The 72,089-nt window shown below is 36.4% G+C and overlaps 5 protein-coding genes across 5 annotated transcripts; 2 read left to right on the forward strand and 3 right to left on the reverse strand.

Moving 5' to 3' along the window:
* The first annotated feature begins 347 nt into the window (after positions 1-347).
* On the forward strand, positions 348-2,833 carry LOC130748610 (serine/threonine-protein phosphatase 7 long form homolog). The gene is made up of 4 exons (XM_057601842.1): positions 348-1,160; positions 1,253-1,346; positions 1,460-1,861; positions 1,947-2,833. The coding sequence occupies exons 1-4, from the start codon at positions 349-351 to the stop codon at positions 2,619-2,621; spliced, it is 1,983 nt and encodes a 660-aa protein (XP_057457825.1). The 5' UTR covers position 348; the 3' UTR covers positions 2,622-2,833.
* Positions 2,834-12,292: 9,459 nt separating this feature from the next.
* On the reverse strand, positions 12,293-18,366 carry LOC130748728 (probable bifunctional methylthioribulose-1-phosphate dehydratase/enolase-phosphatase E1). Its single transcript, XM_057601972.1, has 9 exons — positions 18,045-18,366; positions 16,745-16,821; positions 15,945-16,064; positions 15,588-15,743; positions 14,777-14,926; positions 14,592-14,693; positions 12,961-13,070; positions 12,759-12,877; positions 12,293-12,505 (listed from the first exon to the last, which is right to left on the reverse strand). The coding sequence occupies exons 1-9, from the start codon at positions 18,196-18,198 to the stop codon at positions 12,414-12,416; spliced, it is 1,080 nt and encodes a 359-aa protein (XP_057457955.1). The 5' UTR covers positions 18,199-18,366; the 3' UTR covers positions 12,293-12,413.
* A 4,710-nt stretch (positions 18,367-23,076) lies between these two features.
* On the forward strand, positions 23,077-33,332 carry LOC130746633 (uncharacterized). Its single transcript, XM_057599326.1, has 12 exons — positions 23,077-23,371; positions 23,746-23,810; positions 23,931-24,029; positions 24,998-25,130; positions 25,363-25,422; positions 25,567-25,626; positions 25,917-26,039; positions 27,329-27,400; positions 27,647-27,784; positions 29,050-29,205; positions 29,885-29,989; positions 33,047-33,332. The coding sequence occupies exons 1-12, from the start codon at positions 23,153-23,155 to the stop codon at positions 33,077-33,079; spliced, it is 1,263 nt and encodes a 420-aa protein (XP_057455309.1). The 5' UTR covers positions 23,077-23,152; the 3' UTR covers positions 33,080-33,332.
* Positions 33,333-48,384: 15,052 nt separating this feature from the next.
* On the reverse strand, positions 48,385-51,492 carry LOC130745302 (proline-rich extensin-like protein EPR1). Its single transcript, XM_057597486.1, has 2 exons — positions 51,110-51,492; positions 48,385-51,006 (listed from the first exon to the last, which is right to left on the reverse strand). Exons 1-2 carry the CDS (start codon positions 51,276-51,278, stop codon positions 48,584-48,586), a joined length of 2,592 nt encoding a protein of 863 aa, XP_057453469.1. The 5' UTR covers positions 51,279-51,492; the 3' UTR covers positions 48,385-48,583.
* Positions 51,493-63,699: 12,207 nt separating this feature from the next.
* Positions 63,700-67,232, reverse strand: LOC130748122 (protein DETOXIFICATION 18-like). The gene is made up of 7 exons (XM_057601269.1): positions 66,702-67,232; positions 65,496-66,040; positions 65,077-65,163; positions 64,929-64,985; positions 64,584-64,822; positions 64,373-64,491; positions 63,700-64,175 (listed from the first exon to the last, which is right to left on the reverse strand). The coding sequence occupies exons 1-7, from the start codon at positions 66,987-66,989 to the stop codon at positions 64,041-64,043; spliced, it is 1,470 nt and encodes a 489-aa protein (XP_057457252.1). The 5' UTR covers positions 66,990-67,232; the 3' UTR covers positions 63,700-64,040.
* Between the last annotated feature and the right edge of the window lie 4,857 nt (positions 67,233-72,089).

Consider the following 72,089-nt stretch of genomic DNA (forward strand, 5'->3'; position numbering starts at 1 on the left):
ATGGCTTGTTGGCTATGTTCAGCATTTCTGGCGGTCTGAAACCCCTATAAAAAGACCCCCAGAAATGTTGAAGTTTGCATGCTCGACTTCACCTCTCCAACTCTCTCAATTCTCAACTTTCAAGCCTCATTTCTGAACTCTCAAGTGATAAGTTTGATACCTCTCAAGCTCTACCTACCCTCAAACTCTCTCAAGTGTAAAAGTCTCTATATTGTTGGTAATTATTTCTAACTCTATCTCTCATTCTAACCTTTCAAATATTATAGTTTATCATTTGTTTATGAGTCTCAAACTTTCTTTGATGCCTAATTTTTGGTTGCATGTTATTACTTCATGAAGGTTTTGTAAATGGCGGATGAAGCAGTGCTAACTCTCGGTCCAAAAAATCCGATGTTGTTGGTGAAACAAAACAAACATGTGTCGGGATATGTTTGGAACCAAACAAGTAAGAAAGTCTTGAAGCTGAGATTACCCCACATTCCTTTGAATGGTGTCCCTCCACTAATTGAACAATACGTTCGATTGGCCGGATTTTACGAGGTCGCTCTATGTGGTTCTCTCAAACAAGACAAAGTGTTGATATCCGCATTGGTGGAGCGTTGGCGGCCCGAGACGCACACCTTTCATATGCCGTTTGGAGAGTGCACCATCACTCTTCAAGATGTTGCCGTTCAGCTGGGATTAAATATTGATGGGCAACCTGTTACCGGGGTGACATGGTGTGACTGGTTTGATCTCGTTACTCGTGCGCTAGGAGTCACTCCACCGCGACGTGCTATTAGAGGAAGTTGTTTAAACATGAGATGGTTAAACCAGTGTTTTGATTTTCAAAACCTAGGTGCACTTGGGCCGGCAGAAGCTGAATTTGCTGCAAGAGCATTCATTTTGCGCTTGATTGACACTTTCTTATTACCCGACCACTCGGGATCACATGTGCCTCTAAGATATCTACTACTAATAGAGAATTTAGCTCTGGCCTCCAGTTGGGGTTCGGCTGTGCTTGCAACTCTCTATCATGAGTTATGCCATGCAACCGGTTATGAACGACAAGAAATCGGTGGTTGTACTTATTTGCTCCAAATCTGGGCTTGGGAAAGGATTCCAATGACTGCCCCTGAAATCATACCGATGTTGCAAATCGGCTGCCCCATCGCAGGAAGGTATGCACGTAATTTACAAGAAGTTATATTTATTTGTTCACATAAATGCGACAAAATAAGCCGTTAATAATATACCCTAAATTTTATTTCAGGTGGGGAAGAAACCCAAATCGTGTTGACGTTGGTCGTCAAACGAATCAAATTGATTTGTGGCGGATCAAGCTCGACGAACTGAGAGCTGAAGACGTAAGTTAGTTATGCTAATATTATATTACGCTAATATTATATTATTTTGATATCTTGTCTCAATCATTTTATGTTTATGTTCTTAATTTTTTTTGTCTAATTTGGATGTGTAGTTTGTCTGGAGGCCATACCCAGATCATGTTATAAATTCGCTACCGGAACGGTGTTGGCAAAGTATGCACTTGTGGAGATCAGTTGTGCCAATGATATGCTACACCTTTGTTGAGTGGCATCAACCGGATAGAGTCTTGCAACAGTTTGGCCTGTTTCAGGGGGTACCTGACCCACCATATCAAATTGATAAATTGCATGACATAACTTTGTCGGGGAAGGAAAAGGAAGATTGGGTTACAGCCATGATGCCCTTTATACAGATGTGGGGGCAAAGACACCAAAGGATAGTTCAACAACCCGTGGTTAATACGTTAGCTAGCCCTAACGACCGTTACATGAAGTGGTACGCCCAACATTCCATTCGTTGGCTAACGCGTCAGAGTTTGACAACAGGGCAAATTGTAATGTTATATAACCTTTGCTTCTCTTTGTTCCTATGTTTGTAAATTTTGAAATACTAACTTTCTTATCTATTCACTAATGTAGGGTGAAAACATTCAACATGTGTGGTATGGACTTTCTGACGTCGGTCGCGGTATGTATACACCTGAGGAAATGCAAAGCCAAGCCGCGCGTTGCCTTACTTTATGTCACCATCTGGACAGGATTACTGTTCCTGCCGCGTCAGTTGAACTCATGCATACAGACTTACCACGTCCCACAATTGAAGACGTACCACATGTTGGAAGAGCAGAAGCACAGGGTTTGGGCAAGTATTGGAAAGAGGTGCATGCTCAGGATGTGACTATACATGGAGGTACTCTACCACCTCGAGAGGGCGAGTACTCGTTGTATCCCCTACATCATGGTGATTCATACCGACAGTACCACTTTGGTGGTGGGTCGAGACAGCCTGCAAATGAGTCAGGGTCATCTGGTAGTTCCCAACACTACCAAGAGCCACAGATGCAGATGCCGGAGTCACAACCATATTCTGGCTCACAGCCATACATTCCGGACATGCCATTTGGTGAATCACAGTCACAACAATATTTTCAAGAGGAGCCTCATTCGATTTATGACCAGTTCAGGACACCGAAAATGCAGCACATTGATCCCCAAGGATGGAGCCCTGCACCTGGATGGGGAGGCGGTGGTGTAAGTGAAGTGTTGGATATTCCCCGAGCTTCTGACGTGTTGAATCCCCGAGCCTCATTCTAGAATGCTGTAAACCCAGATGCGATCAGCAATGCACAGGCTAGCTTTGTGTTTGACTTGAACCAAGCATTTGGAGTAGGAGATAATGAGTCCAACATCCAACATGGACTTTCTTATGGCCAAGGTAGCCAACAGGAGAACCAAGCAGAACAGGAGGGTAGGCCATATCGAGTAGCGAGAGACACACCTTGGCCTGATTGCGGAACAGGATCCCATCGAACTCATCATTGATCTATTGTATTGTTTTTTTTAATTAATGAATATAATGGAAAAACATTAGTTTAATCATAAACTCATTTCTCATCTTGATCATCATAATTAATACAACCTCATAACAGTTGTGTACTTCCACCACATCATTTGGGCAAACACAAAATCAACATACACACAACAAACACAAGCAACCCAAATATAAAAACAACCCTCAAACACAAGAACATCCTTCACACACAAGAACAACATCTATCTCTGTAGCGAAACAGATCTTCGACTCGATTTAGGCTCCGTCAAGTCCATCTCATTTCTTATTCGAGTTGACCTAGGACGACCCTTCGCCCTAGCCGTGGACGGATCTGGAACAATTCGATCCCCTTCCCTTGGTGGCATGTTCAGATCATTGCCAATGGGATACCACTGTCCTTGATACGCATCCAATATGCTCTGAAGCGTATAAACAGGGTCCACCAAACTCCAATAGTCTAAACTTTGATGCATACAGGCAGCGACTGCGTGGTCACATGGATACTTGAATGTTTGAAAGCGCCCACATTCACATGTTCTATTGTCCAACCGCAGAGACCATACATACCCATTGCGATGCCTTCGCTGGTTAAAACCTTCCTCCACCTCAAACCTTGTCCTATCGATGCTGTATGTGCGCACGATATGAGCACCTGCAAGTAGAACATTCTTTTCTATGGCTACAATGACCTTTTTACAGAATATGTGGCCAGCGGCCTTTTCACGAGCTGCTGCCTGACCTCTCTGAACAAAGTAATCCACCATCCTCTCGTACGTGCATTTCACCAATGCAGTTATAGGCATATTTCTTGCACCCTTCAACACTTTGTTAACGGCCTCAGATAAGTTTGTTGTCATATGGCCGTATCGACGCCCACCCTCATTGCATGCTCGACTCCATGTCTGATTGTCGATGCGGTCAATCCAATCTCTGATAGCTGGACTTATTCCTCGAAACTGGCGGAGTTGTCTGTGAAAAAGATATGGACAAGGCTCGTAACCTGCACATATTAACACAAATACAATCAACTTGACATTTAACCAATTCAAGTTTGAATAAATGAATATACGCATGTGGCTTACCCATATTGATCAGGTCAAGCTTGTGCTTTTGATTCTTGAACGTACGATTAAAATTGCTGGCAATGTGGCGGATGCAGTAAACATGATAAGCGTTTGGTGGTTGCCACCCGTTAGCGGGATTGCGTACTGCCGCCTTGATGCCAGCGTGTCTGTCAGATATCAAACATATACCCTGTTTTTGGGTGACCTTCATACGTATCAAGCGTAGAAACCATGACCATGAGCTCAGATTTTCCCCCTCGACAATTGCAAATGCAATTGGCAAAACATTGTTGTTCCCGTCCTGTGTTGTTGCGATGAGTAAAGTTCCACTATACTTGCCGTAGAGCCATGTCCCATCAATCTGTATCACAGGCTTGCAGTACTCGAAAGCATCACAACATTGTTTGAAGGTCCAAAACACACGTTTAAATGTCTTTGAACCGACAACTACATTACCATTACAGTCGATAATGTCACTTGTGGATATTGCGTAATAGGACCCAGGGGAAAACCGAAGCATATAATTCAGCCATCTAGGGAGCAAGTCATATGACTCTTCCCAGTCACCAAAGATCTGTGCAACCGCTCTCTGCTTCGCTTTCCAGGCTTTAAAGTATGATACTTTATACTTGAGCACACCAGTGATCCTCTCTTGAATAAGAGAAACACGTACAGTAGGATGGGTACGTATCATCTCTGCAGCATTAGAAGAAAATCATAAATTACTAAGTATTTTTAAGGGTAACAAAATAATAATCATGAGAAAATATTGTACCAAGAATGAATGAACAGATAAAGTCGGATGTCATCTTCTTATAGTCCTGCGACGCTATCGTATTGATGCATGTATGCTGACCGCCCCACCTAGTTACCGTCCACATTCCAGTTTTTTTAGAACACATGGCCCTCAACTTCCAAGAGCACCCATTCGGACATCTTGCCACAAAGTATGTGGGTTTGGATTCAGCCACAATATAAGTTATATTTAGCTTAAAACAATAATGCTTGAGGGCCATCTGGACATCTTTCTTGGTCTCAAAACACTGGTTTATATATAATTCATCACCTAGCTGCCACGATGTCTGATCATCCCCGCTAGTATAGAAATCTGTCTCTTCATCGGGGTGTTCCCAGTTAATATATGAATAGTGTGGAGACTCATTCCAAAATGGGGCTGGGACGCCTGTAACAAAGAAGATTTATACAAGACACGATATATGGATAAATAAAACACCTAAAGAGTTAAAGTGACTATACATACCATGCGTTTCGGGAGAAACATTCACCGGCGTCGGTAATCCAATAGGAGGTCCGAGATTGCCGTCAAAGCCACCCTCGTCCGAGTCGGACGAGTCACCTCTGTCACCCAATCTTTCATCTTCATCATGATCATCTGAAGATACAATCTCCTCACCATCCACATTATCAGTGTCATCACCCAAATGAACAACCTCCTCAACGCCACGGCTACCACCGGCTTCATGAGCGAATGCCTGCTGCGCACTTATCGTATTGGTTGAGGCCGGTATTGATGAACTTCCAGCTTCAGCAATATCAACGTATAACTCTAGCGTTGTCATGAAAGACTGCTGACGAAATCCATCCATCATGACACTCACATCTTGATTATCAACTAGCTCAAGAGGTGAAAAAAAGATCGGATTTTAGTTAGTCATAAATCTGTAAATGACTCTAGAAATTACTTGGTTTCTATGGAGCTTCAACCTCTCATGGATTTTACTCTTTAAGCGGTCGAATGTGATGTTGCATTTGAGATGCATGGACCTTGTTTGACCTTCAAAAATGACACCTTGATTGCCATTGAAAACTCTACCTCTAGAAAACACAAAAGCAATGACCCTATCCATCTTTGGTGATTTTTCAGCTATTAGAACGTATGAAGTTTTGGAGAAAATTTGCAAATGGCGTTGGGAAGAAATCTGATTCAGAGAGCTTGGTTTTATAACTGGGATTCGGAAAAAATTATATTTTTAATGCATTCGCAATAAAGCATTTGAATGCATGTATTTGACCGACACAGCATTCGTAGGCAGACTCGCGAATGCCTGTCATTGGTTGTCCCTTGTCTGCATGTGCCATTCATGTCAGCCTTGTCTCCTTGACCGACACAGCATTCGTAGGAAGACTCGCGAATGCCTGTCATTGGTTGTCCCTTGTCTGCATGTGCCATTCATGTCAGCCTTGTCTCCTTGTCTTATTAGCATTCGTAGGAATGCTTGCGAATGGCTACTATTCATTCTGACTCATGTCATTCAGTTCTGGAAAAGTTCTTTGTCTTATTAGCATTCGTAAGGAATCTCACGAATGCTATAAAGGTCATGTCAGAAACTACCCCAGACAACTAATTTTATTTTTTTTCACCCCCTTTCTCCAATTAATAATTTTTTTCACGCCATTCAGAAAAAAAAAAAAAAAAGCCCTTTCCTTAAAGATGGGGGACATGGACGAAAGTTCTTACTATGGACAAAACTTTCAAAGCAGTCAAAAAGAAAACTACTATGGAATTGGAAGAACGACTGTGAAACTAAAAGGAAAAAAAGTCAAAAACAATTGAACTTTTTCTTTTTGAATTATTGTTATCTCCAAGACCGCAATTGAAATCGCAATGTCATCATGTTCAAAGGTTTTCACCATATAAGTTAGTAAAGATATATGCAGAATGTCTTTGCCCCTGCCACTACTGCACAAGCATGCTAGGGCCAGATCCATAATAATATTTGTATTTACAATTCTGTAAAATAAGTTACCAAAAAAATTATAATTTATAAAGTTAAAGCAGCTTAGAACATTTTTTATCTCTTTCTTTCTTGTTTTTTCCCATCTTTGTTCTTGTGTTGTTTATTCAAATTTTCTTACACTGGATGGGAAACAATGCACTTGCAGGGTGGGACAGAATGGGAAGAAAGAAGAGATAAGATAGGGAAAGTGGGACTTTTGTTACCATAATCATGCTAAGAGAAAGTGAGGCCGAAAAGAAACCCTATGTAAATAATAACAAAAGCAGAGAAAATGTGAAGACTACCCTTTTTCTTTTCTTCTCCTTTTTAGACTTTGTTTTGTCATATAGGTACAACTAGGTTGGACCCAACTGCTGGTGCATTGAACAATAAACCGCCAAGATCTTTTATTTTTCAAGTTTTTATGCAACTTCAAACATGTTCTAGTTCCGGGTATCTGACACCACCTTTTTGACAAAGATAGCAGCTAATTAGGTGAGGTTTGTGAAAAGACCTTGTAACTACTGGAAATCCATACATAATTGATTATGAAGATTCAGAAACCCTTCGATAATTGATTATGAAGACAATCAATTTTACGGAAAAAATTCTGTTAGTAAGTAGATTCTGAGTTTTAAAATTAGAGTGTGCTTTCTTGGAGCCTCATCTCCCTTATGCTTCACTACAAGTGAATTACTTAACTTAGATTATTTATTTTTATTAAGAACACAAGTGAAGGTGTGTTTTCTAGTTTGGGGATGGAGAGGATCCAAATCCCAAGTTTGGTGAAGGAAGGTGAAGTGAAGTGTGTGTTGTGGAGAAGTGAAGAGGGAGGGACCTATTTATAGTTGAGGTCCCTGGATGACTATGATTTAATCTTCATCTAGCACACTTGGAGGGCTAGGATTTCATCATGGAATGTATTATAAGTTAAGTTATAATTTAATTGTATTGCATCGAGTTCTATCACATGAGATGGATTTGGGACGTATTTTTGTAGTTGTGATACATGAAAAATATTAGGCTTAATACATCAGAAGACCCCTGAATTTGTAAAGGGAATCAGTTCCAGGACCTGGAAAATTTTTGCATCAAATTGGGTCCCTAAGAATTTTTTTTTAATTCAATTAAGGCCAAATGCGTGTCTGATGCTGATGTGTCTAAATTTTAACAGACATGGCATTTCCGCGTGGCTTTTATAATTATTTTTAGAAACCAATAATTATTATTCCTTTATTATTAATTCCAAGTCATTAAAAAAACACTTAATCTAACCTGAAAAAATCTAACCTAATTTGAAAACCTAATCAAACCCTCTCCTCCTTCCTCTCTTCACTATCTTCTTCCAACCAGCCGCCACCTTCTAACTGGTCCCCGACGAGAAGGAGAGAAGGAAGAAAGCTTCCGCACAATGGCCGGCGATGGAGGCCACAGTAGCTGACGAATCGACGGAGTCTGGGAAGAAAAACTGAGATCTTGAAGAGATCCACGATTTGAAGATGGTGGTGCGAAGGAGGTCTCGACGGCGCGGCGAGATGGCAAGGCTCACGGTAGTGCGGTGGTTGCAACGGTGAAGAGCGACGACGCGTGGAAGAGGAGGACGGCAGAAGGGAAGGTCAGGTTAGCTTGGGTTTGATTGGAACATGGTTGGCTTTGTGGTGATTGAGAAGCGGTTTCTTTCTTCTTTGTCTCTTTCTGGTTTTGATTTAGGGAGATTTGTTTGCTTGAAGATTCAGTGATAAGGGAAGTGGGTGTTGTTTTGATTTAGGAGCTTGAGGTTCTGGGTCCAGTTAGCTATGCAATGGTTGTGATTGAAGGCTTGGGTTTGAAGGGAATGGATTTTTGTGGTTTTAATTTCTTTGATGGTGGTTCTATCTTCTTCCATTGTACTAGCTTCTCTACAAATGATAGTGCTTCTCTGCACTGGTAATTGCACATCTTGTTGTGGCTATGAAGCTGTCTTTTACCTGCTGTGGTTGAAATTGGGGCTGAAGATCACTTAGGAGGGTTCAATTTGGGGCTGAATTGTTATTATTAGCTAGATTAGGAATTTGTTATTATTAGATTAGGTTATTATTTAGTTAAGGGTTATTAGATTAGGAATTTTATTAAGTTTTTTATTTTTTTCTGCTCAAATAAATGAGTTGGAATTAAAAAAAGGCTTAAATAATCTTTTGGTCCTTGAAATTGCAAAGGGAATCAAATCTGGTCCTTGTAAAATTTTCGCATCAAATTGGGTCCCTAAAATTGTTTTTTTAATCTAATTAACTCCTTTTGCTCAATTTTGATCGGTCAACAGTCCAGTGGCAAGCCTAGTCAGCTAAGGACGGCCACGTAAATTTTTTCACATCAATTTTAATCCCTTGAAAAGTATTTTAATCAATTTTAGTTTATGTTCTTCCACCTTCATGTTCTTCCACTTTCACCTTCTTCCTCTTACTCCATAACTCAAATCACATAAATTCAAAAGGAAGAAAAGGTGAATGTGATAAACATATAGTTTTTTTTAGGGTTTTGAATTTCTAGGTTTAAGGATTTGAGTTATGGAGGAAGAGGAAGAAGGTGGAAGAGGAAGGTGGAAGAACAAGGACTAAAATTGATTAAAATATTTTTTAAGAGACTAAAATTGATGTGAAAAAAGTGCATGTGGCCATCCTTAGCTGACTAGGCTTTCCACTGGACCGTTGACTAGTCAAAATTGAGCAAAATGACTTAATTAGATTAAAAAAATAATTTTAAGGACCCAATTTGATGCGAAAATTTTACAGGGATTAGATTTGATTCCCTTTACAATTTCAAGGACCAAAAGAGTATTTAAGCCTTAAAAAAATAAAGTACTATAATTTTTTAATTAAAAAATAATTATAAAAGCCACGTGTAATTGATGACTATGACAAAATTGAGGTTTGACACGCATTTGGCCTTAATTGAATTAAAAAAAATTCTTTGGGACCCAATTTGATGCGAAAATTTTCCAGGCCCTAGAACTGATTCCCTTTACAAATTCAGGGGCCTTCTGATGTATTAAGCCAAAATATTATGCAGATTGATTGGAGAATAAGGATGCATAGCGAGTTGGTAAGCAACTGACCCGATTTTTATCATAATTTGATAAGGGCCAATATACCGAGGTGTGAGTTTTTGCTATTTTATAGCTCTGCCAACCCCAGTCCTTGGTGTAACTTTCAAGAATACATGATCACCTTCCTAGAATTCAAGAAATCTTCTCCTTTTGTCACAATAACTCTTATGTCGATCTTGTGAGGCTTTCATATTTTCTCGAATCATTTCAATCTGGTCAGTCATTCTTTGTATCACTTCTGGTCCAAGAATTAAACGTTCTCCACTTTCGAACCAACATAAATCTGTTCGACGCTTTCTCTCATACAATGCTTCATATGGGACTATGCCTATACTAGAATGATAACTATCATTATAAGTAATCTCTATCAGAGGTAAATGGTGGGTGGTATGCAAAAAACTTCCTTTGTTTTCAAGAAAACAAGCTCTTAGTAGATCTTCCAAGGTTTTGATAGTTCTTTCTGATTGACCATCTGTTTGTGGGTGTGCAGAGCTAAATTTAAGTTGAGTCCCTAGGGTTTTATGCAAACAATTCCAGAATCTAGAAGTAAGCCTAGGATCTCTATCGGAAATGATGTGAAGGGGTACACCATGTAGCCTAACAATCTCTTTTATATAAATTTTGGTTTATTTTTCCAAAGAACTTTTAATATTTATGGCTAGAAAATGAGCAGATTTGGTTAATCGATCCACAACTACCCATATTGCATCATGCCCTAAAGAAGTTCTTGGTAACCCGGTAACAAAGTTCATGACAACATTATAAGTTACATATTCTATTATCTCTCTCTTCATCCTCAGCCACCAAAACATTTTCTTCAAATCCTAGTACATCTTGGTGGTACGGGTGAATACTTCTACTCTTATGTGCTTCGTCTAAAATCATTTTCCTAATTTCCTTATTATTTGGAAGACCGATCTGATTCTTAAATCTCAAGATTTCATCTACTCCTTCCTTAAAATTTGGATCATTTTCTAAAATAGATCTCTCTCTTTTACTCTGTAGGTCTTGATCCTCAAATTGAGCTTTCCTAATTTGATATAAAAATTCATTAGAAACTCTTAATGTGCTGAACTTAACACTTCTTGGGCCAAGAGTTAGTGCTAAGTTAAGGTCTCTAAATTTTTCTATTAACTCCATTTCTTTAATCATCATAGCTAACATGTGGAGAGATTTTCTACTCAAAGCATCGGCTACTACATTGGCCTTCCCAAAATGGTACTGTAACTCAAAATCACAATTCTTTAAAAATTCCACCCATCTCTGTTGTCTCATGTTCAATTCCTTTTGGTCAAATAAATATTTCAGACTCTTATGATCACTATACACCTCAAACCTAGCAGCATATAAATAATGTCTCCAAATTTTTAAGGCAAAAAAACACTGCGGCTAATTCAATATCATGTGTTGGATAATTTTCCTCATGTGGTCTTAATTGCCGAGAAGCAGAGGCTACTAGCCTACCTTGTTGCATTAATACACATCCTAATCCTAGTTTAGAAGCACAATATACTTCAAAATCTTTATTAGGATCATGAATAACTAATACAAGAGTAGTGGTGAGTTTTTCTTTTAGGTCTGGAAACTAGATTCACATTTGGAAGCAAATTTCAACAAAAAAAATACATAAACAAACAAATTACCAAGAATGCATAATTCATAATAAAGTCTTAAAGGCGATATTTCCTCTTCTCCTAGGGCTCGAAGGTGAATGAGAATGTTGGATTGGAATGAAAAACCCTATCTTTTTAACCCTTATCTTTCTCATAGTCTCTGTTGAATTTTTTTCGTAAAAACCCAACATTACCCATTTTAATTTGGGGATTGAGTGCAAAATTCACTTTCTCCGTGACTCGTAGACTCAGTGTAGAATCGCGAGTCTATGCGAGTTTACTGAGTTAGCATGAGTTTGCACGATTTTAGGAATTTTAGAGTTTGTATGCGAGTTGACTCGTTTTGAAGACCTAGAATCGTAAACTCGTAAGATTCTAAGAGTCAACTATAGAGTTTGACAACCTTGCTTTCAGATTTTAAATCCCGGTTGCATGAGTGCACCTTTACAACTTTGTATATTACTGTTAAGTAAATTTTGGCACTGTTTTTAACCCAGCCAACCTTGTTATTTGTGCTATATCTCAATTCATTCTACCAAAGCCGCAGGGATAGGGAAAGATGCAGAGATTACCCTTTAAAGGATTTCATTAGTCTTACTGCCGTTGCAACCTTTGTTAAATTATTATACATGTGTTGCCATGTTGGTAAATGAATTTGTTTTATACTTGATCTCCAAATGTAATTGTTGCTTAGTTGTATATAGTTTGATTATGAGAAATAAATGCTATTGGGTTTTGAATCTACACTATCAAGTTTTCGAAAATCTGATAACTTAAAAATACATTACCATGTTTTCGATAACTTGATATCTCAAAATAACACTACCGGTCTTAAATCCCGGTATGTAAAAAAAACCCTTCTGGGTTTTGAATCCCGATATGTTAAAAATACACTACCAGATTTTCAAAAACCCGAAAATAATGAAATAGAAGGCATTCTACTAGGAAATTGCTACTTCAAAAGAGTGAAAATTGAGTTGGAGGGAGTAGTACATAATATCAGCTGCCTTAGATAACAGAACATATTTAATGTCATCCCAGATGAGTGCAGTTGTTCTTAGATCTCCAAGAAGGATTTTATTGTCTTGAACCCATGATTTTCAGGGAGGGGCCCATTTCCTGGTCGAATAGAAATTATCACCTCTAAACCTGAAACATGAACAATTGTCAACAAATCCATGTGCACAAGACATTATAAGCAGTTTCACATCAGGTCATATAACTGGGATTCAAGGGAAGGCTATATAAACTCCTCTATCAGACCCATCGGTGAATCAAATTTACTATAATCATATCATACTCGTATGTTACATTGATAAAATGTAACAAATTTTACAGATGTTGGATCAAATTTAACTCGTAAATAAGATGATAGGTTGAGATTTAAGAAAAATGTTCATACCTGCTGCCTTAGCAGCTGTAGCTTCTTGAAACACATCAGTGACGAATAAAATATCTGACGACTTATCAACACCAAGTGACTGAGAAATTTCAACGTAACTTCGTGTCTCTCTTTTGTTCCTGCAAGAGAATTCTTCTGCATGAACATAGGTGTGTATCTTTAGGAAGGAATCATCAAAGGGAAACATCAAAATGGATATTACCCCACTGCGGTATCAAAAAAGCCAGATAAATATTTCCTGAGGTCCCCATAGTTTGTTTTTCCAAATATAAGCCTTTGCGCCAACCTGCTACCACTAGAATATATGTATACCTGTTGCATAGATCAGAAATAGGAATTGGAATGCAAGAAAATATGCTTGCTAAATAATGAAGAATGCATATAAAACGTTTGGCCTCAGAAATTGTCTTGCCCTCAGCAAACTCTGTCTGAAAGTGGGTTGAATATTTCTTTGACAAATGCACTTGAGAAAGAAAACATAGAGGGGGCATTTTGGTACACAGATATTTAATATACATACGCATCTTGCATATAAACTTTGGTCATTTAAACTTCTGACTTTTAAAAGTGCTCTATAAGCAGAAAGAGTAGTGGAGACATTAAGAGTAATAAGCTTGTTTGGTTAAGATTTTGATGGACAACAGACTACGCTCCAAAGCAAGTTTACTGAAACAAAATAAATATTCCACTGACTAAGCTGCTATTTGAAGCAATATAAATGATAAGGAATATACTAAAAGGTACGATTAGAAACGCAAGAAGCAGTAGTTGTCACCTACAGACCCACAACCACCCATGATTTCTGTCAAATAACAACCTTTACCATATCAGCCGCATTTCTTGCAATTTTCTGTCAAAAAATGTGACTGCTATTCCACCCAATTCTTTGTTCTTTTCCATGGTAACTTTAAAGAGGGTATGTCAAAGTTGTGAAAGGAAGAGAAAAGAATGGTCCTATCATCCCGTTTGGATACGGACTAGAGCGTACTTATTGGATCTTTTCTACTAGACAAAAACACTGAATAAGCTCCAATAAGTGCTCTTTGATCCATCCACATCCAAACAGAGTCTATGATAGGAATCATAGGATAAAGAAGATCAGTGTTAAGGAAGTGATAGAAAGGAACTCAGCTTCACTTGAAGGAAGTCCTGCCAAAACCCAGGGGCCCACCGGAGGCATCTAGCTCAAACTAAAGGAAAGAGGAGTGGACATAAATACATGATTGGAGTGCAGTGAAAAGGAAAGGATACAGCTGGAAATGAAAAAATGGAAGAGTCAAATTCTCATGGGTTTGGTTTGGAAAGGAATCATATGCCCATACAGGCACACACCTTCTGCACTTAGTTAACAGAGGGCATTTCAACCTATGGTCATCCTACATTTTACGGGCCGATGTTTGAGCCCGAACCGCTCAGCCCAATATCCCCTATGAGAGTTCTTCCTGATATCTCAGAACCCTCCAGATAAGGAAGATAACAAACACTAATAGACATGCTCATAAATTAGGGGGTCACTGACACAAATCAGGTATACACATTTTCTATTCACCCTTACTCTGCTCGATCATAAATTGACTAGAGTGTCGGAGTCACTTGCTGGTGACCCCTGCCATTCCATCAACTAAAGCTTAGAGTTCAACTCACAAGCACAGCCCAAGAAGCAAGTCGGATCTACTGAGCAGGACACTCTATAATAACTTGAACCAAACATTGGAATCTTGGTTAAGTCTTAAACATGCCTAGAGTCAAAATGCATGAAAATGACTAGCAAGTTAGCAACAATCATTTAGAAACTTAAGTAGAGCTATAGAGCTAAGAATCAGCAAAAACAACCTTTGTTCCCAAGGCATGCCATTTTTCTAGAGCTTCTGGTACATCATCAAAAACTATTCCCTCCAATTCATTATTCTCAAAACCTGTTCGCCATATATGGCCCTGCATAGCTAAACACAAGCAATGTCACAAATATGAATTCAACAGAGAGAAGAGAAGGATAAGGCAACATAGAGTTTAACTACCTGCAACTCTTTTAAGGCAGTGATTTTTCTATCAGCTTTAATCATAGCATCAACATTAGCAACTAGAGAATCAATTACTTTCTCTTTACCAGCATCATCTGGGGGTATAGGCACAGCACCTGAAATCCCTTGCTCAAGGTCATTTTCAACCTGTTATCACAATGGAAGACAAGTCAATGGTCCTAATTCTCTGAAAGCAACATATACATGGAATCTCCAGATCTTCAATTAAGTGGGTGAAAACGTGAGATATGTGAAAACAATGTGATAATTTTATAATTTTTAGTGAAAACATATCAACTCAAAATAAAATCAAACCAAATGCACTCTTATGGTTAGTTTGGTTTGATAAAACATTTTTAGTTGTCATTTTCTGCTTTTACTAGTAAGTACAAAAATGCTACCTTGTTTTCATTTTATTTCTTATTTCCAGAGATTTATATAGAAAATAGTCAAAAGTTGTAAGTGAATATAAGAAAAATTTGTAATTCTTAGTGAAAATCATAAATGGAAACAGTAAACTGTTTTCTCAAACAAAGCATGCCTTTAGATTCTTGTTTATCTCTTTTCCCCTGTGACAGTCCAATTTTATTTGACTTCATCTGAACTGAACAACAATTGAATGATATAAACATGACAACCAAAATAGTCATAATTGTTTTTAATAATCAAGGACAGTGTAGTACAAAGTCACAATTCCACTCTCATTTCAAACATATCAGTGTCAATAAGCCATATCCACACTGCTATCTATTCAATGACGAAACCAGAATATAAAATCCTTAACCATACAGAACTAAAAAACTCTTACTTGGGAGCGGAGCAACCTGATATCATCCTTAGTCTCAGGGGTATCATATATTGCAGATAGATGCCTCCCAACATTATCACGGGCATACGGGAAAAGAATCTCTGAAACAAACGATATGGGAGTAGTAGTTCCTTCAATGTCAAGAACAACGCAACGCTGCAATTCAATAGAGACAATAATCAACAATCTAATTTAAAACTATAGGACAACCACTGTAGGATATGCAACCATCCTATTCCTATGAACTGCGTACTAGAATATAAGTCTACTGAGCATAGAGGATCTTATTTCAAGAATATAAGGAAATAAAAATATTCACAGAGTTAAAACAAAAAATGAAGGATTATGCAAACTCACAGGGAATGGATCAATTTCACCATTAGATTTCCTTGCCTTAACAGACAGATTTGACTTCCCAGAAATACTTTGACCCCTTCTTACGCTCTGTATTGGACCATGATTTGGAGTAGTCCAGTCCTATTCCATTTGGTGAAGATTGATAGCAGCAAGAGGTAATGGTAGCACTCAGAATGGAAGGAAAATTACAAATTTATAAATAAATAAAAATGATAATTGAAACTCCACCCCAAAAATAATAGTTTTGTCATATTTTCCACAGGAATGTTATATGGAACCTCCAAGCAGGATGCATAACGAGACATACAATATAAATTTGACTGCAATCTCCTGAAGAGTTCTTGTTTACTGATTTGGCATTTAACCATGTTTATGTGTGGTGTCTAGAAAGACACTTATCATCAAATTAACAGGGCCACAATTACTCTTCAAAAGGGTGGTCTTTGTATAGAACAATTATGGTCTCACCATTAGTTGCATAATATAAGTGTCATCTCAGTCATCACACATAATCATGGTCAACCACTAAACATGGAGACCAAAATTGTAAAGAAGAAAAAATGCAGAGATCAAATTTGCAGAATCACTATACTAGTATGACCAAAATCGAAGAAATAATAAACTAGAGAAACCCAAACGTGAAAAACTAAAGTGAAGTGGCCAAAATTACAAAATCGCTAAGGTAGAAGAACCAAAAGGGCATAGTAGGTAGTTCAATGATGTCATATTAGTATTGTGAAATCTCAAGAGTAGAATGCGTATATCAAACTTTCCATCACTCAGTGTTAAACCAAACTAACCTTCATGAAATGTGGATCACAATCAGTGCTCTTGCGAGGCCTATGAGGGTAAGGTTCCATTCTTTTATTCAGAACACCTGCACATATTTTTCAGCAAAAAGGAAAAAACAAAGCAACAATGAGTACTTAATGAAATTTCATAATCTCCTGCACACAAAATCTTCCTCAACTCTCAACCAATAATCACATTGAATTGAAATCCAGCATAATCCCATTAACAAAATATTAAATAAATCCAACAGCGAAGAATCTAGCATGCACCACTTCACATACACTACATATTGTATCTTATAATTTTTTTATTTCTATGTTTTGAATTGTCATATCACTAATAAAGATGAAAATAACACAATGATTAAACAAAAGATAATATGTTAGCATCATAGAACCATTTAATAAAGATTGTACGTGTCAGATTGCAAGTTTATATATTGAATCTGACTTGCTATGATCAAATTCTATGATGTAATGGCTTCTATACATGTTTAACTTGTTTTTTTAATGAAATTCACTTCCAAACAAAAAATCTTCATCAAATCACTTTAATATACTGAATAACATCACACTTTTTAGCATAATGTTTTTTTTTTGTGAACCTTTTTAGCATAATGTTTAGGACACACTTCAATATTGTTTTTGTGAAATAATTTAAGAGTTTAATTTTGATACATTGACAATATAAAGATTTTTACATTATCAACCAATTAGATTTCAAAGATGTTCCGTGTCAATTATTTTTCTCATATTCTTGTAAATTTGATTGATTAACCGTTATCATAAATAAGTATTTTTCAAAAGTGCATTGACTTTATAAAAGATAAAATAATAATTAAAAATGTATTAAGGATTCTGTTAGAAAAATTATCTTGTTTACATTCTTTATTTAAGACCCAATTAACTTTCACCATTTTACGAGTTCAAAAAAAAAACTTTCACCATTTTACCACCTCATAATTAAAGGGACGTGCACGTCAGTGTAAAATTTGTAAATGTTTATCCTAAATGACATAATGTGATTGAACGTTAGTGTAAAACTATGGTGCACATCTTTAAATAAACTGTGAAGATATGATTAATTTAAAACTACTACATTGCAATACTAATACTAATTAAATTAATTTAAATTAACATTTTTAAACCTCTATTTCATTTTGTTTAATATTTTAACAATTACTTCTAACTAGAAACATAATTATTTAAGTTTGGTGTGATAGTATGGTTTGGTTTCCATCCCAAAAATGAAGCATCCCAAAATGAGAAAGAAAAAACATGAGCGGGGGAAGAAGAAGAAGAAGAATACCAGAAGGAGACAATCGTATGGGAATGCATTCATCAGCGTGAACCTTCATCTTTATACTTGTTCCACCCGTTCCCAATTTGCGCCACAGAAGAGCCTTCGTCTCCTTCACCGACGTCGTACTCACCCTTAAGCCGCTCACAACAACCGCCGCCATTGATTATGAATGATTCTAGAGCAGAGAGAGAGAGAGAGAGAGAGAGAGAGAGAGAGAGCCTCAGTCTCACACTCTCACTCTCAGTGATGAATGGGTGAAATAAAACGAGCAGAGGGAAAGTCAAAGAAACAATATAATTCGTGATTTTGCTAGTGCATGTAAATGGATAAAGTCATAGCGAATAGAGATGGGAGTACATCCAATAGATGTAGATCAATAATATCAATAATATTAATAATATGAAGAGATCAAAAATACGTGATTCATTTTAATAAAAATAAAAATGACTGATTCATGTGTGGTGAATAGTAAAATTTGGTCATTGAGTGTGTCACAACTAGCACATAAGTTGGTGCCTTTGAACTAGGATAACATGTGTGTGTGCATTGTTAGCCGATTAACTCTTTATTTTATCGTTTGCACAACACATTTTTGGACTACACACTTAATCGCAATTAATATCTTATGAAGTCTAGCAGAATCGAGTCAATCTCGATCGAATTTTATGGACACAATTCAACCTAATTGTTGTGTCTCTCTGGTCTAACCTTCAAATTACTACGACAGTTATAGGTCGTGGGTAAAATTATCGACGACTAATATCCGCTGGTAAGTTACCGATGACCTATATCTGTGACTATTTTTCCATGACCTAGAGTCATTGGTAAATTACCGATAAATCTTAAAAATCGTTGGTAATAACTACCGATGATCTATATAACAACGGTCTTCTGGCCATTGATAATCTCATATTAATGACAGTTTTTTACTTACCAATGGTTTTTAGCCACCGTTAAATCATGTTTTTCTTATAGTGATATGTCTTTGTTCATTTATCAGATTGATCAAATCCAGGGGCGGACCCACGTTATACTGAGGGGGTTCAGATGAACCCCTGAAAAAAATAAATTTTCCACTTACCCCCTTGTATAGATTTTTTTTTGAACCCCCTGAAAAAACTAATTTGCACTGAAGACCCTCTCTCTCACACAGCGTACTCACTACTCAGTCTCAGACCCACCCTCTTTCTCTCGCTGGTCGCTACCCTAGGTCCACCGGCACACACGCACCACCGGCCACCACCACGCCCACGCCACACCACCGCGCCAGTCGCCACGCATCACCAGTCACCACCAAGCCGCGCCTCTTCCGGCCTCTCTATCTGACTATCTCGGCTTCTCCTTTCTCTTTCAGTCAGTGGGTTACTGGGTAACAGGGTAAGGTTGCTACTTGCTAAATTGATTTTTGTGTGCAGCTAATTGATTGCTAAATTGATTTTTGGTGAAAACTGAAAATCCATGTCGTTGTTGTTGAGATCTGATGGAAGAAAAGGAAACATGATTTGGTATTATACGTGCACACATCCTCCCTGCTGAAAGCTTTGAAACAATGAAGGAGCAAGGGAATAAATTCCTTAGCATAATTAGTAGTTTCTTACCTTCTAAGTTCTAATTTTTAGGTCCATTGGCTTTAGGAAAGAAATTCTACCCTGATTTAACCTCTTATGATGTGGTAATATAACCTTTTTTTATTTCAAAAAAATATAACCTTGTAAATGGTGATTGATATGTTTTGAATTATGTTAAGATCATAAGATGTGTTGAAAACATTGATTTTAGTTTGGATTAGAAAGTTAGTCTTGAAGTGTTTTCTGCATTATGGAGTTTTAATTGCTTGGAGTTTTGCATTATGGAGTTCAAGGAGTCCTATGAAGTGTTTTCTGATCTTGCTTTCTATGTGCTGCTGCTTTGAAATTTCAATTTTTCATGGATTTATAGCCTTTTAAATGGAATTTTGAAAGTTGGAAGATAGATGGTTTGAAATCAAAATCGAGCAACCAAAGCTTCATGCTTGATATCTGAGACTGAAATGCTGCATAACAGCAACCAAAGCCTTTTCCCTCTGGGTGTAGTCAACTAGATAGATCAATTAATTCCATAATATAACCTGAGGCACTCTATATATTACATGATAAGTTGGACCTTTTGGAGTCATGGGATTTTCTTATCAATTCATAAGGGCATCAACCAGAAGATGCAAAATGACTGCAATGTGATAATGTTTCATGTTTCACACTGGCTGAAATAAGTGATTGTGGAGAACCTATGCTAATGCAATACCCTTTCTCAATTATAATGCTTCTAGGAATGACAAATGTCAGAAGAATTAAGCAGTATAGTTGTACAATAATGACCGGATACTACTTTTAACCTTTCATTTATCCTTTAATTTTTTGACCATTTTTCTTCTTGTTTCTTTTAACACAAACAAACATCAGGAATCTTCAATCAAAGTGTAATGAGTCATGGGTTTGGACACTTTGTTCAATTTTTCTTCTGCTGCAGCAATTATAGAGTGCATGACATTAGTTCAAGTGAAAGTTTAATGTATTCTCTTTTGTGGTCTCCCCAATTTATTGATTTGGTATTATTGTATTAGAAATTGTAATTGTTTATTTTTACCGATGTGTTCATTTGAAAATTTCGAACCCCCTGACCCCCGGATCCTGGATCCGCCACTGATCAAATCCTTGCAATCCAGTAGATCCATCATGACCTTGATGTTGTCCACTTGATCAACATTTTGTATATGAATCCTATGTTGATTCAGCCTTGGTCAATAGTTATATCGACCATGTTTTATCCTTCGAAGCATAATTTAAGCAAACTGAGCTCACCTTACATTTAAAATTTTCAAAACCTTGTGGTCAGCTGATGTGTGACCAACAATTGTTAAACTAGGCCTTGATCTACTTTCTTCAAGAAAATATGAGCGGAATCTCACAAAATGAACATCACCTTTGTTTTCGGAAAATAAACTGCTCATCTTCAACCTCCATTCATGCGTTTTTTTTTTATAGGCAATAAGAATTATATTGAATAGAAGTACAAGGGGTACTTCAACCCAATACAAAGGAGAGAAGAGACAAGTAAAGAACTAACAAATACAGACAAAGATCCTACAACAACAAAACTACCCCACCTAATACTTCCAAGAAAATAGACTTCACAAAAAAAGCCTCATTAAAACCTTGCTAGGATAAAACCCCCTTGGGAAAACCTAGCAAGGAAAAAGAGTACCAATTTTGCAAAGCCAAGAGAGTATCTTCAAGGAAGCTTACAAAAAATTCTAATAACCCACCCTAAACCCAGCTGCCAAGTTTTGCATCCAATTCAGTTCCCATATTCATGTTGTAGTCTCAAGGTACCCTTCAAAAAAACTCCAGCAGAAATATATAATACTCATGGTAGAAGATTAACTAGATATGTAGAATGCATTCCCACGGGTTTTGGATCCAATCCACCAAAGAATAAGCAAAGGCCGAATTATTTGCTTTAATCCACAACCAGACTTTATATTGGATCAAATCAACAGTTGCTTCGACAATCAATGTGCCTCCACGAAATGCAGTCTTATTCCTAGCTTGCCAAAGAGCCCATATCGTTGCAATCCAAATTGCAGACATAATTCTTCCTGACTGGATATTGGAATTGAATGTTATTTTTGTGGGGTACATGATGAAACTTGTATTCACTTGTTCTTGGGTTGCAGGTTTGCTTGGGTTGTTTGGATGAATATCTTGGGATGGTTGGGAATATCAATTGTGTTACCAAATGGTTTGGAAGATTTCTTTATCCAATTTGGTATGAGTAGCGTGACTAATTCTAAACCTCCATTCATGCGTGCAGGCGTGTGGAACATCTTGGTGGCATGTACCTTCACTCCCTAACCCCTTTCCGAAGCGTGGAGTGCATGCACTTATTTTTAGCTCCGTTTGAGCTTCTAAAACATGTTCCAGACTCATCTTGGCCACCTCCGAAGCTTCGATACCATTTGTTGGATCGAAAAAATGAGACAAGTGAACATTTAATTTATACAATATTTTCGGCTTTATTTTTTTTCGAAAGCAAAATGATATATATTAATAAAAGCTCAATCTTAAAAAAGATTGAAAAGTACAAAGCACTGACAGAACATAAACCGAATAAAATACCTAAAAATCCAAAAGACCCAAAACCCATGAACCAAACAGGAACCCAATTGCAAATATCTCTATCGGCTTTATTCAAAGCCACATTACATTCACTAACTAACATAACTCAAGCTTGCTGAAGCTTTGCTTCATTTTCTCTAACCTTATACTCTTTGGTGCTTCCGTTTCCATCTTTTAAGTGCTTAAGTATATGAACCTGACACCCACACTCAACACTCTTCATTTTCTCTCATACACAAGAGCTCGCTGGAGCATCTTTCAACCTCTATTCTTCATTTCCTTACGAATATTTATATTTCACAAGCTAATGACATTCAAGAAATTCTTCGGAATCTTAACTCTTCTTTTCAGCTGCCCAAGGAGAAATGGAAAGGTTTAATTAGTGTTTTTATTTGGTTTTGCACCGTTAAACTTATCTATTTAATGATTCTATTAGTCGTAGGTGAACTAATGATATTTAAGATAAATAAATAAATATAAAATTTCTAACGCACTTATCTTAAATGTTATTAATCCACAGTGATTATGGTAATTTAACCCAAACTTTGTCTATAATCATTTTGACAATCACTTGGTTTACCTTTAATTAATTGGTTAGTCCTTTCATACAAATTAATTGGTTAATTAGCGACTTTTTTTTGAAACTGTTAATTAACAAAAAAAAATTATATCATAAAGATAAATTGCACTTGTTAAGGACTGACCCATGGATCTCCCACATCCAATCCATATGTCCTTACCTTTTACCATTTGAACTATTATTCGGGATTCGGGTAATTAGTGAAATTAATCACGCGATATATATTTTTTAAAATAGAAAATAATATGTAAATTAAATTGTGAAGTGAGCAAGAGGAATTTATTAGTAAGTAGTAACACAGCCCATTTCTAAGAACAACTCTTATCTATCTACATTCTACATCCTCTTCACTCTCACACTCTCCCTCTGTTGTTGGCGCCATGTCCAGAGAGCGTTTGGTGAAGGCAGTGAAGCGCTTTGTGGAGGTTCGATACAAGGTCTTCTCTACTCGTTATGGCCAAAACGTTATCGATATCTTGGACTTCCCAATCAAGCTCGTCTTGTCTCCCTTCACTTTGGCCTTCGACATTGCTGGTTCTGCTCCTCGTGGCTTCGGTGTCCCTGAGCTTATCTCTAAGCTCTCTGCTGCTTCCGTCTTCGTTAGTCCCTTTTCAACCCAAAAATATGTTCTTTTTGCTTTTTCCTTATCTGGGTCATCCTCCAATTTCTCAAATTTGTAAACTTTTGTGAAAATTTTGTATTTTTTGTTCACTTTTCACTTCTGGGCATGTGGGTTTTGAATTTTGATGGAAATTATTGATTTTTTTTTCATTTAATTTCTGGGTTTTGGGGTGAAGTAGAGATTAAAGGTCAGTTACTGAGTGTTAGAGTTTTGGATTCCATTTTCATTAAACTTGTAAGTTGGTCAATTAGGTTATGCATTTTGATACTTTTGGGAATTGCATTGTCTGTTATTATTTGGTTCATTATTATCTTTGTTTTTTATGAATGTTGCTGTATGGATTGGTGATAGGCTATTGCTACTTTGGGGACTTATGACATTGCATTAGAGCTGGGGAAGAAGGTGATATGTCAAAGGTGCTGTTTTGTTTTGCGCTCGTTGATGGCTGTCTCCTCACTTGAATTCATGACGCGTCTAATCTCTTATTAGTTGACTTTGATGTTTGTTGAATCTAACTAAATGCGTCTTGAGAGCAGGAATTGTCGGACATGTAATGGATGGCAGGCCTTGCGGTGTACCATGTGCCGAGGGAGTGGAAGGGTGCACTATCAAGTGAAGAGTTGCACCTTGAAGAGGTAAGTTCCTATCCATGTGGATAAATTTAGAGGTAGTCTTACAATCTTGACCGTGTTTTATTTGGTGCTCTAGTTGAAATTTTAAGGAAAATGCCAACATATTCCCCTAATGAAAAGGGATCCAAATAATGATAAGGGATAGAAAGTAGATAGTACTCAATGAATAGCGAAAACATTGAGGTCAATGCTAACAAGTGCACCTAAGACATTGGTGGAGAATCAAGAAATGAGAAGCCCTCATTGCATAGTGCATCATCCAAGCTTAGGTAGCATAAATGATGAACTTTTCAATAAAGATTTTTTATTTCTTGAAACATATATTTTCATCAAATCACAAAAATCATTTTTAAGTCATTAGAAAGATTAAGAAGTGTATTAAATGCTCCTTAACTAGTACTCCTTGATAATTTGCTAGCATTAGCAAGACCTAATTCTTAATAATGATTTCATGAAGATAAACTTGCACAATTGATTTCAAACTCATTAATGAAGTTTATAGCTACTGGTATACTCTGCAATCTTTGTCACTGGTGGTCATGCAGGGTTACTTATCTAATTAGTCCAAGGAGACGCCTGAAGTAATAAATGGTAACACACATATAAGAGTTCAGATGGAAGGGGATCAGTATTAAATCATACTGATCTTAATCTAGTGAGCGTTTTCTGAAACAGTCATTTAGAGACCCTCTGAAGACCATGCACACCGTATTTCATAAAGATGAAGTTTGATTGTATCCGTTAAAGTTATACTGAATTAAATATTTGGAAATGTAAAGAAAATATCTGCTGACGAAAAAGAAAATATCTATCTGATTTATATGATATTGGGCATGTCAAATAGTGCAGTAAATTGTTTTGTACATAATTCTCCTCCATTTTAATTTTTAGCATATTTTTGCTTACCATTTCTTTTGGATTCTCTTCCAACTTATGTACATCTTATATTTTCTTCTTCAACTTACTTTTAGGGGAGAGAAAGCAACTGCTGAATCTGTAGCAGATGCCATTGTTGACAACCGGGCTGAGTTAGTGCATATACCTTCCTCCTTGGATTTTCAGAAACCATTGCCATTGAAAGACTGTCCAACTTGTGATGGAACGGTATGAACTAAATTCCATGGCAACTAGACATGGGAGTAAAACATTCCACCCTATATTTTTGTTTCATTGATAGGTTCATTAATACTGAATTTTCAGTACTACGTGTACTGTGTCCTCCACACCTTCCCCCCCCCCCCCCAACCCACCCATAAAATCTACTTTGAGATTGATAGTAAATCTTAGACATGCTAAGCTGTGATTTTTTGTTGAATAATATATTTATAAAGCACAGGGTGTAATGGGCTGTACTGAATGCAAGCACAAATTACAAGTTAGGATCTCAGCAGACGATGTGAGTTTTTTTTGTTGACTCCATGATGATTGTTTTTGTCTATTTTCTAAGTGTCATTTTTACCAATTTTAATTTTAATGTTTAATGTTCATCTGTGAAATTTTAGTAATTCTTCGTGTTTTTAAGCTCTCTTTCTTTGTGCAGATTATGGAGCCCCCATGGCAAGCTTATAATGTGTTGGAAAAGATGGATTATCCATATGAGGTCAGTGTTATTTCTAAATTTGAATGCAATTCTATCTTAGCAAACACGATTATATTTGTAATTGACCATACAAGGTAGAATTCTCTTGTATACAAAAAAAACCTTGATCCCTGACATTCATACATTCATTTCTTTACTATGTATAGGGGTGCATGTTTCTCTTGTACTTACATTTCACTCATAACTTCTGAGATAAGCAGGTGTGGCACAAGGGGACATAAATAAAATTGATTTCACTTGAGGCTTTTTACATTGTAATCTTAATAAAAAATTTCCTTATTTTTCACCAGCACATAAGGCACAGCATGAAAGATCCTGGTATTGCTGCATTTTGGCTGATTACCTTACCTCAGATTATGGGGGGATTTACCTATGATGATGATGTGAAGCAGAATATATGGTCGCAGTACAAGGTTGTCGGTTCTTATTCCTTCCTATTGTTCAGTTTCAGTTCAACCATTCATCAATTACTTTCTCCCCTGTTTGGTTTCAAAATGAATTTTCCTTTTACATTTTCTTGTCCATGTTTGCATGTGTATCTTAATCCCTTTTAGCCTAAGTCTGTAACGCATATATGCTAACATAGAACTAATTGGATATTGAACTTGAAATGTTCTTTGAATGAGAGAAACATCTAGGAGAAAACTTGTGAAGCTGTGGCCTCTTTAAAGTTTTATGCTCGAAACAGCAATTATATCACATGTTGTGTTTGGTAGGGATGAAAATGTGTTTGAAAATTTCTGCTGATAATGAGAACTGAATATGATTATGAAAAAAGATTGCTTGGCAAAAGAAACCATGAAATTGTATTCTAGCATCACACAAAAATTCATTGCACATTGGTGATGAAATGATGAATAGCAGGTGAATATAAGCAGATCGGACAAAATAAATGTGTTTACTTATCACCCTTTTTGGTTTGGTTCACAATATGGTCAACAAGGAGTCAAGGGTAGTTTACTTTCGTTCCTCAATACTTCCAGCTAATCATTCAAGAGGGATGGAAATAATATTTATAGCTTTGATTTTTTTCTTTATTACTGCGTATTCTCAAGTGAAATTTTAATTTTCACCATTTCCCACTTCTCCTATCATTACTCTCTTAGAACTCAATGCTACTGAAATTTAAAAGGTGCAATTGATGATAGCAGAACTTCAGTATTTTGGATAGATGTTAAGGACTTAAATTTCATTATTTCACCATTTTTCTGGCACCAAAGTTTGTTTTACAGCTGCTCTTCTGTTTCATCTCTCTTTCGCTTCATTTCTCTCTCTCTCTCTCTTCCCCTCTCTGTTTTTCAGTAATAAAGGGCCCATGAAATTGATTGACTGAATTTGTTGGATTTCTCTAACTGACAAGTTCTCTTGGAAGGTATTCTTTAGGAAAACTACTATCACCTGTATGCCATTAATTATTTAATTTTCATTTGCTGAGGAAGGTGGCGCAGAAAACAGGATTGGGTATTTAAAATGGAATTAAAGAATGGGCAAGAGGACGGGAGGGGCACAATACCGCTGGTTATGTAGCGTGCGGATGTGTTTATTACGTCTTCCCATACAATTAACATTTTATAAGTTAGCCAGGCCTCATGCAGCCTAAGTTGCTGTTATGTATTACATATACTCATTACAGTTGTTGGTCAAATCTTTCTTTGTTTTATCTTTATAATTATTTTTGTCTTTCTTTTGTGGGTAAATTTAGGAATCCATGCGTTATGATCAACTCCGAGATGTGGTGGCCAAGAGGAAACCAGGGTGGGAGTATCTGCAGGATGTAAGTTGTTATACTGCAAACTAACTGTTGTTGTTTGTAGCCTTGGCTATTTCAAATTTGGCTATATGATGCTCATACTTAACTCAAACTTTGAGATTCATCTAGTTCGTAAGTTGTTATACTGCAAACTTTTTGTTTGGTTACTTGGATACTTGATTTTTATTGTTATCATATGTTGAAATAATGGGATCTCAGTTTTCTTGTCATTCCCTTTTGATATATATATTTGAATCACTGTTATTGCAGGCCTTGATATCTATAGATCCTTCCCGTGCAAGGGATGATCCTGTCATTGTGAAAAATGTCCCTTACTTTAAGGCTAAGAAGGCTCTGGAGGCAGAGGTTATGAAGCTTGATCCACCACCGAGACCACCAACTTGGGGTGTATGTGTTCACTTTCTTCACATTTGCCAATGATTCCTTTTTAATTTTTATGATAACTCAGATTTGTCTATGCCTTATTAACTTGCATTATTTTCTTCCATATTATAATTTGCTTTTGATAATAATACCTGTTAAATGTTTTCTCGTTTTAGTTGTGTAGATGGACATATAACCATAGTTGTGTGGATTAGACTGGTGTAACCAGTAAGATTGGACACTTCAAACCTGCAAACTGTCCTCTGAGCTGGTCCGAACAAGCTGAATCACAGTTCTTTTTTTGCAGTGAATTAGTTAAACCTAGGTGATACACCTGGATGGTCTAACTTTGTTCAATTTAAGCTTCAAAAATCAAGTTGTTGGATATGAACAATGTAGAAAATTACCCCATTAATCATTAGACCATGGCTCCCATTAAGCACTGTTAGTATTTTAATTTATATTATTACCCAATCATTTTGATTTTTCAACACTAAAGTTGAACCATTATCCCTGCTATTTTGGTTACATCATATACTTTTGTTATTTACTATTTTTTTCATGTAGTTTATGTGCTTGTGCATGTAAGAATGTATGTATTACTTTTTTTCTATTTAGTATTTTTTCCCTTCATTACCTGAGTTTTCCAGTTTTACAGCTTAATCTGTGATTAGATTGCTGGCTTGGCCCTCTGACGTTCTAAGCTTGATGTTGGTTCAGTTTGTACAATAATGCATATAACTCTTCTATTTCTTCAATATGTTGTCGCTTTTTATTTCCTTAAAACTGTTCCCTGAAAAATCAGTTGGAGGTAAACTTGAAAATAGCTTTGTGAGACTGGCTCATGTGCATGAAATAAACAAAACAAATTCAATAGTATTCCAAAGAAATTTGATCATAAAATATTCATCCAAGTTGAACGATTTCACTTGGGAAGCTCTAGGCTAAGTGCACTTTATACAGTTTGAAAATGTAATATGTTGAGTTATCTGTTCATATAAAAGCCACTGTAGCAAAGAAAATCAAAAGCTGTATAGTCAAAGGTAGTCTAATAGTTAGAGGTAAAAGGAGACCAAGAAAAAATGCGTATCAAATCATTAAGAAGGATTTAGATTTAAATGGTTTGTCCATAAACATGATATATGGTCGGATTTTGTGGTGTCATTTGATCATGTAGCCAAACCTACCTAATGGCAAATGATTTTTGTTATTGTTGTGGACTTGTGGTAGTGTAGGGTTTAGTAACTATCGGCTCTGAAATGAGACAACTAACTGTCGAGAATTGGCAGGAGCTGGACCTTCCATTAAGTGCATCATCTTGGAGTGAGCAGGATCTCAAAGATCCAGACAAGTTCTATGAGATGACTGTTCTTCTTAATGCCCAAAGAGAGATCTCTGATAAGATCTTGGATGCACAATGGGAAACTAAATGGCGTCAAGAGAAGGTAATTTTTATCTTTCCATCTCCTGTATATTTTGTCCATGGTGAAAGGATCAACATATCAGAACTTATACTTTCCTAATTAGGCATTGTTTTTCAACGAAATCGTGTCAAGCAGCATGCATAGTTGTCTTATTTTTATCTTAGGAGCATGCCCTATTCTTTTATTGATACTTCACACTTCACATGGTATTCTTGGTCCTTACTACAACATTATGGGTGCTAAGCTGTCTACGGTTTACAGAGTTTTATCGCAAACTTCTCTCCGAATTACTACCTCCAATTCTCATTATAAGAACCCTATCTCATGTCTATTAAGAAATACAATTAATGTAATTACTGACATTAAATTTGTCTTCAATTTATATTAACTTTTCAAAATTACCCTTAACAATTAATGAGATACTTTTAATAGTAGTATCGAATAATTAAGTAAGCACATACGTTCAAAAAAAAAAGTAAGCACATTTTTGTCAACAAATAATTAATGAAACACAAAATATTCAAGCTGGTTCTTATAAAAATGACTAAAATATACCTTCAATTTAGTTTTTATAATAAGGTAGAGAGATAGTATTTGCCTTTTAATATACGTTCAATCTGTCAAATTGCATATTCCATGCACACTTTGTAATGTCCACCAAATAGTTGCACCAGTTACTAATGCTTGATTCGACCTTCAGTTGAATAAGATGGTGGAGGAAAAGCTGCAGCCATACATTCAGAATACAGACAGTGCAGTTCTTTCTGAGACTATATTACTAAAACCACAAAATCAGGATAACAAGGTTGGTCTCTCTCTCTCTCTCTCTCTCTCTCTCTCTGTATGTGTGTGTATTTGCGTTATGCAGGTTCATTTATATTGATTATGCATATTGACTAGGATAGGCTCATAATATTATATTCTGATTGCTCATTCAGAAATTGAAAATCAAGGTGATTAGGGAGAAATATATACATGGGAAGATGGATTTACTATATTTTAGTTTTGTTTTAGGCTTAAATACCCTTTTGATCCCTAAAATTGTAAAGGGAATCAAACCTAATCCCTGTAAATTTTTTACATCAAATTGAATCCCTAAAAATATTTTTTTAATCTAATTGGATCCAAAGTGTGTCTGAGTCTGATGTGTCATGTTTTTTATCCGGTCAGCTTTTCCACGTGGCTTATTTATTTATTTTTTAAAATTTAAGTAATGCCACTTGTTCTGATTAATTGTAAATTAATATTAATCCCTAATTAATCAAAAATGAAGAATAAACCCAAAAATTATCATTTTCTTCAACACCTTCATCTTCCTCTTCCTCTTCACATCACCCAAACCCAGAAATTTTAAAAACACTAGACAAAATGATAAGGCTTAATTGCACTTTTCGTCCCTGATCTATGCTTTTAGTGCAATTTTAATCCCCTTTGTTCAAAATGAGCAATTTTAGTACACCAAATATCAAAATGTGACAATTGGGTCCTTCCGTTAGTCTCCGTTAAATTTCAAAGGAATATTCTTATTTAGATTCTTTTTTATTATTTACACCACCATGGATATGACACATCAGAAAATAAAATAAAAAATAAAAAATTATCCCAAAATCACTCTCCTTTAATCTTCACCCTATCTTCACGTTTTTTTAAAAAAAAAACTTCACCTATCATCTTCATTATCCATCTCCTATCATCTTCACCCAAATTCAGAACCCTTCATCTTCACCTCCCCCCCCATCTCTTTCCTCTAACAACCCACAAAACCCAGGGGTCATGATTTGAAACCCACAAAACCCAAGGAACCACCGCGATGTCCTCCTCATTTTCTCCTGTTGCCACTGCGTATTCGCCTCTTTGGAACCACCACCATCCAAACTCAAGCCAGGAACCACAGATCTGCGCCACCCCCTTGCCTCTACAGATCCAGTACAGAAGATAGGTGTGGTGATGGGTTCAATGGAGATGGGTTTTGTTTTACCTCCACAGATCTGCAGAAGAAGTGGGGTTTTGCTATTGCCTCCATTCTCTCTGCTTAGGGTCTTCATCTGGATAGTAAAGCTGCAATATTGCTTCAATCACAGATTTGTTCTGGGTTCATATCACAGAAAAGGGGACCTCCAGAATTCACATTTTTGTTCTGGGTTCATATCACAGATCTCAATCTTTTGGGTTCTGGGCAGTGAGAGGGTGAATGTTGAAGAAGAAGAGGAAAGAAATGGTCGGATGGATGAGGTTCAAGAAGAAGAGAGTGGTGGTGGTGCCATGGAAGAGGAAGAAGAAGAATAATGGAGAATGGTAGTGGTGGGTTTGTGGTGCTGCTAACGGAGAGATGAATTGTTTATGAATTGTTGAAGAAGATAAAAAGTTTAAAAGAAAAAAGAAAATTAAAAGAAAATGAATTAGAAAATATATGACATGGCATCCTAGTGGCGTACACTGTCATATCCACGTTATTAATGAGGTCCATGTAAACAAAGTCTGTTAACAATTTGACGGAAGGACCCAATTGTCACATCTTGATCTTAGGTGTACTAAAATTGCTCATTTTAAACAAAGGGGATCAAAATTGCACGAGGGGTATTGATCAGGGACGAAAAGTGCAATTAAGCCAAATGATAAAATCCACAATTTCTACTCACTCAAATTCTACATCTATACTTCAAAAGAAAAAGCACTCTTTGATGAAAGAAAAGAATCAAAGATGGGACAAGAATCAGAGACCTTGGAGCTTTAACCTAGCTAAGCTGTCTGAATTGGGCCCCATATATGGGTTATCTGAATTCAAACCCGGAAGCCTAGTAAAACTCAGTACAAAGCCAAAATTTTGAACCATGTAAACCTAATTGCTGATATGTGAACAAGATCTGGGAGGAGCTAGAAGGGTATAAGAAGAAGCTTGCCCGTGCTGAAGCAGTATATGGAATCCAAAGAAAAATCTGGACTTGGATAAGTTTAATGCAAAACCAAACCATTAACAGAAAGTAAAAAAGAAAAAGTTGAGATCTTTATGCGGTGAGATATGATACTTGTCGAACAGGATGTGGTGGTGATGCATGCCACCGGCGTTACCACGACCGCCAGGATGCTTCTGTACTTTCCGATATGGCCGTGACCGGCGCTCACGTGGCCGCGCTTCTTCCTGTTCTTCTTGAAACGGGTCGTCAGAGGCTTTCTCCTCCCTCTGGTTTCGCCTTGCATCTCCTTCAAACCCTCCCTCTTTCCCTCATCCTCAAGCTCCCCCTCTCCACCTACTGTCTCCTCCGAGATTCACTCATCAGCAAGATCGAATCGGAGCAAGCTTCAATCTTTGACCTGAATCTCCACTTCAGATCAACTCCGATCTGCATCTAGATCCGATAGTGGGTGATGGGTTCTGATTCACGGTTCACTCTCCTTTTTCCTGGATATCTTCATTTTCTCAGAAGATTAGATTAGGTTAAAGGTTAAGATATGAGTTGGAAAAAAAAAGGAATAACTATTAATTAGATTTTAAAAAAAAAAAAAAACCATGTGGAATAGCTGACAGGGAAAAAAACATGACACATCAGACTGAACCCACCACCAGAATCCAATTAGATTAAAAAAATATTTTTAGGGACCCAATTTGATGCAAAAAATTTACAAGGACCAGGTTTGATTCCTTTTACAATTTCAGGGGCTAAAAGAGCATTTAAGCCTTTGTTTTATATCCCATTTTACACCAATATAAAACTTAAGAGCTTACTAAATCATTAAGTTCATTAGCTTTACTTCTTTTGTTTAGAAGAAAAAAGAAGAAGGAAGTTGATGTGTCTAAATCCTGCTCCTAGTGTTACAGTAATGGTGTGATTTTCATAACTTCCACATTGCATTACTCTTGCAGAGACCTCGCCGACGAAGGTGGTTCTTCTTTTGACAACATTGGCTACGATATGCTTAGAGCATGCTCCTAGTCCTCTCTTTGTAATTTAAAGCCATTCTTGCTGTGGGATTGTTTTATTCTTTTTTTCTTCTACTTTGATTTGCTTGATTGAAAGCCTTGAAGCAATATTTACTTCCATCACATGCGGTTCTCTGTCGTGTTCATTATGCTGTGGAGGAGACAATGGCGAAGGACGCGAGTAATGCATTTTATAAAAATGAAAGGTTCCTATAGAGGTTTAGAAACACATGCAATGTTTGGGCAATAGATGACAAAAAAGCTGATAGTTGTCAATAGATTTTATATCACTTTTTACAAGTTCTTACAATGCCTTAACTTTTTAAATAAGTAACTCATTTTTTCGCCAACTAAATAGCACGTTTCTTTAAAATTTATCTCCCAAAAATTATTTATGAAAAAATATTTGGGCTCACGCTGCCTTTGAAAAATGTTTTTGCAGGTGCTGGGTAACAGCAAATTACATGAGTTGCCTTTTGAGTTGTTAAAAGTAGAACATGAGTTGTTAGAAGTTTAACAGTTCAGAATATGAAAAAAATATCAATTAATATCCTAAACATATCTTCTTAGGTTTTATTTATTATCATAGATCTTATTTTAGATAATTTAGATTATTAATTAGATTGATTTGTTTTCTTACTTAATTAGAATTATGAATCTAGGTTTAGAAGGGCTTCGGGGTTGATTAGGCTTAGTGTTTCTTCGAGCTCGGGATGTTGGTTGATTGCTACAAGTCTTGGGGATAGCCAATCGTCCTCATGGGTTCGTCCTAGTCGTCAGGCCCTGATCCGGTGGTGGTAAGCAAACATCCTAGGGAGCCCTGAGAGTGAACGTAAAAACTCTCTAAAGAGTTGCGTCACAACCCTTTTTTTTTTGAAAAGGAAATATCAATCTATAATTGAGATTATAACAGCTTGGAGGTTGGAGCATGAGTGCTGGTATCAGAGGGATGGACAAAACAATCTGTAAGGATCGTATAAGTTACCAACATGTGTTGTTTAACTTCATCCTAGGTGGACTAATAATATTTACGGTAAATGAGTTGAGAATTTCATTAATTTTTATATATTTTACTCTAAAAAAATCTTATTGATCCACTATGATAACTTATACAACCCCATGATTCCAAATTCAAAATTTCCTCCATCATTAGGTTTCATGATGGTTAACTAGAAAGACCCCGTAAAAGACCTAATGAACTTATGATTTACTCAGCCCAACACATGCCCAAATTATTTGAAAGAGCTAAATAGTAAATACTCACTAAAAAGGATCATGGAAGGAAGCATAACTTTGTTTTTTGAAATAGAAAGGAAGCATAACTAAGTCCTCTACTTGCATATTAATTTAAAAGAATTAACTTAATAAGGCTTACAACCGATAAGGCTCAAAATAACAAGAATTAAAACTAAACGTTCATTTCACTGAGTAATTGGACTCCCGTGCAATAATTTTTTAAAGCTTTCTTAGTCTTCAATGATCTACCATTTGTCTTTAGCCTACCAATTTCTTTCAAAGTATCATTCTCTTTATTTCCTTTTTTTTGTTCAAATTATTTCTTAATTATCCTTAATTTACTTCCTACATTCTTAATTATAATTGATTCATTCCTAATTCCATCAATACACCAAGGAAAATTAAGCACCCGAGGAACTGATTCAAAGTTTGAAGATAGATTTATAATTTAGTTATCAGCAGAAATAATGGAATAGTTAACGTTCCAAAACTAAATGAAGTGATATATGACATGCCCGTGGGTTACATGATTATGATGGTTCTACATCATTGTCCATGATTTCTAGACCTTACACTTTTTTTGTCCAAAGTCTAGACTTTACACTTGTGTAGAGCCTTATGGTTGCATTGTTCTTTTGACCTAACCATGGCTATGGAACTAGGTCAGTGGCCCCTCCAGTTATCCTCAAACTCGAATCCTCTTGCCGACGGTATGCCCCGTTTTTCTTTATTTCATGAAGGGACAAAGTGACTAGTCATACCTCAGATTTAATGCATACCAATAATTAATTCTGTCGACTGAAAATTGTAGCAGAGAATGCGTCAATAATTCAAACAAATAAATACCCCTCCAATATCTAAAACAGCCGTTGTGTTTAAGGTAACGTGCATTAATAAAATATGAAATTGTTATATAATTAGTGTTTTTTATCCGCATGTTGCACGGAAAATTTGTCTATTGTATTTGATACATCGATTAATATTTTAAATTATAAAATATTTAAAATACTAAGAATGTAAGAACAATCATAATAAAGATATAGATATTTAAAGAGCACAAATTCAGACACTCAATTTTAGTGTTTTGTAAGCATACACTTCATTAACTAATATAAAGTTTTTGAAAAACACTGAAGTTAATAAGCCAAAAGCTTTAAGTTTTGCATATGTGACGTATAGCTGAATTTTGTTTGTGAAGATGTATACTCGTGTTGCATAAGGGGTAATGCTTTTGTGTTTTAGATATGAAACAATACATAAATATATAATTATTGTTTAAATTATTAAAAATACAGTTAAGTGATAGAAAAAATGATTTTTTTTTTAACTCCTACAAATTTTCATTTTACATATAAAATGTTCCTCTCCGTGAGATCTCGTAACTCTAATTTGTTAGCACTAATAAATTTAGGTCATAATTTTATAATACATATGTGTTAATATTTTTTATTCCTCGTACTTTTCTTACTATCCAATTATTATAGTTATAAACATATATAAATATACACTCTTAAAATTTTGAAAACAATACTAAAATTAATTATATTAAATTTTTCTATTAAAATAATATCAATCAATTAGTTTAGAATATAATGATTGTATAAAAAAGTATAATGATACTTTTTATATAAAATAAAATCTCACGTAGGTAGCATTATAGTTGTTTAAAATTAAAACATATCAATTCAAAATTATACGCAAATACAAACAACAGCCGTTTTTAGGTTTCAGAAAGATAGGCAGTAGAAAATTGTGTGCATCTCCAGAACAAATATTTCTAGTGTTTTTACGGTGAAATTTGCTCTTGTGTTTGAGGCATGGATCAATACGTTGGTTTATTTCTAGCTTTTTGCCCCGTAGGAGCTTTTTCTGTTTCATGTAAAATGTTCATCCCCGTGGGAACTCTTAACCCTATAGTTTAACGTAAACAAAAATACACTATATATATTAATGTTTTCTAATCTCCGCACGACACATTTTAATCATCAAATTATCATGTCTTTATATTTATTTCTTTTTAAAACTTTCAAAAAGTTATGAAAAAAGTAATGACATCATATTGATTTTTTATTTACCACTCATAGGAATTAGATTTCGACCTATGAGTTCAAACAATCACTTTTTGTCTATGTGTTGCACGAATAACATTCTCTTGTGCTTAAGACATGTTCAATACCATACTTTAGCAATATTTTCATATATTAAAGGACATACTTAATGAGAGATATATAATGCTACATAATATGTTCCTCTAATTTGATTTCCCTCTATTTATAACTCATCTCGTCCTAGTACTAAGTAACTACTATAATAACATCTAATTAACTTAACAGTCCCTGATTAATTTCCCCTTCTGTTACATCCTTACATGAGTTTGAAAATTTAAGTAAACACACTTCTCTTAGGTGATAAATGGAAACAATATAGAAACAACCACAGTCCGCAGCTAATGAGAAACTCTGCCAAATTCACCTAGCAACCATCAAATCTCTACGTGTCCATGGTAGCTCTGTGAACCCTGAGCACCAGATCAGCTCCCTTTTCCTGGAATTAATATTTAATAAAAATAAGACAAATTAAGAAAAAATCAAGAAATAAACAACCTAAATCTTAATCAAATCTAAAATTTAAAAAGGTACTAATTAAAGATAGATAAAAACTATCAAAATCTAGCAAATCACAATAAAACTTATAAAATCATAAATTAAATAAAAATCCGAAAATTCAATAAAGACACCATAAAAATTAATTAATAACCTCAAAATAAATCAAAAATAAAATAAAAGATCTAAGATATAATCAAGAAATAAACAACCTAAATCCTAATCAAATCTAAAATTTAAAAATGTACTAACTAAAGATAGATAAAAACTACCAAAATCTAGCAAATCACAATAAAAACTCATAAAATCCTGAATTAAATAAAAATACGATAAAAATTAATTAATACTCTCAAAATAAAATAAAATACCCAAGAAAAAAATCAAGAAATAAACAACTTAAATCCTAATCAAATCTAAAATTTAAAAAGATCAACATGTGCTTGGATAACTTGTTGTATTTTTCTTCATATTTTTGGTCAACATGTGATTTTTTTTATAAATGCCTTAAATTTAAATCCAGTTAACTATTCAAAAAACTAATTCAAACGACTTTTTTTGTTTTCCAATATACAATTTTTTTTTAAAAAAAAATATACACTGACTATTTAGAATTATTCAATTTGTATATATTTTATTAAAAACAACATTCAATACGATGCTATAACTAATAAAATAGGGTCAAGAATAACAAAGTGAAGTATGACACTTTAGATGGCACTATGTTAGAGAACTATATCACTGTTGATTAAACAACAAAACTACATGCATATGTATACAGTAACAAACACTGAAATTGTTAAATTCTAGAGTGCAGTCCACAATATAGAGAAGCAAATCCAAGAAAAGAAAGGTGAGCAATAACAATGATCACAATTCAAATAACATATAAAAAACATAAAACACAAAACGGTTTCTATTTCTATGTTAGCTTACCTCTTCAATCAATTTATTCATCGGTCTCTGAAACAGACAGCTTGAAGGTCATCCTTGAGAAGAATCTGTGCGAACATAGCAATTTCAAAAATTCTCACATCGAACCTGAGTCAAAACACGTTTACTCTTTGTCAGTCAGGAAAAAGTTAAGTAAAAGTCAATCATTCAATCAAGAAGACAATCTCCATGGATTAAAGGTAGCATAAAGCAGCAGAAATAGAACAAAATTTTGTATATGAAAAGGGAACAAAGCAAGTAGATATTAATATAAAATAGAGAAACAAATCTAAACTATATCTCAATGAGATAAGACTAATAATAAACTAATCTAACAAATAACAAGACAAACAAAACAAAATCCTTAAAAAATAGTTTTTTATATATGATTTTTTTTTCACGGATTTGTTTTTCTTTTACTCCCTCCGTCCCTAATTATAAGCTAACATTGAGACTATTTTTGTGTCACTAAATATAAGCTAACCTTGCAAAAGTTAATATTTCTTTCCATATTCACCCTTGCATTTATTGGTAGTGGAGCACCACCATTAGTAGTACAATGATGAAAAAGTGTTATCATAAATAGGGGTAAACATAGAAAGTTGTACATTTTTTTTGAAAACCAATGCATCAATTAAGGCTTTCTTAATAAGTGTGATTTTTACAACTTTAGCTTATAATTAGGGACGGAGGGAGTATTTACTATAAAAATGTACATATATCTTTTTTTTTAATATCAAATGAGAATTAATCTGTGAGTGACACATCATTAAATTGGCTTGAGAATTAATCTGGGAGCGACACGTCATTAAATTGGCCTGAGAATTAATCTGGGAGCGACACCTCATCGAATTGACCTGATGGGTGTTCTTCTTTTCTAATATATATTGATTGATTTGATTAAAACACTTAATTTAAAGTTGAGTTTATGAAAAGGGAAGAAAATGTGATAAATAATTTTTAATTTTTAAAATGCTAACATGAATTTTAAAAAATATAACAGATCAGTAAAGAAAAAGTCTAACAGTTAATTTGCAATGTAGTATTAAATCCAAATCCAATAAGTACTCCTCCTTTTTAGAGTTGTTTCCCCCTTTTTGAAAACATTAAAGACAAATTTCTATTAGGGGCAAAACACATTTTAAAGTGAGATGATCAGAAGTGAGAAAGAGAGGTTTAAATTATGTCATCCAAAAACTTGGTTTTCCAAACGATTGAAAGCATTGTCTCCTGCGTTGGTATCGTTTGGTGCAGCGGATAAGTGAGTATAGAAAAAGAATCAAGGAACACCATCATTTTTATCCAGGTTCACCCCATAATGGTAGGGCTATATCCAGTCATTGACTATACCAAGATTTCACTATGCCAGTATCAAAGACTTTTTCTTACAAGTATTATTGTCAATGTCACTTCAGGCATTGGAGTATATATTCTTTTACCATTGTCTCTCCATACATTTTTTAGTATTCTTTTACCATCGTCTCTCCAGGCATAACAAGTATTCTTTTGTCATTGCCTCTCCAGGCAAAGCAAGTATTTTTAGAACTTTTCCTTACAAGTATTCGCAGGATTTTGTAGGGACTCATGGTAATTGGGTCTTTGGTTTCAGTTGAAATATTGGGTCCTCAAACGTCCTCTGGGCAGAAATTTGAGCAATCTTCACCATAGTTAATCTGGCTTGGGACCGGAGCTTGGCCAGAGTTGTTATTGAAAGTGACTCCTTAATTGCTGTGAAGTTGGTGATGAGGGGAGGTGATACCTTGCACCCATATACTTCTTTGGTGGACCATATAAAAGTCTTCTTGACTAATGATTAGGAGTTCCGATCCGTTGTGTACACTCTAGGCATGAGGAGAATCATGTTGCTGATATTTTGGCTTGTCTAGCCCACTCTCTTGCTATAGGTACCCACCTTTTTGAGGCACCGCCACTCAGTTATTTGAACGCGTTATTGTTTGACCAGATGTGAGTTATTTTACCTCGTTCTATCGTAATTTAATTTTCCTCTTTTTTTAGGCCAACGCCCTTCATGTAAAAAAAAAATTGAAATCTCCTCCGATAACTTTTTAATGATAATAAACATCAGACTTATTAGTTTTTATTGTATATAAATTGGTGAATTCTGTGCTGCCTCCTGGTTTTTGTGGGTGTGGTGCCTCCATGCCTATTTTCAAATAGAAACGTGACAGGTGTACCATTTTTTCTAATTTTTTCTTTTTCGTTTGTTTTTTATAAATCAAAAATAAATTATGTGTTTAATTTCAGGAAGGGTTTTTTTAGCAAATAATTGAAAGTTACATCTGATTAGTTTGATTTTTACATGAATGAGATTTAGTTTGAAGATTGAAATAGATTGCTGGTTCATATTCTTTGTGTTCATCTTCAACTCCCCAATAACCCTAACTTCACACTTCTTCAAAAAGGAGGAACCCAAATAACATTATTCTTTGTCTTTCATTTTGATTCTCTTTCACCGATCAAGGATTAAGGTGCGTTTGTTTGTATTATCTTCGTTTAGGATTTAGGGTTTTCGTTTATTATGAAGTTGAATCGAAAGCTCTAATTCTGTTTTTTCCTTCTGGGTTTTCGTTTCAAATTCTTGTTGAAGTTGAATCGGCGAAGCTCTGAAGCGTCTCATAGAGGATTTTGCGGTGGTGGTGGAGTTGGCGAAATAAAGCTCCTCGACAAGGAAAGAAGAGAGGAACTGGCGAGGCTTCTCGAAGGTTGTAGCCTGTAGGAGAAGGTTTCGGCGACGACGTGGTCGATGTTGATGGTTTGGAAGGTGGTGACGTGATCGAGCTCGCAGATGTGGATGTTGGCCTCAGTTGTTCGCTTGAGTTTGGGAATTGGGTCGAGGAAGACCTCCTCCGCCCCAAAAGGGAAAGCTGGGTCTCAGTCATATGGGCAGACCTTCAATTGTGAGTGTCTTTCTATGGAGTAAGATCTAAAAGCAATTGTTTTTTATTTTTTGCATAGAACAAGAACAACACTACTTGGTTGGATCATCCACTGTTCTCCTCATTATAATTTGAGACACCTATTTGAGCTGCTCAATCTTTTAAGAATTGGGACTTGCTTAGGGGGAAACCGGAAAACTAAGTGGGCATTGGTTTTTCAGTTTTGATTGTAACTTGTTCCTTTCCCTAATGTGATATTTTGAACCTTTTCTTGTACTGTTAAGTGTAGAATAAGATGCGACTGATCTGAGATAGATTTTTGAACTCCTCTGACTTGAATTCTACACAGCTGTCTACATGCTACTTGAATTATATTGCACGATTATCATGGTCTTTTTAGTTATCATGGAGAGAAGCATTGGAACTGTTGTTACTCATGGCTTAATTAAATTGATAAAACTCAAGAGTGGGGAAGCTTATCTCAGTCCCACACTCTCACTGGTAGCTAAAGTAGTTGATGGTGAATCATTTCTCTTGCAGCTAGTGGGTGTGCTTTTTCTTGCATTGTTCTACTATTGCTCATGGACAGTGTCGAGCAGCAGTGTTTGTAAAAGAAAAAACATGGAGAGTGTTTGACCTCACAGTGTCAGTGTCACCATATTTGGCGCTGTTGGGGATGGGATCACTCTCAACACAAAAGCATTTCAGAATGTCATCTATGGAGGTAACCAAAATAAGTCATTTATTGCACTTTCATTTAGTGAAGTAACCACCAATTTACCAATACAAACCCGATAAGTATTTCATTACACACTTTATTTCACTTTGTACTTCATCTATGGGGCATAAGTATCCACAACCAAAGTACAAGCTAAGTAATTTTTTAAACAGAGAAGCATTGTCACTTCTAATAATGAAGTTCCACTAAATAGTAAATACTTTATCTATGGAATTTTTGTGCACGTAAGTACATAACCGAACTAGTAAATCCTCATTAGCATTTTGTTCTGGTGCAGGGTCATACCAAGCTATTTGAAAAGGACACTATGAAGGAGGGTGTGTATGCTGCCCACGAATCTCATCCCAATTAGAACAAATTTTGGTTTTGTACTATGTAGTGAGCTTTTGTGCAGTGTTTGTTTCTCTGCCTGAACAAATTTAGAGGTTGTTTGCTTTGTTATAGAATTCTCTGTCACTGGTTCATGTGTAGTATAGTTAGAGTTGTTTTTGATTAACATGTAGCTCTTTTGTTTGTACCAATGAGAACTGGGGGATATGATTATACTAAAATTTGTTAAAGGACAAGTTTGAGGAAAAAAAATGAGCATATTAGAACCCAGGTTCTCTTGCTATTGCTTGGGGTTGAGGCTTACTGCAAGTATTATGGGCTCAAGGAGGGAAATATTGTAGGAGTTACTTATGGGAAGCAGTTTCTTTTATAACCCCAGAAACTTCAATTTTATAGCTATATTAAAAGTTTGTGGCGGTTTCAAACCCCCACAATTTGTTCAAGACCTCCACTAAATGGCGTCAGCCTATACCACTAACGCTTTCAAAAATACACTGGCAACCTTCATCCTCTGGAATTCCAGGTTGCCAACCTTATAATTCATCACATTCATACACACAACCCACATTAAGTTAGAAAAGGAGAAAAAAAATTCTTATAAGCCAAGCAATTGTATTTAATTATAGCACAAGGGTAATTACTAATTAGGGTTGAATTAGGGGAAAGACGCGGGTCATTTCCCACTCTTATTTTAAATAAAAAGAAGAATTTTACCGCTAACAAATTCAGAAATTAAATTAAATTTTCAAATAAAATGTATTTAGGTTATTCATTTTCTCATATAAAAACTTCAATTCATATGCCTTTTGAAAAATCAAATAAAGTTTTCAAAGATAATACTAGTAATATGTCTAATTTTTCTTCCATAAAAAAAGTCTAATTTTTCATATATTATATGAGTATTTATAAATACATATAAAAGATATAAAAAACATCATTGAAAATATATCAAAAATATTTATTTGCTAAATTAATATTTATTTGATCATTTTAATACCAGAATAATTTCAAAGTTTAATTTTACAATAAAGTTTTTAAAGTAATTTTAATATTTCAATAACTATTTGAATGAAGATTTGAAATTATTTTTAATTAAAAAATATATGGTCACCACTAGGTCCAAAAGTTCCATAGAAACAATTAAATCAAACTTTGAACCCTAACAAGGTCCCAAGTCGACAACCTAAAAGTCCTTCCTTTATGTGTTCACTTCAATTGAACCCTAACCCTGGTAAAGTTCCAAAAAAACAATTAAACCATACTTTGAACCCTAAAAATAAGGGTTCTCGTGTGACAACCTAAAGGATTATTCCTGTATGTGTGTACTTCAACTAAACACTAACTCTAGTTGTCACCCTTGAGTTAGGAAGTTCCACATAAACAACTAAACCATACTTTGAACCCTAACAGTAAAGGTCATCATGTTGAAGACCTAAAATACTTTCCTTTATGTGTGTACTTCAACTGAACAATAACCTTAACCCTAACCCTTGGGACAAGAAGTTCCACGGAAACGACTGAACATGTTCTTCACGGATTCTAGATTGTTTCAGATGTTGTGCTCGGTGGCGGAGCTCTGTCATGGCTCCTAAGAGCGAGGTGGTCCTAGCCTCGAGCATAGGGGGAGTACATATAGTAGACAATCTGACGCTCAAGTCAGTCTGTGAGCAAAGAGAGAATCCACAAGTCTTAGAAAAACTTAAGAAATTCTAATTAAGAATGAATAACATATGTCTATGTTCTGAGTCTCTGACTCTCTACAAGTGTAAGTGAAGTCATTTAAGTGGAACTTCTGAGCGCACAATTAGTCCATTATCAAATTTAGGGGTAATGATCAAATTAGTACTTGATTTTTTTAAGTGAGTTTGATTTTAGTGACGGATAAATGACGTTTATGGACAATCATTTTATAATTACTGGGTGCTTTTTACTGCCACTAAAAATCATTTTTCCGCAGAATGACTAAAATGAAACTCATTACGAAATCAATGACTAATTTGACCATTAACCCTAAATTGACTTCAATTGAAAAAATTATTGAATTCAATTATTTTTCAAAATATACACAATATCAACATTTATTATTATTAAAATTTTGGTACAAATTCAATTTCAAAAACTTATTATTTAAATTAAGAAATTACGAAGACAGATTTTATTTATTTATTTGGAATTACTTTTTGGCTTAAATATGTTTCTTTTGGCAATCAAGGTTCAGGTTCTAGCGGTCTCAAACTGCCACTAATTACACAAAGATAGTTTTACAATTTTTTGAGCCACAAACTACCCGCTACATATTGTTCCATGCTACCACACTTGCTATACATTTCAATCAGCGCACAAGCGAGAAAACTATCTCCACCCACTCCTCTCTTCAAAGCACACCAATAAATTTGTCCTCCGACCTGAATTTGTCCACCATCATTAAACTCCTCCCACACACAAAAACATCCCAAATGCTTCAGAGCAATTCCCAGAGTCCACAAGTCCACCTATCATGGTCATCCAAGAAACAACATCTCTCTCATGCATATCACCAAACAGCTTGCACGCATAAAACATGAGACCGCATCTCACATGTATAAGCAAAATCCTGTTCCTCAAGATAGAAAAACAGATTAGAGTAAAAGGAAGCTATCTATTCATTTAGATGTCAATAGTTTAAATATACATCAGATGTATAACAGAATCCTATAATTGACAAGTGATAAAGAAGTTATCTATAAGGGATTCTATCATAAAGGAAACTGCATTCCTAAATATCAGCAACAGAATTACTAAGACCTGAATCTGTAGATCAGAATCTGTTATGTTAGACAATAGAAACTTCTATTCTTTAACTCCCCTGATCTCCAATGAAATGAATGTCAATCTCTATGTGTTTGATCTGGTATGCAGCACAGGATTGAAAGCTAGTGCCTTTGCAGTTTGCACTTAAATTGGTTTCCTTGGCATTGGCAACTTTAGCTCCTCTAATACGGACATAATGCACTTCACTTCAGCTGCCAAGTCCGCAAGTGTCTGGTACTCTGATTCAGTGCTTGACCGTGAGACAACTTTTTGCTTCCTTGATGACCATGCAATGAGAGACTCTCCAAGATAAACACAATTACCTGCCATTGATTTTCTATCCTCCAAACTTGTGGCCCAATCTGAATCAGAGAAGCCTGCCACATCTAAATCAGTTGAAGGTTTTATATGTAGGTAGTGATTTCAAAACTTGTTACTAAACATGACAATTTTATCTGAAACTAATTTTTTTATCAAGGAAAATCAAAGCTGCAAACCAGGCGTTAACTGAAAACAATGCAGCATAGCACATGCTCTCCCAATTTAGAACAAATGATGAACATAAACCTCAACATCAAGAAGAAAAAAAGTTGTATTACAATGCCCTTCCTCTCACACACACACAAAAAAAAAACCCTACATTTACATAGTTCAACAGGGGCTTCTTTAATCAAATCGGAGAAGAAGAAAGAGTGAGTCAATAATAGAAGCATAGGGGCTTCAACATAAACCGAATGGTTCATCAAAAGAGCATAATAAAATTCCTAAACAGAGTTCAAACCAAACACCGAAATTTTTAAAAGAAAGTGCAATAAAGAGGATGCTCACCAATCTAGGTTTGGGAACTTTGATGATGAACCCTTCACCAGTAGAAGACGACGACGGTGTTAAGCGGCGGCGGCGACGACAGAGAGTTTCAGCAGAGAAACTACTTCACGGCTTGCGGAGGAGGAAGTGAATGGTATTAACGAAGGTGAACGACGTGCTGGAGCTTCTTAGGGTTTGCGTCGGAGGATGAGCTGCATCAAGGCCACCGAAAAAAAACCATGGTTGACAGATGAATCCCAGAAGAGAAGAAGGAGAAGAAGAAGAACAATTCCAATTTCCAATTGAGAGAGAAGATCGATGGTCACTGACTTTAAAAGTTACCAGGGTAAACTCACTCTTACATTTAGGTGAAGGGATCTATTAGCAAATAATAATAACTATATTTTCAGAAATAAAATTATAAAAAAAACATTATAAAAATAAAATATACTTGCTGACTCATATAAATGATATAATACATGAGACTTTTCTATTGGTCCAACTAGGGGGAGGCACCATACCTGCATCTGGGAGGAGGCACCACAGCAGGCACCATATAAATTACTCCCATTGTTCCTTATTAACTGTCCATTTTGAAAAAAAAATTCATATATATGTGTTCACTTAGAGTTTTAAGAGAGCATTAATTGGTGTTTTCCAAGAAATGTCCTTACAAAAACAATAAATGAAGAAAGATAAAATACATTCTAAAGGGTGATATAGGAAAACAAATAATACTTTTATGAAAATCAACATAATTAATTGCTTTCCTTAATTTGTGTAAACCTTCTCTTCTTGAACAGATAAATAGGAACGGGGAAGTATTAGTTTTAATTATACCTTTCAGACTAAACTCAAAACTAAATTTTATGAGAAGTTTGACAGTATTTTTATTTTCAAGTCAGTGATTCTTCTAGAAGGTGTTCACTTTACCATACCACATAGTCAGAGCAATAATAGCTTCAGTCTTTATGACAAGGAGTGATTGGTAACGCTACCAAAGTAGGCAATTATAGGGTAGTGCAAATACCAGGGGACAATGAGACACAAATCTTGGACTTAAAGAGATCGGGCTGAAGTCATATGCATGATCGATATAATGTTTGGATTGAAGAACGGAACCAAAAATAAAAGTTAGAGGGACATGCTAAATAAAAATTTACAATAACTAAATTATACTATTAGCATCCCTATTAGGTTCAAGGGTTAAAAACTATAACCGTCCCTGAACTTTGAGCGAGTTTTGAAAACTGTCCCTCGCCGGAAAATTATCTGAAAATCATCCTCAGACTTTTAAAAACAATTTTGACCCGTCCCTCCGACAACCTCAGGTCCGGCAATCGCTGACTTGGCCGTCCACGTCAATTAATGAGACCCGACGTTGAATTTTTTTTATATAATGGTCCCTGTACTTTGAGCGAGTTTTGAAAACCGTCCCTCGCCGGAAAATTATCTGAAAACCATCCTCGGACGAAGAACACCGAGGTTGCGACGAAGAACTGGGAAGGAAGCTTGTGAGGTTTTTTCTCAATCCTTCTCGTTTAACCATTGAAAGTTAGGGTTTTTGTTGTTGAGAGAGTGTTAAATACGAATTGCGAGCAGCATGTGTTGTTGTTGGTTTTGCGAGTTGTGTGTTGTTGTTAGTTTCTATTTGGAATTGAATCAGATTGTTTCTACCTTGTTTCTATTTTAGGGTCTCGTTTGTTCGAATTGACAGTGTGCGATTTGGGTTTAGTGATGCTTGAAACTTGAAATTTGCTTGAAATTATGCATGCTTGTTCATCCCCATGTGTTGCTTGTTCATGACCTGTGTTGCTATGCATTTTGTAGGATGAGTTGAAATTATTTTCAATAGTCTGAGGATGGTTTTCAGATAATTTTTCGGCGAGGGACGGTTTTCAAAACTCGCTCAAAGTGCAAGGATGATTATATGTTTTAACCCAATTGACGTGGACAACCACGTAAGGAGTTGGCCGGACCTGAGGCGGCCGAAGGGATGGGTTGAAATTATTTTCAATAGTCTGAGGATGGTATTCAAATAATTTTCCGGCGAGGGACGGTTTTCAAAACTCGATCAAAGTACAGGGACGATTATAGATTTTAACCCTAGGTTCAATTATCACGGCCTAGTGAAGTGAAAGACAATATGCTAAGGCCCTAAAACAATTTTATATATATATATATATATCATATTGAGACTTAAGAGGGATATAATAGAAAAATGAAAAATCAAACCTCATGAGTTGCAATGTGAGAACTGAAAAGTGAAAAAATTTGACAGTTATTAGTAGTAGTGTTTTGTATTAGAAAATTTTTATTTTTCATAAAACTAATACAAAATTGGTAATTCTGAAAAATTATACATGGCCCTGTTAAATATCATATATCCCAATTAAACTAAATGGTAATTCTTAAAAATTATATTCTTAATTTTTGAAGCGTGTGAACCTTGAAGCTAGTGATCAATCTAAAAATTTTATGTAGTGAGGGTAAAATTTTTATAAATAGTTTTTTTTTGAAAATGTATAGATATATACTATCACTATAAGTATACATGGTTCATATTTTAAAAGCATTGAATGATTCTTGTTTTCAATACTATAAAAACCTATCTCTCTCCCTCAACCAAACAATCACTCGAACCATTCATTGTATTACTTTTTAGAGAATGTATACAAACCAGTATGTTTTATATTATTTCAATCATTTGCCACTTGGATTAGACTTGATAATATCATTAAAAATAACTTAAGTTAGATTACATTTTTAATGGAAAGATTTAATTACAATATTAGAAAAACTATGTAGATTAAAATTGAGCAATTGAAACTGTAAGAAGAAGATTAAAATCACCCAAAACTAAAATAAAGGACTAAAATTGAGCAAATGAAAATAAGAAAACTAAAATCGCTCAAAGTAAAAGAACCAAAAATACATTTAAGCCAAATATGAAGAATTTCATGGTCCAATTCAATTCCAAGGCAAATTGTAAAGTGTAAACTCAAATAGGAAACTTATACATACAATTATTTATGAGAATAATATCTCCTATATATATCCTTTAAAAAATAGAAATGTTTACAAAATTATACATTATTATTTTTTGAAGCTACAAAATTATACATATTAAAATTTAAATACTCATTTTCTACCCAACAATCGTAGTGAGAGTGACAGTAACAAAAATTGTAAAGGCATAAAACCATAACCCTGATGGAGTTGCAGAGGACGCGCCATTTCGCTGAGCTGGTGTCGTTTCGTTGTTCGACGACGGTGTTTGGGTCGACCTCGGTGTTGTGGACGACGGTGATGGAGTTGTCGCTGCCGGAAGGGACGCCCCAGGGGATTCTGCCGATGGGGACTGTGATGGTGGGGATGCTGTGGCCGGAACCGGAGTGCTTGCCGGAGTGAGGGCCGGAGGTGAAGTTGAAATAGAAGGTGCCAGAGATGGTGGGTTGGTGGATGGATACGGAGAATTTGATGTTGGTGAAGATGATGGCGATGAAATTGGTGTTACAGCTCTAGGTGTTTGTGCTACTGGGGGTTGAGAGGTTGGGGAATTGGATTTTGGTGGAGTTGAGAGATAGGGTGGCTGAGAAGATGGAGAAGGAGTGTTTGCAGGTGTTTGAGTGTTGGGTGGTTGAGATGTTGGGGAATGTGTGTTTGGAGGTGTAGCGATGTATGGAGGTTGGGAAGTAGGAGAAGGGGGTTTTATGGGTGCAGGAGTGTAAGGTGGCTGAGATGTTGGGGAATGGGTGTTTGGAGGTTGAGAAGTTGGGGAAGGAGTTTTTGGAGGTGATGGAGTGTTTGGTGGTTGAGATGTTGGGGAAGAAGAGTTTGGAGGTGATGGAATGTGTGGAGGTTGGTTAGTCGGAGAAGGGGTTTTTGGAGGTGTGGGAGTGTATGGAGGCTGAGATATTGGGGAAGGAGTGTTTGGAGGTGTTGGAGTGTGTGGAGGTTGAGAAGTGGGAGAAGGGGTTTTTGGAGGTGTTGGAGTGTAAGGAGGTTGAGATATTGGGGAAGGAGTGCTTGGAGGTGTTGGGACATGTGGAGGTTGAGAAATTGGAGAAGGGGTTTTAGGAGGTAATGGAATGTAAGGTGGTTGAGATGTTGGGGAAGGAGTTTTTGGAGGTGTTGGGGTATATGGAGGATGATTGTTTGGGGAAGGAGCTTTCGGAGGAGAAGGAACATTAGGAGGACTATAGCTAGGAGAAGGGGTTTTGGGAGGAATTGGTGTATGTGGAGGTTGATTGCCAGGGGAAGGAGTTTTTGGAGGAGTAGGAATACTGGGAGGACTATAAACAGGTGAAGGAGTTTTTGGTGGTGTTGGAACATAAGGAGGTTGAGAGATAGGAGAGGGAGTTTTTGGAGGAATTGGTGTATGTGGAGGGTAACTGCGAGGGGAAGGAGCTTTTGGTGGATTTGGTACATTAGGAGGACTGTAGCTAGGAGAAGGGGTTTTTGGAGGGGTTGGAACATAGGGTGGATTATGACTAGGTGAAGGAGTTTTTGGAGGACTTGGTACATTTGGAGGACTATAAACAGGAGAAGGTGTTTTTGGAGGAGTTGGGACATAAGGTGGAGAATGAATAGGTGAAGGATTTTTTGGAGGAGTAGGTACATTTGGAGGACTATAAACAGGAGAAGGTGTTTTTGGAGGGGTTGGAACGTAGGGAGCATGAGGAGTTTGTGGAGGTGAAGGAACATTTGGAGGACTATAAACAGGAGAAGGTGTTTTTGGAGGGGTTGGAACGTAAGGAGCATGAGGAGTTTGTGGAGGTGAAGGAACATTTGGTGGACTATAAACAGGAGAAGGTGTTTTTGGAGGGATTGGAACATAGGGAGTATGGGGAGTTTGTGGAGGTGAAGGAACATTTGGAGGACTATAAACAGGGGAAGGACTTTGTGGAGGAGTTGGAACATATGGAGGATGAGGAGTTTTTGGAGGTGAAGGAACATTTGGAGGACTGTAAGTTGGAGAAGGTGTTTTTGGAGGGATTGGAACATAGGGAGTATGGGGAGTTTGTGGAGGTGAAGGAACATTTGGAGGACTGTAAGTTGGAGGGGTTGGAACATAGGGAGCATGAGGAGTTTGTGGAGGTGAAGGAACATTTGGAGGACTGTAAGTTGGAGAAGGTGTTTTTGGAGGGGTTGGAACATAGGGAGCATGAGGAGTTTGTGGAGGTGAAGGAACATTTGGAGGACTATAAACAGGGGAAGGAGTTTGTGGAGGAGTTGGAACGTTTGGAGGTGAAGGAACAACATAGGGAGGAGCAGGAGAATGTGGAGGTGTCGGAACATAAGGAGCTTTGGGAGGAATTGGAACATATGGCAAATGAGGTGGATAAGGATTATGATGTTGTTCCTCTGCCAACACCACAATGATCAGTTTCTGACCCTTTTCACAATTTTCGTCTTTGCCGCTGATGAAGTAAAAAGGACCCGATCGATCAAATTGGAACTGAGATTCACCATCCTCAAGCTTCTTGATCGGGTTCTTCTTGTTGCATTTGTCATAATCCTCCTTGTTCACCACTAACACAGAGTCTGAGCCAGTTTTGTACTTGAAAACTATGACACAAAGAAACCCACGTACAGTTCAAATCTACTCACAAGAAAAATTCATGAATGTTAAAGTATGAAAATTGATCTTAATTTGCAGTGGGAAACTTACCAAGATTGTCATTGACTTGGAACCTGTTCCTTCCAGCCCATTGATTGTAGTTCTCCGAAGGGTTCAAAACCCATCCATCTTTTCCACCAACATAGAATGTGTAGGCTTGAGAGCCAGAGAAAAGACTAAAGAGAAACAAGAAGAACCATATATTGTTCTTAAGCTCCATTAGAAAATAGAAGCAAGTTGTTATAGGACTGTGTCTTAATTAAGTTATATACATAAACATATAGTGCTAGCTAGATTGAGAGAGTGAGAGAGAGATTTAGTGATGCTATATGCACAATAAAGCTTAAGAAAAAAATTAGGCAGCAAAGGATTGTGAAAGAGATGAGAGTGAGGACTGTTGTGGAAAATGAGGGCAATGAATGAAGTGATGGCATTGGCAAAGAGACTGTGATATAAAGGGAAACTTTTCCACCGTTACCGTTGTAGCAGTGATGACAAACTGTCGACCCATCGTGTAAAACGCGAGTGCAATATGTGTGAATTATTCAAGACCTTACATGTGGCCACAAATGATAGAGACATGTAAACTTTATTGTAGATAAAGGTACCTTTATTATTTAATACAGGTTGGTCGGGGTCGTAATTATATTATATTATATATCAAAATAATATATAGCTAAGAAAATTTAATTTAAAGTTGTAAATAAATATTGTTCGTTCAAGAATAGGCAGCTTGAGAGTTTATTCACTTTATTGTTTACTTGTTTTGAGGCTTGTGTGAGTGTCTGTCTGTAACTGTGCAACTGATGGTGAAAGTGATCAAAATAATACAAAGGGGAACATATCCTGCGAGTGAAACGCGAGGGCATTATGAGTGGCAAAATTATAGGGATATAATTGATGTGTACCTTTGAAAATGAGAGAGTTTAGATTATCATTCGGTTCATAATTTAGACTATAAGTAACTGAGGTGCAAATTTAAAAAATTGGTTAGAACAGAAATAATGATAAATCAAAACATAACATGAAACTCAGCTCCTTCATTTTTTTTTTCTTGACCAAGATATTCTCATGGCCGACAGCCGTGAAACTAATCTATCGCCCCACGGTTGCGCACTAAGCGGTAGGGGGCTGACCAAAGAGTTTTTTCTATTCGCAAGAGTTGAGATTCGAATCCCCAACCACTTGCTTAAAGAATGAAGTGCTGAACCACTACATCAACCTTCATTTTAAATAGAAGAAGTTTTCTTACAAATTAAATTGAAATTTAAGGAAGTTTTAAGTTTATTTGATAAAAGATGTTGGATCGATCAATCACTTCTACATTGGGTCCACGATGAGTGTAGAATTTGCATGGTTTATGAGATAGAGCTGTACGATTACCCTTCATGATTTAATCCAAGAGCCTATTGCTTTTTCATAAGCTTCTTGGTAGCTAGCATCAGAAATGGATATACCAATGAGTCAATGACGAGTTGGTGCCTTGGGTGGAGTCCACATCATTTGCTATTGATTTACTCCTTGGCTGAAAAGTCATATGAAGGATAGATTCACTGATTGTTGAGATTTGTTATTATTGCATCTCCCCATCTATTATTAAGCAGTCATTAACCACTCTTGCTTTTAGACGTTGCATATTGGTCTACCCTGAATAATATCATTAATTGTATTTATCTTCCTTAAGATTTATAATTATAACACACATATATCCTTATTATTTTAAGAGTTTACCGACGGTGTAAAGTTTTTTTACACCGTCAACCAATCAGATTTCAAGAATATGAGAAAATATCTCATTTTATTTAATTTCATTAATTGACGTGGAACATCCTTGAAATCTGATTGGTTGACGGTGTAAAAAAACTTTACACCGTCGGTGCATCAAACTTTTTCTCTTATTTTAATGGTGTATGAAGAGATCAGTGCGTTTTATAAAATAAAAGCGATGTGAAAGTAAAAATGATAAATTTAAGCGGATGTAAGTACAATTTACTCTTATATGAAACAAAATTCACGAACATTTTTGCACTAGAAAAAATAACATGTAGTGGAGCGGTATATCGGAAAAAAAAGAAAAAAAAAATAGATGAAGTGATTTGTAGAAAATGCCAATATGCGATCACAAGGGACAGATTGGGGAAAAAATGTGAGAGAAAAGACATAAAAAATTTAGCGTTGATGAATATAATTGGGCTAACCTATATATATATTCAAAAGAGTTAATAATGAAAAGTTATTTTCTTAAAGAACTTTTTAGAAAGTAATTTTCAATATAGAAGCCAAACATACATACTCTAAATAACTATTGTGTTGAGGGATTAATGTTGACCTTAGGAAGTAGGAAAGGACATTATTCCCATGCATCTTGTTCTTGTCATGAACATTAAGAGAGGGTATAACTCATAGAGTAAAGAGATTGCACTTAGAGAAAGAAAGTTAGAAAGAGAATATAACTGAATTTCATGTGTTATTTAGCAAATGAGTCAATAGTTTCTTACAAATGATAACCACTCTCCATTTATAGTGGGGGAGCTGGGCCTAGTAAGCGTAACTGTCTCTGTTGGGCCGGTTGGGCCGCGCTGAAGGGGCCAAATTCACAGGCTAGGCGACCGCCACTTGACGGGTAACCCTTGGGCGTAGGCCCCTAGGGGGCTCACCCAGTCCACATCTAATCATGTTAGTTATAATTTAATAGCGAAGACTGATTTCCATTTTTTTAAACATTATTATTAGGTGTTATAATGTTACCATGCTTTAAATGAGTAAATGATAGCACTGGGGTACTTTTTTCCTATATCAAAATATGCTTCTGAATCCTTCCAATTATTTAACGGTCTAATCTTATAATATCATTTATCTTAGAAACTGAAAATATATCCGTTTAAGTCATATGCATTTTTTACCTTATCTCTAAAGAGATAAAATACTTTGTTATATATGCACCTATACTTAATGTGAAGTTATTATCATGTACGTCTCTTTACCGGTAGTATTTAATGTTGAACACATCCATACTGTGTTTTCTAATTTATTTTTCTTGAAAATCTATATTTATATACTTAGAAAAGAGGAAGGCTGTGAGCCCCACCTCCATGACTTAGTACTTCAAGATTTACTCTCCAACACCCCCCCTCTTTACATGACAAGTGTCACCTTCTGATTGTTTTGGACCGAATTAATAGAAGCCCAATTTAATTTCAATTTTTAAATGGAGGCCCAATAATCAAATCTATCTATATACTTTAGAAAAGAGGAAGGTTGTGAGCCCCACCTCCATGACTTGGCACTTCAAGATTTACTCTCCAACACCCCCCTCTTTACATGACAAGTGTCACCTTCTGATTGTTTTGGACCGAATTAATAGAAGCCCAATTTAATTTCAGTTTTTAAATGGAGGCCCAATAATCAAATCTTAATGATTTTGTTTTTATGGTTTGTGACTCACAATTTATTCCATTCACACGATAAACTTAACGAAGAGGGGTTTACATCATCAACAATTTATTATTTTCATTAATCAGCAAATAATTCCAGCTCTGTGTAAGCATGGAAAATTCGAATTATTTGACTTCTTTTGCAACCAATAAAAACTGAATAATTTTCCTAATATGTTTTAAATGAAATTGAATGAAAAATGTGTAAATACATTGACCAAATCATTATTACAATAAAATTAAGTAGTTTACGCATAACATTGAATTAAAAAATTGAAGGCATATTGTGTAAAGAGAATAATTTAATTGACCAAAACGCCGAGATGCTAATCATATTTAAATCATTCCTTATTTAAAATGGTGGAATTAATGATAATTACATGGTAAATTTGAATTCTGTCAAATATACACCACAATAAAATTAAGTGGTGTACGCATAACATTGAATAAAAAAATGAAGGCATATTGTGTAAAGACTTTAATTTCATTGACCAAAATGCCGAGATGCTATTCATATTTAAATCATTTCTTATTTAAAATGGTGGAATTAATGATAATTACATGGAAAATTTGAATTCTGCCAAATATACACCAAATGCTACGCGTTTAATCGTGACAAGCAAAAGTCAAGAATGAATATGAACCTTCAATTCCACATATAATTATTTTTTCGTTACAAACTAATCTCTTTGTTACTTTTTTTCCCCTTTTTTAAGATGATTATACCAGTAACCCTAATTCTCAAATTCCTATATAAATCACCTCATGGTATTCTTCAATTTCATAATTTTTTCCCACCAACTATTAGTTTTGAGATATACTTTGTTCGAATGGTAATCGACGATCTCGCCACCATCGATGTGGCTTAGTCCGAGCTTATATGGATCCAAGCTTCCATTTTCCATGGACTTGATTCCAATATCGACAAGGTAAATCACTTTTCACATAAACATCATGTTTTACGTCCCGCTTAATCTATAAATCTCTTATGTTCTCATTTTAATGAATTTCAGGGTTGTAAGATTTATACGACCGTTAGGAAGACTCTGATATACCGATTCCAATCTTTGCTAAGAAATCTTCAATCTGGAAAGTCAACATGACAATTGAAAATAAAAAAGTTGGGTACTTGCAACTTAAAGATGAAATCATTGAGTGTTTACTCCTATGGTTTAAAAATTAATTTGAAGTGAATTTCCCATAAGTTATGGCCTCAGATATGTAACAGAATTAGTTTATTGTGTAGAGATTTTGGATCCCTCACAATATATGGCCACAGTTATAGGTCAGAATTCACTCCATTTATTTAACGGTTTTTTACTTTTTAATTAGGGAATCAATTAGAAATTTGATATCAAAAAATATATAAAATCCACGGTGGTAGGCAGCATTGTGCATTCACCTACACCATGGAACAAAACGTTCAGAAGGTAGGTTCTGTTGAGGCTAGGGCAAAGAGAAAAGCAATATTATCAAATAGAAGAGATTGTGGTACCTCATCAAGTTCATCCAACCCCAATTCTTCTACCTTAGATATCAATACTTAAGCTCTAGATACACCTCCTTCAATTTCAAGAAATTTTTTCTCAAGTACTGCAATGATCTCTTCAAAACACCACTCCCAACAAGTCAATAGCAGTGCAAAAAAACCAAAGGCTAAAGCATGTCAACCCCTTTCAAAAGAAGAAAATTCTAAATGGGGGTAAGAAAAATTCTGTTGAGGCAGTAAGATATTTAGTTGAGGAAGTTGGCATGAATGAAAAAAATTTGGGTAAAGTCATCTACTGAATCCCCATATTCTGGTCCAGCGCATTGACATTTCATGGAATACTCGATATATGTTTCTTAGCAAAGAGTTGGGTGCACCCAGAGATAGTGTTGTGAAAATGGTCAAAAAAACACCATCAGCTAGGCCTGTCCAAGTTTTTTTTAACCGACCGAACCCGCCCGGCCCGCTGCAAAAAAAAGGCCTCTCGGGCGGGCCGGTTCGGTGCGCGGGTCCACGGGTACGAAAAATCCGGTTTGTGGTGGTCTGGTTCGGTCGAGTTCGGTTTGACCTCTGAACCGACCGAACCGACCGAACCCACTAGGATAAAAAAAAAAAAAGAGGCTAAGAACCTCAGATAAGGCCCAACCCAAAGCCACCTTTCAGGAAAAAAAACAAAAAAAGCCCTCACCATCTCATATAAATACTCTCATTAACAAAAAAAACCCTAAAAATCATTCCTCAGCCTCAGCCGTTTCTCCCCCTTCTCCTGAACCTTCACCTTCAAACTCTCACTCTCTCTTCAAACCCTAGCAGGCGCCGCCACTCCACCGCCACTCCACCGCCTCTCACTCTCTGATTCTCGTCTCAGAAACCCTAGCCACTCCATGCCGCCGCCACCTCTCTCACTCTGGTTCTCAGCTGCCACCTCCACCACCTCTCTCACTCTCGGTTTCTCAGAAACCCTAGCCGCTCCACCACCTCTCTCACTCTCTGATTCTCAGCCAGCCGCCACCTCCACCACTTCATCGCTTCATCCTCCATCCTTCTCTCATATGAAAGAGCTTGTTCATCTTCATTTTGCTCTAGAAAACCATCGATTCTGATGTGATGAAGTGTACAATCTCTTTCGCATGAGGAAAGGAATGGAAAGCTCTTCATGTATTCTCTGCATCTGGTTCCCCCCTCTCATATTCTCTTCTTTTTTGCCAAATTTTTTTAAGATCTGAATGGGTAACCGGATGAACCCGCCCGAGTAACCCGCAATCCGCCCAACCCGGAACCCGAGAAAACCGATTGGCTAATCGGACGGTGACGGTCCAGTATCCATGGTGGTCGGTTTTGGTCGGTTTGAGCTTTTTTGGCCCGAACCCGTCCGAAACCGACCGGTGGACACCCCTACCCTCAGCTTCTACATTACAACATAGATGATGGATTACTCCATAGAATAAATTTCCTAAGGAGCATAGGATTGAAAAATCCAGATATCTTGAAAGTCTTGACTAGCCTTACACTATATTATTCATGTAATTGGAGTCCTAACAAAAACAAAATCAATATTTCTCATTTAATTTTATTTTCTAATTTAATTTATTTGCCTTATTTCGTTTAATTTCCTTCAGATCTTCGTATAGAGGATGAAGAATTACAGAACTTATGTCTGATTGAGATTGAAAAAATATTGCAAGGCAATGAAAGGTCACTCAAGGAATTTCCATGTTTACCATACCCTAAATTTTCAGAAATTCATAATTTTGAAAATAGATTCGTTGCAGATGAGTTGAATTATAATAGGGATGAAATGGTAAAGTTCTCTTACTTCAGAGCAAAAGATTGTTTATAAGAATGTTTTGGAAGTTGTTTTGTGTGATAACGGCGGATTCTTTTTTCTATATGGTTTTGGAAGAACAGGAAAAACATTTGTTTGGAATACATTATCTGCTGCTTTGCGTTCAAGGGGCCTTATCGTCTTAAACGTCGCATCTAGCGGAATTGCATCGCTATTGTTACCTGGAGGTAGAACTGCTGCTCATTCAAGGTTTTCTATTCTTATTTCAATAAATGAGATATCAACCTGTAATCTTCGTCACGGTTCCCCAAAAGCTGAGTTATTGAAAAAAGCAAGCCTTATTATTTGGGATGAGGCACCTATGTTAAACAAACATTGCTTTGAAGCTTTAGATAGATCTCTTAATGACATTATGAAGACTCAGTTTACCCATGGTTATGACATTCCATTCGGAGGTAAAGTTGTGGTACTAGGAGGCGACTTTAGACAAATACTTCCAGTTATTTTCAAAGGAAGTCGTTCAGAAATTGTCGATTCAGCTATCAATTCTTCATATTTGTGGAAGCATTGCAAGGTAATGAAGCTGACTATTAATATGAGATTGCAAAATGCTACATCGACTTCTTCAGCAGCAGAAATAAAAGAGTTTGCAGATTGGTTGCTTCAAGTGGGAGATGGTACAGTTAAAACGATTGATGAGGAAGAAACACTTATTGAGACTCCTCCAGATCTTCTTATTGAACAGTGTAAGGAACCGTTGCTTGAATTAGTTAATTTTGCATATCCAAAACTTGCAAATAATTTGCAAAAAAATTCAATCTTTCAAGAAAGAGCGATCATTGCACCAACACTTGAATGTGTAGAGGAAATCAACAACTTTATGTTAGCAATGATTCCTGGTGATGAAACAGAATATTTGAGTTGTGATACTCCGTGCAAGTCAGACGAAGATTCGGGCGTCAATGCAGAATGGTTTACATCTGAATTCCTAAATGATTTCAAATGCTCTGGAATTCCAAACCATGCAATTAAACTGAAAGTCGGTGTCTCTATCATGCTCATTTGAAACATAGACCAAGCTGCAGGGTTGTGTAATGACACTCGAATGATAGTCAATGCTTTGACTAAATATATAATTGTTGCTACTGTTTTGAATGGAAACAATATGGGTGAATCAACATTTATTCCAAGGATGAGCTTAACTCCATCTAATTCTGACATCTCATTCAAATTCCAGCGCAGACAATTCCCTGTTGCTCTATGTTTTGCAATGACTATAAATAAAAGTCAGGGGCAATCTTTATCTCATGTTGGACTGTATTTGCCAAGACCTGTCTTTACTCACGGGCAGTTATACGTTGCACTTTCTAGAGTTAAATCTAGAAAAGGGTTGAAGATGCTCATCATAGATGACGAAGGAGTTGTAACTAACACTACACGCAACGTAGTGTATCAAGAAGTCTTCGATAATATTTGACATGTAAGTGTTTATTTATCTTACATTTAATTTCAATTTCAATGGTACAAATAGAAAAACTGATATGGTTAATCTCTTTATTGTTTTACAGCATAAAAAGATACCAAGCAAGTTATTGATCATCTAATTTGAAGGTGTATAGACGTTTCTATAAGGTTAGCTTACACTTTCAAATTATACACAGTTTATATTTGTATTAGTTACTGATTATTACACTAATAATTTTCCCTTCCTTTCTAGGTTCTATAGCACAAATATGCTTGATTGACAACAAGCTCGGTTATGAAGTCTTTATCATTAACCATGGACTACAATTTCGAATAAGGGTTCATGTTGCTGTCATTGTTATTTTTATCTTATTTCAATTTCCATGTAATGCATTACTTAAAAACGTGTTTTTTATTTCTATTCAAGTGTAGTCCATGTGAGGTATCTACAACCTCATTGAATAAATATATTTACAATGGTCAATTCATCTCCATGTTTGTAACATATTCTGTTTCATATCTTTTATATATACTTACTGAAAAGAGACTAAACTAAGTTAAAAACACATTACTACTGATTTATCTTTACAATAAAATTAATCGCCGTGCAACGCACGGGTAAAGAACACTAGTAAATATAGAAGGAAACAAACAAAAAACGAACACATAAACTGCGGGTGTCCCCGAATGATAGCTCAAGTGATAAGAGCTAGGGACATAAGGGTTGAGTGGGGTGAGGGTGAAGGGTCCCGGGTTCGAACCCGAAGGAGGGATTAATTTACTAACATTTCTAACAAATAACATTTGTCTATAAAAAAAAACATAAACTGGTGTGTCTGTGTGTGTTTTTAGATTAGTTACACAAGTCTTCTTTTTTGAAAAGCACAAGTCTTCTAGAAAAAATTTAAGCTTATGTTTGTTTTTTTTGATAAGTCAAAAGTATTATATTAAAAAGAAGTACAAGAGATATTTCAACCCAATACAAAGAGAAAAGGAAGAAAAACAGCAAAAGAGCTAGAAAAATAACTTAATCAAGACAGCTACAAAGAACCCCCAACTTGAAAAAAAAAAACCACCACCCACCACCTCCAAGGAGATAGATTAAGGAGACCATGCCTCATTAAAACCTTACCAGGAAAAACCCCATTGAGAAAACCCGGTGAAGGAAAAAGAGTACATGGAAGCCTCATTAAGCTTATGTTTGCATTTTCTTTTTCCCTTATACTCTTGTTTTGGTGTATTTCGAGAGGATGTAGTTTAAATATTTGCTTTGGGAAGTGTGTGTATTAGAGTCATTAGGTGGTTGAGAGTGAAGTCTATGTTGTGTTGTACTCCCTCCGGTCCTTTTTATAAGAAAAACTTTGACAAAATCACACAAATCAAGGAAACTAATATTTTTTATAATATAAACTACTATGCTTAATTTCAATGATGTCTTTACCTTTTCACAAGAACAATCATGCTGATTACCATAAATGTTGACAATACCTATTACGTGCTTGCAATTTCCCTCCAAGTTTTTGCATGGGGACTATGTCTCTTTGCATTGGAATGAATTATTTGACTTAATTTTATAAGAGTGTTTCTTATAAACGAGACAAAAAAAAAATTCCAAAGTATTTCTTATAAAAAGGCCGGAGAAAGTAATAATTTTCACATATATATATTATTCTCAAGTTGTTGGTTTGAACAACGATCGTGATTTTTCTCTAATTTTGGTGTTTTTGACATAATATTTTAGCCTAATATTTTTATGTTGTTGATTGTGCTCCGACTTCATCTGTCTTGTTTCCTAACATTAGTTAAGTTGGTCTGATTAAGTTATTAACCAACTAGGCCAAAAGTAACCCACGTGACCTCTAAGACCTACAATGACTAGAGATAGTTGTCAATTGGAACATGTTGATCAGGAAGGGATAAAAAAATGAGAATAAGACTCCTAGGTACAATTACATGGATGGATAGTATTTTGGAATCCCATCATACATAGAATTAGATCAGAATGGTTGAAACTGATATATATGCATGGCATAGCAATAAACATTACATACATAATTTGCGATGCTATGCATCATTCTAAAATGAGATTAGCAAAGTCATAAAATTGAAAATAAAAGAAAGTAAAACATAAATGAAATAGAATAAGAGAGGATGACAGAATCCACTAGGCGAAACCTCAAGAATTTATTATCTTATTATATCATACATACTACACGAAGTAATTACATGATAATAAGGTGACTATATAAAGATTGATTGATTCAAATGCAGAGGCTCCATAGTTTGATTGATTTGATCAATTATAGGTTGCATTGGGCCTTACACTTGGATTCACAGAGGTTAGTGAGTTCAGGCTCGCTAGAATAAGGGTTAATGCAACCTGCATTGCAGGCTCCAAAACAATGTCGTGATGAGCCATGGACCTCTGCGTTATCTCCATGCTCTTGTGCCTCTGCAGATTGAGCATACATGCTTGCTTGGATGTACTGTTGTGCCTGCGACGCGGCGCCGCCGTCTTGAACCTGATCAGCGTAGCAGCTTGAGATGACTGTCGTAGCAACAACGAGGATCAAGATCGCTGCAGCAGCTTTGTTTGAAGAAGCCATTTCCAATATTGATGTCACGTTCACAAGGTTTGCTTGTTTGCTAGCTTTCTTTGCTTCCAATGGGAATAACCTTAATTTATGCAGCTTTTCTTGGAGCTGTTTTGGATGTCTATTTTTGGCTTGGAAATGGATTGATGAATTGTTGGTCTTATCATTCCTCTCTCAAAATAGCACTCCTATTAATAGCGTTGATGCTTGACTCGGTTCTTTTCTTTTCTTTCTTTATTGTGGTTCCTTCTTTGTGATACCAATCTCACATCACTTATTAAGATGAGGGAGAGCGCCTTTTACTAAATTTAAAGCTGTTAGAATTGGTACCAGAGGTAGAAAAGTGAGAATCTAAAACACTAAACTAAAATTCAGCTATAGTATAAAGCCGGATAGTATTATGCTCGATAGGATAATGCCTCATAAAAATTTAATACAATCTGGCATTTGATCATGCACTTCATAACTTATCATATCGGTTAAATTGATACAACCATATACTTCGTGGAGAGTGATGGTGGTAATGATACGATACTTATGAAAGTAAGGACAAGAGACCGTCGAAAAGAAGCGGTAGCTTTGACGTCTCGAGATCTGATCAGATATTTTATTGTCTCTTTCGAGAGATGGCTTAATTGATTTTTCTTCTGGCCATAAAATTCCAACTCTTGATCAGAGGTGATCAGAGGGAAGGGAAGAAATATTGTTAATATCACATTACCTTTGGTCATTGGACTAACAATTATGTCCAAATTTCAAGGATCTGATCCAAATAACGATTCAGAACGGCAGACTCAAGTACATTGAGGAGAAGGCTAAGGCAACCATGTAGGTGAACACCAACCCGCTTCAATGAAAGAGTAGCATGTGATTTGGAGTGGGAGAGAAAGAGACAACGAGTGGGAGTGTTCTGCTTCAACTGCGGCATATATGACTGATAGGCAGGCACACAAAACAGAATAGGATAAGCAGCACATCACAAGGAACTTGATATTTGGAGTTTTTCTTTGCTGAACTCGCCATCTATTGAGCAACGACACACATATCACCTTAGTGGCAAGCCCTATAGTGACACTTGGCTGGCCACATCACCTCCAAAGCTAACGTTTGGGGAGGGAGGGGCAAATGTGATAGACGTTTTCCACAGTCAGGGACCACAGGAGGTGTTTCCTTAGTCTAGGGACTAACTTAACCGATGTTCACGCGGAACACTCCTCACTTTAGCCTGCAATTTAAACTTGAATACGGCAGAGAGGGCATGATGATATTGACAAACCAATAAGATAAGAAGTTGCTAGCTAAGACCACCCCTGCAGTATCAAAGATATTTTTCCTAAGAATTTTCAGTTGAAGATCAAGTTTGCAAATATAAACTTTGGTTAAGGAAAATGAGAAATTCAAATATGACAAAACATCTTAGCCAGCATCTAGTAGCAATCGTAAGCAACCGTGTCACTGAAGCAAACTCCTCTTTGATAGTAGAACTATAATTAAATTGCTGAATACAGATATTTATGAACAAATAGCAAGAGAGAAAGCTAAATGACAACAATTGCATGCATAGCTGGATAAGGGTTGCTAGCTCTCAATTCATTGGAAAACCAAATGGAGTCAAAGGGGTTAAGCTAACTGAAAGTTTGTTGACATACTCACATACCATTCCATGCTGCAAAGAGGAATGACTCAATATGAAAATCCTTTGCATGTTAGCTTGAAATTTTTTTGCATACTTATAGACATCAATTCCAAGGTTCAACAATGTATGGATATCCATAATGTAATAGAAGCCACTACCAGTGCCCTGCAACTGTACAGTGTATCAATGCATATATGCATTATATTATGAACCTACTTAGAATATGAAAGCGGGCAGAAATCTTGAACGGGGCTTAAGAGATAAAATAAATCAATGAGGTTACACCACATTTGGACAGATAATGAGTTTGTGGGTTTTCAAACTTATATTGTTCTTATTAACCCATTCTTAACCAATATAAGACTTCATCACTCATTTGAATTTTCAAAAGGAAATTCTGCATTTTTTACTGTATAACATACTACGAGGGTGTTTCTTCTTTGTGCTAATATTCTGGGGCTCAATCGATGAGTTTGTTATGTAGTCACCTTAGTGTTCAATTATAACTAGAAAAATCATGTTCACTACATGTTGTGAACATTTCATTTTTAACCAAGTCCCAGTTTGGCAATCATTCTGTCAAGCTACGAGATGATCATTGTCTTTATCTTTGTCCCCGGAGAGTTCCAGTTTTGCCCATTTTGCACGAGTTGTGAGAAGTAAAAGAGTTCCAGCTTGACAGACCATCCCACAAATCAGACCAATCCATAAACCCTATATCATAAAGCAAATTCAGAAGAAACATAATGGTTAACAATCTAATGCAACATAATGGTCACCCATATGCTACACGTTGAAGCTTCTCCCCAGAATTGATTTTGGTTTTACGATTTATTACTTCTTAGAATCAAGATGATTCTTCTTGGAATCGGCACAAACAAAAGTACATAACGAAAGAATAAGTATTTTACCTTGTACTGCAAACTGGTCTTAAATGCAAGGAGACATGATATCGGTAAACCAATAAGATAAAAAGTTGCAAGGTTTACATAAGCAGCCAAGTGCTGCCAACCACATCCTCTAGCTACCCCTGCAGTGTTACAAGACATTTCCTTATCTAAGAATTTTAAGTTAATGATCAAGTTGCAAACAGAACAGAATTAGAGCAAAATGAGTTCAAACCTGACAGGACACCTTGGATAGAATCTAGTAGTATGGAAATCGCAAGCAAAGGTGCCACTGAAGCAAACTCCTTTTTGATTGCTGAACTACTACTAAAAAGCTGAATCCAGATATTGTGACCAAATCCAAGTGCCAAAACAAAACACACACCAAGGAGGAGAGAGAGCTTTAGAGTGACTCCCATAGCATGCTTAGCTCTTTCTGAATGGCCTGCTCCCAATTCATTTGAAACCCTTGTGCTAAGGAAGTTAAATTTCAAATTTTCAATACATGTACTAGAATGTTTATACATAGAATAGAATATACAGTAATGCTAATCATAGAGAACGTGTTCAATCAACTAACCTCGCAGCCGCACTGAGACCATACGTGATCATGTATGCAATGAATTCTGTGTTTGCACTGCAGATTTTTTTGAAGACTAGCAATAATAAATTACTTAAATCCTTCTATTTTCATTTTTGGAGCGAAAAGAAAGCTATTAGAACCATACCATATGGCAATCAATGAAGTTGTTATTTCCGAGTCAGGAAACAGTCCAGCTAAGAAAACCAGAACTTCGAAAGCCCAGTACTCAAAACTTGCAGGATATAAACAGATAGTCAGATTCATGATATAAAGATCTTACATAAAATTACAACAAAATCTCTTATAGCATGTTTGATTTTGAGTCCATACTTTCAAAATCGATTATAACCTCCCAAAAGATCTAATAGTTTCTTCAATTTCACGGGATTTTAGCCATACATGATTCTAACCGTGTTTTCCACACACAACATTAATCTGCATTTCAAATAGTGTTCAATCAAGAAGCTATATTCATAGCAAACTTAGGCTGCTTCTCCTTATATAGCTTTCTGTGATTAATATTCAAAAGGGGCTTGCAAAGTGAAAGGTGTTAGTGAGTCATACCATACCATTGCTGCTGAGGGCAGAGCAAGTTTCAAGGTTGTAAACACATAATGGAATGAATGCGTCGAAAATCCCTCCCATGTCTGTTTGAACTTCTTTGAATACATGACATATGAGGCCAACATTACCAGTGATATCCATAGTGAAACACATGCTGCAACTGGTCCACCTATGAATCTGAGACCTGTCCAATGAACTAAGGCATATGCAATCCCAACATGAACCAATGCTGGAAGAGCTGAAAGGACAACCAGCGGCATGACGACAGACTGTGTTTGTACAAACCTCAAGATGTTTTGCAAGAAACAATAAGCGAATAATCCCGGGATGAGAAACTTCATGTAGATTGCAGCTGTTCTCGCAATGTCATGAGATTGATGAAGCAACACTAAGATGGGTTCTGTGTAGAACCAAATAACGGATATAATGATAGAGAAAATAAGAGATATGATGCAAGAGGCTTGTAGATAAATTCCCAACTTTTGGTATTCCCTTGCGCCAAATGCTTGCCCACAGAGTGTTTCCAGTGCTCCACTTAAACCTACCTAACACAAGAAAAAGGGAAAGAAGTAACAACATTTAGTCTGGTTGCGTTCAATTCAACAACATTTGGGACAATAATAGTGTTGATAAATTTACACTAAGTTGTCTCAACAACCTTTGAAACAATTAACATTATTCAACGGACATGGTATATGAAATGAAACCAAAATTCATGTCTGGAAAACAGAGAACAGCAACAATGCTTGACATTATAAGCAGAAAATTGCTTCCATAGTTCCATGACTATTTCCGCTACATCAAATGAGATGCTAATTCCTAAATGGTACTGCTACAAGTAATATAACTGAGATATTTCAGTATCTAATGGCTTCTATAAGCATTGGCATTGTTAGATGAGTTGTTAAACACTACAATTGAGTTGTCGTGATTTCAATGCAGGGACTAAACACCCCTTTTACCTTGCAGCTGCAACTGCGGTTGCAGCGAGCGAAAACCCCTTCTAACTCCACTATGTGTTTATTCTCAAATTTGATGGATTTGAACTAAAATGTCTTATATATTTTGAAACATAACATCTATTTTAAAGCTAAATCAAATAAAAACAAAATTTGTTTTAAAAATTGCTCTCCTCTACCTTCCTCATCAAATAACAATGTGTATAAATTCAACATCTTCTATGGCTATGGGATTGGACAAACATACCATGACAGCGACGCCGGTGACACTGAACCATGAATTAGCGAGAGTAGCGCCAGCAAGTTGAAGCTCTCCGAGGTGACCAACGAGCATGACCGAAATCAAAGTGATCAAGTAATAGAATAAATTTGTAAGAATCATTGGCAGTGCAATGAGGAGTTGAAGCTTCGCCTCCTCCATGTCCAGCACCTTGTTCCACCATTTCTCCTCCTCAACTCCACTGGACTCCACTGCCACCACCACCAATAGAGGTGTTTCTGTGCCAGCTGAACTCGTAGTGGTATTTGCCGCCATCTTAGGCGTATCTTGTGTACAGAATTCTCTTTGCTCTTTCCTAATTTAAGATCCACACCACGTTATCAATTATTCTAGGGAAAAATATGTAAATGTTACCTAAACTTTGGTCACCGGACGTTTTTGGTCCCTCCCCGGAGGAACTTCCGGAAATAGTCCCTCCGGTGACTCAAACCACCGTGCCTGAGAAACTTTCCGGCCACCGTGCAGACATGGACATGCCACGTCAATTATTGAGCTGACGTGGCATTTTATTTTATTTAATATTTAATTTTTTTCTGTAATTAAAAAACATTTTAAAAAAAATAAAACCCTAATTAACTAAATCCCTAATAACTAAATCCGACTAACCCTAAAACCTATTCCATTTCCAATACAATAAGATCTGAAACTAAGATCCTCAATTCATGAGTTAGGGTTCTTGAGTTTCCCCCAAATTCAACCTTCCTCCTCAAATTCGAGTTCATCCCCAAATTTGACCTTCCTCTTCATCATCGCAATCATCTCTCATCTCTCTCTGTTAGTAATCGAGTTCGACGTGGTCTGTGCTCTCTGCTATCGCTCTCGTCGACGAGGAGAATACGAGTTTAGGGATATGTCGTTCACACTGGTTGTGCACCATTATGGGATCTTTGCTTTGGAACCACATCCTCATTACAGGGACGGAAAAGTCACAACCTTTATTGATGTTGATCTGGACCGGTGGAGCTACCCTGAATGTGTTGATCTTGTTAAAGATATGGGGTATAGGGCAGGCAAGTTCAAACTATGGTGGAGGACCCAAGAGGATGCCATTGCTCAGAAGTTTCGCCCTGTTTTGACTGACAATGATGCCATGGTGCTCGGCACATATGCTGTTGATAATCGAGGGTTGGTGCATTTGTTTGTGGAACATGAAGCAGATGAGTTGCCTATTTCTCCACTTGGTCTTCTCCGTTTCATGGATGGCACAACAAGACCCAAACATGTTACTTTGTCAACCAAGAGCACAACAAAGCCTACTGCTCCACCAAAGAAGGTTGCTCAACCTACTGCTCCTCCAAAGAAGTCAAATACTGCTGCCAAAAGACATGCTTCTTCCACACAGCCTCCTAGAAGATCAGTTAGGGTCCAATGGCAGCAGTCTAGAGCAAAAAGGAACAATAGCCAGCCTGAACTATTAATCTTGTCTAGTGATGATGAAGAAGTTGTTGGAGGAGATGGGCATGAAAATCCACACTTTGCTGCCAATTTTGCTTTTGATGGTGAAGGTCAACTGGATGGTGAGACTCAAAATCAAGTGCTTGGTGATAGTCAAGTTATTGATGAAAATGGACAGGTAAATATCCTTAATGTGACCTTAATTTATTTTCAAATCCTATATATATGTTAACTTAATGTATTTTGAACTGCTAGGTCGTGATACAGTTCCAGTGAGGATGCAAGGTGATGTACATGAGGACATTCCACACAATGAAAACCTTTTTGATGAAGGTGGAGTACATGACAAAGGGAAAGGGGTCCAGCAACAAGGTAAATTTAAGAAGTTATTTCCCTTAATTAACTAGCTTACTTATATGTTAGGTAATATGTGCCTTACTTAATACCCTTACCTTAACTACCTTACAAGGTGATGCACATGAAGAAAACATGAGAAGAGAATTTGATGAAGCCTTTGATAGAGTTCTTGAGAAGATGGTAGCTCGTGAAGAAGCTACTCAAAACATTGCTGATGTTGATCATGATGGAGATGAATCAGATCAGGACTCTGTTGATGATTCAGAGAAGGATTCTGTTGATGATATTCACTTTAGTGACTCTGAAGAAGAAAGGATAGCAGATGATAATGATGGGTTTCAAAGTAACAACATTGGGGTGGCTGAGGCTTTGTTGAATGAGCAGGTGCAGAAGATGCATGAAGGGGTATATGAAATTGCTGGTGGTGAGCCTTCTGTGGTTCTTGGTGATGAAGAAGGTGGAAGTTTTTTACACAGTGACCATGACATGGAGTATGAGTGGGAGACTGATGAGCTGGACAGTGTTTCTGGAAGTGATGATGAGGAACTACCTATTAAGAGGAAAAAATTCCCACAATATCACAAAGAAGACATGAGGGAGGATTTTAAGTTCAAAATAGGGATGGAGTTCAAATCTTTGAATCAGTTTAAAGTAGCTGTGAGGGATCATACTATTCGTAATGGAAGGCAAATTAGGTTTGAGAAGAATGATGGTGTTAGGTGCAGGGTTGAATGTAAGAAAAAATCTGAGAATAAATGTCCTTGGCTGATGCTTTGCAGTAAGGTGGGAGGAAAACACACATTCAGTATCAAGACAATGCATGGACCACATTCATGTCCGAGGGTTTTCAACAACAAGTTTGCAAATAGTAAGTGGGTAGCTAGCAAAATGCTTGAGAAGGTGAGGATGACAAGGAAGCTGAGATTGTCTGAGGTGGTTGATGAGGTCAGAATTGGGTTTTCTACTGGAATCACTAAATGGAGAGCTTGGAAGGGAAGACAGATTGCCATGGAGATTGTAGAGGGAGATGCAAGCAGACAGTACTATCTTATGTATAGGTTCAGTGCAGAGCTATTGCAAAAGTCTAAAGGAAATACATGTAAGATCAATATTGAAAGGTTGTCTGGAACACTACAGCCCAAGTTTAAGAGATTTTACATGTGCTTGGAGGGTTGCAAGAAGGGTTTTATTGGAGGGTGCATGCCATTTATAGGTCTTGATGGTTGCCACTTGAAAACACAGTATGGGGGGATTTTACTGTGTGCAGTAGCCAGGGACCCCAATGATCAGTATTTTCCCTTAGCATTTGCAGTTGTTGAGTCAGAATGCAAGGAGAGTTGGAGATGGTTCCTTGAGCTCTTGTTAGATGACATTGGCCCTGATAGGAGGTGGATCTTCATATCAGATCAACAGAAGGTAAATTTTCACTATTATCTCAGTTGTTGACATTTGCTCTTGTTTTTTCCTAAAATGTAATAGTAACATGTCTATTGTTTTCAGGGTTTGCTGACAGTTTTTGATGAGCTACTTGGAGGGGTTGAGCATAGGTTCTGTCTGAGGCATTTATATGCCAATTTTAAGAAAAAATTTGGAGGAGGAGTTGTGATCAGGAACTAGATGATGGCTGCTGCAAAAGCAACCTATCACCAGCTGTGGACAGAGAAGATGATAGAGCTGCAGGGATTGAATCCAGAAGCTTACACATATCTGATGCAAATACCTACGAGGGCATGGTGCAAACATGCTTTCACATTTTATCCTAAATGTGATGTGTTGATGAATAACCTGTCTGAGTCATTCAATGCTACAATATTGTTGGCTAGGGATAAGCCAATTCTGACAATGGTTGACTGGATAAGAAGCTACATCATGGGGAGGTTTGCTACCATGAATGAAAAGCTAGATAAGTACCCGGGGGATGTGATGCCAAAGCCATTGAAAAGACTAAACCATGAGATTGAAATGACTAGATACTGGGTGCCTACAGCTTCTGGGCAAAATAAGTTTGAGGTGAAGAACATGCTGACACAGGACCAGTTTGTTGTTGATTTGGAGAAACATAGATGTAGTTGCAACTTCTGGGAGTTGGTGGGGATCCCTTGTAGGCATGCAGTTGCTGCCATTTCACACAATAGACAAAAGCCAGAAGATTTTGTGAATGCATACTATAGGAGGGAAGCATATAGAGCAACTTATGGCCATTTGATAACTCCCATTAATGGTCAGTAAATGTGGCCAACAACCAATGATGAATACATCCTCCCTCCCTTGTACAAGAGAGCACCAGGGAGACCTAAGAAACTCAGGAGGAGAGACCCACATGAGGACACACCTGAAAATCACACAAGGTTGCATAGAGGTGGGGTTTCAAGGAACAAGTGCAGTCGGTGTGGAGAGTTTGGCCACAACTTAAGAAGCTGCAAGAATCCATTTGTTAGCCCAGAATCTCAACCTCCTGAAAGTAGCAATCAAGGTGCAGCAAGACCAAGAAGCCAGACTGCTAAGAGGGTAAATAACAAAATCATTTAAACTCATTTTGATCCTTTCTTTATCCAAAGAAAATCCTATTTTCTTTGTTCAATGACAATTTTAAACTCCTGTGGATGACTAACCTTGAAACAGGTGAGGACAAACTCAGTAGCTGATGCAGGGTTTTCTGAAGTTCCTGAAAGTATTACTCAAGGTGCTGCAAGAACAAGAAGGCAGACTGCTAAGAGGGTAAAATACAAACTCATTTTTTTCCTTTCTTTATCCTATTCTCAAACATGTTGTTGGAAATTTAAAACTGTTAAAATTTCAGGTGAAGACAAAGCCAGGAACTAGTGCTAATGCAGATGCTAGCCAAGTGATTGATTCAACACAGCCAGTTGGGAAGGTAAATATCCTGCACACATCTGCTAAGTTTAACCAATTTCAGTGTATTGAAGTAATAAGCATGTGACATTATTTACAGGTAAGTAAGAATACAAGAGGACCTTCAAAGAAAAAAGGAAAAACCTCAGTTGCAGTTGCAGATCAAACACATGGGGTAATTATACTACCCAGATCTGCAATTTTTTTTCCAAATTTTTGATGTCCAGAACCCTCAAACTTGTTCTTTTATGAAGGGGAGAGTTCAGATCACAGAAGGTGTTGCTGCTGTTGCAAGTACTCAACCTGTAGATACTGCTGCAATCCCTCATAGCTCTCAGCTCCAAGATCAAGTTGCAGAGCATGAAGTCAATTATGTTGGAGTTGCTGGTCGTGTAGGAGGAGCAAAGAAACTCAAAAAAGGAACAAGAATTGTGAAGGGTTAGGGTAGAAGAGTAGATCCAGAAGAAATGTAATATTGTTTAGCCTGCACATGGGGTGCATCTTTTGAAAAACTTTGTGTATTGTGGACCACTTAGACCTTTTAGCTTTTGTTTATTGTGTTGTTGTTTAAGAGTGGCTGGACCACATATTTTTCCTTTGTCAAGACATGAATCATTGAGATTCTCATTGGATTAGTCATGTGTTGTTGTTGACAATAGTCCCAACAAGTTATCCCATTTTGTCAGTGCATGAATAGTTGATATTCTCATTATGTTATGTTATGTTATCTGTTATATGTCATTTTCTGTA

Source organism: Lotus japonicus, chromosome 3, assembly GCF_012489685.1.
Source record: "Lotus japonicus ecotype B-129 chromosome 3, LjGifu_v1.2".
In the NCBI taxonomy this organism is placed as follows: Eukaryota; Viridiplantae; Streptophyta; class Magnoliopsida; order Fabales; family Fabaceae; genus Lotus; species Lotus japonicus.

Coding starts and splice junctions, on each gene's coding strand:
- LOC130745302 (XM_057597486.1), bottom strand. CDS start 51,278: ATGGAGCTTAAGAACAATATATGGTTCTTCTTGTTTCTCTTTAGTCTT. Junction 51,007..51,109: donor CCAAGTCAATGACAATCTTG/GTAAGTTTCCCA, acceptor TTTGTGTCATAG/TTTTCAAGTACAAAACTGGC.
- LOC130746633 (XM_057599326.1), top strand. CDS start 23,153: ATGTCCAGAGAGCGTTTGGTGAAGGCAGTGAAGCGCTTTGTGGAGGTT. Junction 23,372..23,745: donor TCTCTGCTGCTTCCGTCTTC/GTTAGTCCCTTT, acceptor GATTGGTGATAG/GCTATTGCTACTTTGGGGAC. Junction 27,785..29,049: donor CGAGACCACCAACTTGGGGT/GTATGTGTTCAC, acceptor GAGAATTGGCAG/GAGCTGGACCTTCCATTAAG.
- LOC130748122 (XM_057601269.1), bottom strand. CDS start 66,989: ATGGCGGCAAATACCACTACGAGTTCAGCTGGCACAGAAACACCTCTA. Junction 66,041..66,701: donor TCACCGGCGTCGCTGTCATG/GTATGTTTGTCC, acceptor TTCTTGTGTTAG/GTAGGTTTAAGTGGAGCACT. Junction 64,986..65,076: donor ACTTCATTGATTGCCATATG/GTATGGTTCTAA, acceptor AAAAATCTGCAG/TGCAAACACAGAATTCATTG.
- LOC130748728 (XM_057601972.1), bottom strand. CDS start 18,198: ATGGCGGCGGTTGTTGTGAGCGGCTTAAGGGTGAGTACGACGTCGGTG. Junction 16,065..16,744: donor GTGATCCACATTTCATGAAG/GTTAGTTTGGTT, acceptor CAAATGGAATAG/GACTGGACTACTCCAAATCA. Junction 15,744..15,944: donor GTGAAATTGATCCATTCCCT/GTGAGTTTGCAT, acceptor ATTGAATTGCAG/CGTTGCGTTGTTCTTGACAT.
- LOC130748610 (XM_057601842.1), top strand. CDS start 349: ATGGCGGATGAAGCAGTGCTAACTCTCGGTCCAAAAAATCCGATGTTG. Junction 1,347..1,459: donor ACGAACTGAGAGCTGAAGAC/GTAAGTTAGTTA, acceptor TTGGATGTGTAG/TTTGTCTGGAGGCCATACCC. Junction 1,862..1,946: donor GTTTGACAACAGGGCAAATT/GTAATGTTATAT, acceptor TCACTAATGTAG/GGTGAAAACATTCAACATGT.